Below are 72,089 nucleotides of genomic sequence, written 5' to 3' on the forward strand. Positions count from 1 at the left end.
TGCGCAGAAGGTTTTGCGCATGCACAGGTCTGCGCGCACACATGACATGTGTGAGTGAGCAAAGCGAGCGCACACAGCGTGTGCACTTCTAAACCGGTAAGGAAGGTAAGTAGATTTCACCCCTGCCTTAATCTTACAAACTATTTAATTAACACGTTTCAACTTTTTATTTATTTCATTTTATTTATATGACCTCCCCATCTTAATATAATATATTATATTATATTATATTATATTAAGATGGGGAGGTCATATAAATAAAATGAAATAAATAAAAAGTTGAAACTTGTTAATTCCAAAGTCAGTCTCAATAAATTCATCAGACTTCCTTCTATCCTGATTAGAACCTGTAGACAACCACCTTATTCAGAAGAACCTTAGAATAGGCCTCACTGAACTCAGAATAACTGCTGTTCACTAATTAGGTAATTGAGAGTGTCAGTTTGGTATAGTGGTTAACGCATCTGGCTAAAAACTGGGAGACTGAGTTATAGTCCCACCTTAGGCACAAAGCCAGCTAGGTTTCAATTAAAACTCTTTTGTTTTTATTTTAAAATGTTGTGTATTTATTTCTAGTACTTTTGGGGGGGGGAACACCATCACCATTCATTAAGGCATACTCTGAAGGCTGTGAGGACATATTTGGGGCAACTTTGGAAAATAGACACTTTGCTGATAATATTAGTCTGGGAAATGAAACGCTGGGAATACGCAGCAGAAGGCAAAACTAACATTATTCATCCAGAACAGAAATCTGGCTAAATTTAAACAAGAATCCTTCCCTATATAGTACATGTCACCCCCAAAAAAGGCAAATTTAGATATTTAAAGTACTGCTTTTAAGGTAGAAATATTTGATGTAAAGTAATAACCAGATGTAATTTTATTTTTATAAATAATTTGAGCCTAAGTATAAGGCAGATACAATGGGAGAATATTCAGAACTTAATACTGCTTCTACTAAATATTTTTGTGCATGTACATACATTACTATATAATAACACCATGTGTTTTTAATTTTAGCTAATGATAAAGAGTGGTAACATCCGTATAAATATTACAGTTTAGAGTTGTGTGGTGTTTTACAATAATTTTTCAAGATGATTCCATTATTTTAGTTTTAAATATTCAACTAATTATTTCATCAATGAAATAATGAATTCTAAATGTTAGGCCTGTTGTAAATTCTCTGTTTATTTACTGATAGATATCAGCAACTATATTTTTTTCCTTTTCCTCCTTTTTTCCCTCTCATATAGTTGGTTATTTTATTCTTCAAATGTTTTAAAATAAAATCTTTAAAAAGCCCCACTAGATGCCTGCTGGGAAAACCCTAACACAATCCACAAGGGCAAAAACTGTTTTGTGCCCCTTGATCACTGTGGCCTTCAGTTGGTTTCCCTCACCTGCCCTTTTCAAAAGTCCACTCACTCCAGTTTTGACAAAAACAGTTGGCTATAAAGGAAAGAACTTCCCTTTAGAATTCATGCACAGTCAAAAGCCCATGATTTGCTAACAATCAGAAAGGTTAAAATACGTTGTCTACATTTCAAATTCCAGTGAAGATGAAATGCAACCAGACCAGGCATGTTAATATACAATATATTTCTTTTCCTTCTGCACTTACTGTATTTAGATGAAACAGAAGCAGTAATATATATATTTTCTCCAGCTGACATAGCAAGGTCAAAGGTTCACCATCCAAGCTGGATGACTCAGGCCTGCAGACCTGAGATAGCAAATATCCCTGTGTGTTGCTACTGTTATTCCATTAAAAGTGAAGAACTATTTTTGCTCCAACAACGGAGAAGATCATTACATAGAACTTCATGCAAATAATCCCTGCAACATGATTGCGGCAACTATTTTTAATTTACCCTTTTGTTGCATTCTTAATTTTTCAGATGTCTTTGTTTCTATCCCATGCTTCATTCTTCCTTCCCGCATATATTTTGTGTGTTTGCATGCACAAAACGCACATACACTTCCATATAGAATAGAATAGAATAGAATTTTTTATTGGCCAAGTGTGATTGGACACACAAGGAATTTGTCTTAGTGCATATGCTCTCAGTGTACATAAAAGAAAAGATACATTCGTCAAGAATCATAAGATAAAACAGTTAATGATAGTCATAGGTACAAATTTAACACTTAATGATACAACACTTAATGATAGTCATAGGCTACAAATAAGCAATCAGAAAACAATATCAGTATAAATCATAAGGATACAAGCAACAAAGTTATAGTCATAAGTGGAAGGAGATGGGTGATGGGAACGATGAGAAGATTAATAGTAGTGCAGATTTAGTAAATAGTTTGACAGTGTTGAGGGAATTATTTGTTTAGCAGAGTGATGGCGTTCAGGAAAAAACTGTTCTTGTGTCTAGTTGTTGTGGTGTGCAGTGCTCTATAGCGTCGTTTTGAGGGTAGGAGTTGAAACAATTTATTGTAATTATTTTCACGGCCCTCTTCTTGATTCGTGCAGTATACAGGTTCTCAATGGAAGGCAGGTTGGTAGCAATTGTTTTTTCTGCAGTTCTAATTATCCTCTGAAGTCTGTGTCTTTCTTATTGGGTTGCAGAACCAAACCAGACAGTTATAGAGGTGCAAATGACAGACTCAATAATTCCTCTGTAGAACTGAATCAGCAGCTCCTTGGGCAGTTTGAGCTTACTGAGTTGGCTCAGAAAGAACATTCTTTGTTGTGCTTTTTTGATGACGTTTTTGATGTTAGCTGTCCATTTTAGATTTTGCGATATGGTAGAACCTAGAAATTTGAAGGTTTCTACTGTTGATACTGTGTTGTCTAGTATTGAGAGGGGTAGAAGTATGGAAGGGTTTCTCCTAAAGTCTACCACCATTTCTACGGTTTTGAGTGTGTTCAGTTCCAGATTGGTTTGTTTTTTTTTTTGTTTACATTTATACCCTGCCCTTCTCCGAAGACTCAGGGCGGCTTACAGTGTATAAGGCAATTGGTTTTGGTTTTGGTTGCACCACAAGGCTAGTTGTTCAACCTCCCATTTGTATGTGGATTCATTGTTATCTCGAATGAGACCAATCACTGTTGTGTCATCTATGAACTTCAGTAGTTTAACAGATGGATCGTTGGAGATGCAGTCATTGGTATACAGAGAGAAGAAAAGTGGGGAGAGCACACAGCCTTGGGGGGGCCCTGTGCTAATTGTAGAGGTATCTGAAGAGATTCTGCTTAGCTTCATCTGCTTCACCTGCTGCTTCCTATCTGTTAGGAAACTTATGATCCACTTACAAGTGTGTTCAGGTACCTGTAGCTGGTTTAGCTTAGTTAGAAGAGTGTCTGGAATGATGGTATTGAATGCTGAACTAAAGTCTACAAAGAGGACCCTTGCGTAGGACTTTGGAGATTCAAGATGTTGTAGGATGTAATGCAGAGCCATATTAACAGCATCGTATGTGCTTAGATTTATTACCATTGATACAGTAACTTGATAATAATAGGCAAAATATTATCAAATGTATAAAGTCCATGGTACAGGGGGAGATACTTTTCCTTATCATCTCTTTTTTCCAAAATGCTAGACCTGCCTGTTAGATGTTTCTTGGTTCACGTCTTCCATTTTCAGCAGTCACCTTGCTTCTGGTGTATCAGAGGGTATTAATTGTTACAATTGGCACACTCTTAGTGTTTATGTAAGGGAGACTGGAAAGGGGGCAGACAGCAGTGTCCATCTGAGGGGGCACTAGTGACAAAACCACTGTTACAATTAATGTGACACGTTCCCCTTCCCCTTTTATATGTGCGACTGCTTCTCATCTGGGCTACTGATATAGAGCCGTGGTGATGCAGTGGTTAGACCTGCAGTCTAACTCTGCCCACAACCAGGAGTTCGATCCTGACCAGCTTCAGGTTGACTCAGGTTTCCATCCTTCCAAGTTTGGTAAAATGAGGACCCAGATTGTTGGGGGCAATATGTTGAATCTGTAAACCGCTTAGAGGGGGCTGTAAATCGGTATATAAGTCTAAGTACTGTTGCTATTGCTAACTCAAAGGGTTGGCAGTAGCATAATCATCCTTAGATTACCCATTAAACAAAATAAACACCAAGGGAAGGAAGCCACCACATAGTTTTGTCTGTCTGCCTGCCTGCCTGCCTACCCCCCCCCCCCACTCTCTCTCTCTCTCTCTCCCTCTCCCTCTCTCCTCCCCCCCTCGCTGTGTGCGTGTTTGTGATTTCCTTACCACACTCAACTTTAATTTCTGGCACTTAATGAACCTTAATCTTTATCTGTTAAGCAATGGAAGGGCTAAGGGACACCATGGTTGGGCTGCTCTTAGAGCATCAGTTAGACTTAATCAGCCCCTGATCGGAATCCCTATTACTGAATCTTTCTCTTAGTGTCTTTCTCTTTTAGCCAAATTTACCAATCCACCCACTGAAGGACAAGGGTGGAAAATAAACTGAAGCAACAGAGGTATTGCTGCAGAAATTGTTCCCTAGTACAGTTGCTCAACTTCATTTTCTGGGTGGACAAGTGGCTACTTGCTGAAGCGTAAATTAACAGTCATGGGAAACCACAACCAGAACAGTAAAACCAAAACAGAAGTCATGAGAATACTGTAGTTAAAACAGGGAAGCTTAACAGCAGCCTTGGCCCTAATCAAGTTCACATGAGATAGCCAAGACAAGCACAGCAGGGTCTAATGCCCAAGTGGACACTTATCAGATATGTGGATTCCGATACCCATAATGCTCAGCATTGACCATGATGATTGTGAAGCCCTGGAAGTCAAAGATGCATCTGAAAGGCATCCTGGTTGCAAAATGCTGACTTAATATGTTACGTCAACCAGGTTTAAAACTACTCATTCAAATGAAAGCTTTCTTCTGTTCATTTGTTCTTAATAACACTCATTGTAATAATGTATATAATAACAACAAAATATGTATTATATGCAGTTGTGTATGAGGATGCAGTGGCTCAGTGGCTAAGATGCTGAGCTTGCAGATCGAAAAGTCGGCAGTTCAGTGATTCAAATCCCTAATGCCACGTAACGGGGGTGAGCTCCCATTACTTGTCCCAGCTTCTGCCAACCTAGCAGTTCGAAAGCGCGTAAAAAATGCAAGTAGAAAAATAGGGGCCACCTTTGGTCCGTGCGCCTTTGGCGTTGAGTCATGCCGGCCACATGACCACAGAGACGTCTTCGGACAGCGCTGACTCTTCGGCTTTGAAACGGTGATGAGCACTGCCCCCTAGAGTCAGGAACGACTAGCACATATGTGCGAGGGGAACCTTTACCTGTAACTTATATATTTATATACCCGTAGCTTTTTTTAAAAAATGATAATGACTCTGGGCCCTTCACATTGTAAAAAGCTAGAACATTAAAATAAAAGAACGAAGAGATGTGCATCCAAAATAAGAAGAGAAAAAATCAATTTCAACAAAACCAAATGTTACAAATAGAGATTCATTTAACTTTGGATGCCACAAATTGTAAACAACACCAATGCTCAGTGGAATTGTAGGATTTGCAGAAGTGAAAAGGTTCTTTTTGGAGGAGAAAAAAATATATTGGGGCAGAAAGTTTAATAACTGCATAATAAAGATTTAATGAGCATGTAATTCTCGCTAGTTATTGAGAAAGCATCATGGGGAGAATGTTAAACTACTTAAAAGTTGCACAGGAATTCTTCATTCAGTAACATATTGTTATACCCGCTATTTGTTCTCCTGCAATAAACTTGCATGCCCTAATAAAAGTCCTTTATTTGAGCATAAAGAGCAAAGTGAGTCCATTGTGTTAACATCAGTTATTTGAAGCGGATGTTTTCCAAATTCATTGCCTGCCTGCCTGCCCTATATATAATTATTCTAGAAAAAAAAGTGGCCTGAAGTTGCTTAGAACAGCCCAATGTTTGACATAAATATGGGGCCTAACTAGTTCTATGACGTGATAGTATCAGTGTCATTCCAATCTTGGAGGAAGGACTAGCTATAAATATGACAACAAATGCAGCTACTGCCCAGTCTAATAGATTGGATCAATTAACCTCGCTTTTTCTTTGCAAAGCAAGTTCTGAGATTTGGTGATGGAAGAGCTATAATAAGAGCATAGATAAATTCCTTAACTTGATACGAGGTGATGGGATATTAAACATACTCGGGTTGGCAGGATATTGCACTGATAGAGAAACATCGTTGATTGATATTGGTTCGATGTAACTTAGAGCTGCTTGCTTTTCAAGGACAGTCTAAAGTTATAAATATGGAAATAAAACATCACCTTAAGGAGACATTTATGCTTAAAAATTAGACCTTTGATATCTCATAATAAAGCTTTCTACAAACTAATTATTCTTTCTTATTGCACATATAGATGAAGATGAAGATCAGGGGTGGGTTTCACATACTGTTGCTACTGATTCGCCGCACTGTGGTTCCACGCATGCGCCCGGCCTTCTGCATGCTTGCTGCGTACATGCGCCCCTTTTGCACATGTACCCAGCCTTCCATGCATGTGCTTTGCTTGCGCAAGTGCCTTCCATGTATGTACCCGGCTTCGAAAATGTGGCTAAATAGGGCAGCATTAAGTCCAGGTGGGTGGGCGGGGCACCACCCGCCATCGCCACTACCGGTTCACCTGAACCAGTCTGAACTGGCTGAATACCACCTTTGATGAAGATGAAGGTGAAGATGATGATGATGCACTCAGAAAATCCATTGGCATTTATTATTGCAGCAGGAGTGCACTGAAGTTGATTTCACTGCCCAAGAAGCTGTCTCCTTATCTCAACAGTGCCTTGTATATAAGCCTCATGATCTTTGCAAGGAACCAGCAACATTTTAAGGACAAAAAGAGATAAAGAACTATATCTGGGATAACCAAATGTCCTATGGTACAGAGAAAAACCCTCTGCTTGAAAGGCTTCCGAATGTGAGTCCAACATCAACACCAAATATACTGTAATGGTATTTTATTGTTTCAGAATAGATATTTTAAGCATAGATGCAATATTGATGTTTTCCCTGTTCATTCTTACTATCACAAGATGTCTAAGTGTTCCCTGTTCAGATACACATGAATCCGAAATATCTTTTGGGGAGGAAGGAGGCAAGAGTCCCACTGTCTAACTTCCTCAAGGTGTTGCTGCCTTTCAATTACTTCTCAAATGATTATTGTTTATCTAACCTTACTACCGGTAGCTCCATACTTGCTAACAGTCAGAAATGTTAAAATATGTTGTCTACAGGAGGAGGAGGAGGAGGAGGAAGATTGTAAGGGGCGTGCATAAGAGCACCAGCGTGCCTACCACTACAACAAACAATACTACTAGTCAGACAGTAATGGATTCAAAAAAGAAATTAAAACGTTGGAAGGTCTCTACCGAAATTCTGTACAATAGAGAATGCCAATATCCAAGGCATCTTAGTAAATATTTATTCCCTATTTACAATAGCTTCTCGTACTAGAAGATGAAATTATTAGTTTAGTTTAGTTTAGTTTAGTTTATTCGAATTTATATACCGCCCTATCTCCCAAAGGACTCAGGGCGGTTTACAGGCATATAAAACATCAATATCAATATACAAATTAAAATAATCCTTAAAAAACTTATTCTAGCGCCCGAATTATTAAAAATAGAAATATAAGTATCAAATATAAATATTAAAATCAATTTAAAACCCCTCTAAATTTAAAAAATCTAAGCCAGTCCTGCACAGATGAATAAATGTGTCTTGAGCTCGCGACGGAAGGTTCGAAGGTCAGGAAGTTGACGGAGTCCTGGGGGGAGTTCGTTCCAGAGGGTGGGAGCCCCCACAGAGAAGGCCCTTCCCCTGGGCGTCGCCAACCGACACTGCCTAGCTGACGGCACCCTGAGGAGTCCCTCTCTGTGAGAGCGCACGGGTCGGTGAGAGGTATCTGGTCGCAGTAGGCGGTCCCGTAGATAACCCGGCCCTATGCCATGGAGCGCTTTAAAGATGGTCACCAAAACCTTGAAGCGCACCCGGAAGGCCACAGGTAGCCAGTGCAGCCTGCGCAGGATGGGTGTTATCACGGGAGCCACGAGGGCTCCCTCTATCACCAACGCAGCCGCATTCTGAACTAACTGCAGCCTCCGGATGCCCTTCAAGGAAGCCCCATGTAGAGGCGTTGCAGTAATCCAGGCGAGGCGTCACAAGGCGTGAGTGACCGTGCAAAGGGCCTCCCGGTCCAGAAAGGCGCAACTGGCGCACCAGGCGAACCTGGTAGAACGCTCTCCTGGAGCGGCCGTCAAATGATCTTCTAGAGACAGCCGTTCATCCAGGAGGGCGCCTAAGTTCGCACCCTCTCCATCGGGGCCAATGACTCGCCACCGATGGTCAGCCGCGGTTAGCTGACTGTGCGGGATGCGGCATCCACAGCCACTCTGTCTTGGAGGATTGAGCTTGAGCCTGTTTCTCCCCATCCAGACCCGTCGGCCTCCAGGCACCGGGACAGCACTTGATAACCGTTGGGGTGGTCCGGTGTGGAAAAGTACAGCTGGGTGTCATCCGCGTACAGCTGGTACCTCACACGAACCCACTGATGATCTCACCCAGCGGCTTCATGTAGATGTTGAACAGAAGGCGAGAGGATCGATCCCTCGGCACCCCACAAGTGAGGGGCCTCGGGGCGACCTCTGCCCCCTGTCAACACCGACTGCGACCGGTCAGAGAGATAGGAGGAGAACCACCGATAGCGGTGCCTCCACTCCCAATCCCTCCAACCGGCGCAGCAGGATACCATGGTCGATGGTATCGAAAGCCGCTGAGAGGTCTAATAGGACCAGGGCAGAGGAACAACCCCTATCCCTGGCCCTCCAGAGATCATCCACCAGCGACCAAAGCCGTCTCCGTGCTGTAACCGGGCGGAAACCGGACTGGAGCAGGTCTAGATAGACAGTTTCATCCAGGTGTAAGGAAACTGATATGCCACCATACTCTCAACAACCTTCGCGGCGGGTTGGAGACGGACGATAATTACCTAAAACAGCGGGTCAGGAAGGCTTCTTGAGGAGGGCCTCACCACCGCCTCTTTCAAGGCGGCGGAAGACACCCTCCACCAAAGAAGCGCTCGTAATCGCCTGGAGCCAGCCTCGGGTCACCTCCTGCGTGGCCAGCACCAACCAGGAGGGCACGGGTCCAGTAAACATGTGGTGGCATTCAGCCTCCCCAACAACCTGTCCATGTCCTCGGGAGCAACAGGGTCAAACTCATCCCATAAAATGTCACCAAGACCACCCTCAGCCGTCTCACCCGTATCACCGCAATCTTGGTCCAAACCAACCCAGAGCTGAACGATTTTATCGTAATGATAACCGTTAAACTCCTCAGCACGTCCTGCAACGGGTCATCCCGCTCCCCTGGTGTAGGAGGAGGCGGGTCACCCAAACAGGGCGGCTGGGCGGTTATCTGCCGATGCAATGAGGGAGGCGTAGCTCGCCTCGCTTCCTCAATGCCACTAGGTAAGTCCTAGTATAGGACTTCACTAGTGTCCGATCAGCTTCTGAGCGGCTAGACCTCCAGGAGCTCTCTAGGCGTCTTCTCCGGCGCTTCATCCTCTCAGCTCCTCGGAGAACCAAGGAGCCGGTTGGGACCTGCGCCGGGTCAGAGGTCGCAAAGGCACGACACGGTCTAAGGCCCCGCGCGGCCCGTTCCCAGGCCGCAACAAGTTCCTCAACCGAGCCGTGAGCCAGACCCTCAGGAAATGGCCCAAGCTCCGTCCGGAACCCATCCGGGTCCATCAGGCGCCTGGGGCGGAACCAACGTATCGGCTCCGCCTCCCTGCGGTGGTGAATGGCGGTCAGAAAGTCAGGCGAAGAGAGTGATCTGACCATGACAAAGGTTCAATGACTATTTCCTTTAAGTCCAGATCTCTCAACCACTGACCAGAGACAAAAATCAGGTCCAGAGTGCCACCCCCAATGTGAGTAGGGCCATCAACTACTTGGGTCAGGTCCAAGGCCGTCATGGAAGCCATGAACTCCCGAGCTGCCGTCGATGGCGAGCGGAAGATGGCAAGTTAAAGTCCCCATGACTAAAAGTCTGGGGGTCTCAACTGCCACCCCAGCCAGCACCTCCAGGAGCTCGGGCAGGGCGGCTGTCACGCAGCAAGGAGCCAGGTACGTGACCAGCAAGCCCATCTGACACCTATGACCCCACCTCACAAAGAGGGATTCACACCCGGCAATCTGAGGTACAGTGGTCTCCTTCGGCTCTAGACTCTCTTTAATAATAACCGCCACCCACCACCCCTACCCTGGGCCCTCGGCTGATGGAATGCACGGAAACCCGGTGGGCACATCTCGACCAGGGGCACGCCCCCTTCAGTGCCCAACCAGGTCTCCGTAACGCCTATAATATCCGCTGCACCCCTGAATCTGATCATGTATTAGGGGGCCTTGCCACGGACCGTGCGTTGCATAACATCAGGCGAAGGCCCAGGCTCTGAGGGTCTTGACCATCCGGGGGCGGGAGAAGGAGGGATCGGGCGCGATCGCCTGCAGACATCGGCGCGCCCCCAAAACAATGCGGTCCCCCTTCCGCCATATCTGCCCCTCCCACTTACCGTGCAAATGGAACCACCCTCACCAAAGGCGTAATCCCCCTATAACCTCCGAACCCATTACTAAACCGCCACGGCGCGCAGGACTGGCTCCCCACCCGGCGGGCTACTCCCAATACCCGCCCTAACCTCCCACCCCTCCCGACGGGTTCTCTCCCCTACCCGTGAATCCCTCCCCTCCCAACCCTTAAAATCCCCATTAAAACTCCCTTAAAAATTTCTTAAAACAACTAATTAAAAGCCCTAAGCCTCCTATTTTTAGCATGCCACCTCTCGGGCTCCAAAGCCCGTCCTCAAGGTGGGCCCTCGATAGTATGGAGGCCAAACCCGTGAGAGAGGCGTCTCGCAGGGCAAGAAGGTCAGCCGCCGTGGCGTTCGCATCACCAAGAAAGTCCGGCAGGAGGCCCATCCTGGGCGGTCAAGATGGTAACAGATGATACAGTGACCACAACCGGTCTGTCAGTCAGTCCTGATGGGAAGCAGTCAATAGTGATCCTCGTGGGGTGAAAACAAAACCACTCATTCAGACAGTTCGCCACCCACCTATAAATAGTCAGGGGTGGACTAAGGAAGAAGGAGAGGCGGACCGATGGTAGAGATGTTAAACAGGCCGTCCGCCACCTTGAAGCGCCGAGGTAGGCGCCGCCACCGCCACCTCCGCCCGGCCGTCGTCACCAAAGCGTCCCATCGCCGCGCATGAGGCCACCGACATCCCCAACTAGGAAGGGCGCCAGTCACTCCACCGACGCCAGACGAAAAAGCCAGGCCGCCACCGCCGCCAGAAAACCAACAAAGGCCGACGGGGGCCCGGTAGGCCCTCCAGATCTCCACTGGGCCTCTTCCGGGGCTCCGGGGCTCCTCCCCTCGCCCCTGAAGTCGCCCGTCCTCCATCTTCCTCCACGACTGAAGCCTCCTCCATCAGGGCGGGGGATCTAAGGGGGCCCAAGATGTCAAAGGCCCCCGCCGCCGCCGTCGCCGCCGCCGCCAGAGTGCCAAAAAGGGCCGGCGGCAGCCAGGCAAGCCGCAGACCGCCCAGCAAGCCGCCCGGCTAGCTGCCAGGGCCGCCACCGCTTTATAGCAGCACTCCAGTCATTACCAAGTCAGAAGACCACAGGACTTGATGGAATATTTACAGAAAGAAAATACAGAATAGGGGGAAAAAATACTCAGTAAAAGTTCTAGCAAACTTTTGTCAGAAAATCTGGAGAACAGCACAGCCGTCCACAGTTTGGAAGAGATCTCAATCTCAATCCTCAAACTTAATACCAAAGAAAGGAAATTAGCAAAGTATGCAAACTATTATGCAACAGTGCAATAGTTAATTTTATGTGTTTGCAAAATAATCTTTAGGGTCATCCAATGTAGATTAGAGGTCTAATGGAAAAGGAATGCCAGGTGTTTAAGATGGTTTTAGGCAGTGTTGGGTTTCAAAAATTTTTACTACTGGTTCTGTGGACGTGCCTTGGTGGGCATGGCAGGGGAAGGATACTGTAAAATCTCCATTCCCACTCCAGGGGAAGGTTACTGCAAAATCCCCATTTCCTCCCCATCAGCTGGGACTTGGGAAGCAGAGAATAGATGGGGGTGGAGCCAGTCAGAATTTTTACTACCGGTTCTCTGAACTACTCAAAATTTCTGCTACCGGTTCTCCAGAACTGGTCAGAACCTGCTGAAACCAACTTCTGGTTTTAGGAAAGTCTGAGAAAGAAGTCATACAGGTAGTCCTTGACTTACAACAGTTCATTTAGCAACCGTTCAAAATTACTATGGCACTGAAAAAAGTGACTTATTAACATTTTTCACAATTACAGCCTTTGTAGCATCCCCACAGTCACATGATCAAAATTCAGGTGCTTGGCAACTGATTCATATTTATGATGGTCGCAGTGCCCCAAGGTCATGTGATCCTCTTTTCCAATTTTTTGACAAGCAAAGTCAATGGGGAAACCAGATTCACTTAACAACCAGGTTACTAACTTACCAACTGCAGTGATTCACTTAACATCTCTGGCAAGAAAGGTCAAAAATTGAGGCAAAACTCACTTAACAAATGTTGCACTTAACAACAGAGATTTTGGGCTCAGTTGTGGTCATATGTCAAGGACTACCTGCATTATTACTGATGCACATTGGGGAATTGAGAAAGCTAAAGAATACCAAAAAGAAGTCAATATGAGCTTCATTGATTACAGAAAGATCTTTGATTGTGTGTCAGCTATATCAAGCTGTGGAACTTCTTTAGGGAAATGAGAATCCCACATTTCATTGTCCTCATGCCAAACTATGCACATAATCTAAATCAGGGGTAGTCAACCTTTTTATACCTACCACCCACTTTTGTATCTTTGTTAGTAGTAAAATTTTCTAACCGCCCACCAGTTCCACAGTAATGCACCGTGTATCGTCATCTGCGCATGCCTCTCGCGTATCTTGGATTGGGGTTGGGGGGTGTGCGGATGTTCTGTCCTCTTCGCCTCTGTCCGAACGATGGCTTAATTAGCCGGCTCTTATCAGCTCTGGCAGCAAAAGAGCCAGCGTCTGCCAAGAGCCCTCGTTAGCTGCCAAGACACTGGTGAGTCACAACCTTCAGCTCTAGTCAATCAGTGGATTTGCCTGATACAAAAAGACACACCAGCTCTTGCTGCCTTTTATATCCTGTGGGTTGTGGCTCCATGACTCAGCACTTCCTAGGCCTGCCCCTCCCCTGCTTCTGTTGTTCCCTTCTCTCCTGCCTACGAAACCTAGGATTCAGCCAAGCCTGATTGCTGTCAGCTGGGTCTGCAGGCGTGGCCTGGAGGGGAAAGAGTCAGGGGAAGGAGGCCTCGGTATCTCTTTCACCTGGCCTGCTTCTGGCTCCTGGAGTTGAGCCAGGGAGGCCGGTGCTTCCGAGATAAGTCCTGACGGCCCTTCCCCCTCACTGTCCAAGTGACTTTCTGGCAGCAGGCCCGGCTCCGAGTCACTTTCTGGCAGCAGGCCCGGCTCCAAGGCACTTTCAGGCATGGGGCCAGGTTCGGGGGCGGGAGCCACAACAACCAGCTACCAGCTCTGCTTGTCTGTTACAGCTGGGTGGTGTGGGGGGAGATGCGCGAGCTATTCTGGGATGAAGCTATGTTGTTTATGGTTGCACTATAGCGCCATTTAGTTTCACTTATGTAACATGAATTAAACTTATGCACGGGCAATATAAATAGTATATTTTCAGAAATTTAAATTGTCATGGGGAATTTTATGAAAACCTAATGAAAATATTTTTAAATAATGCTATGAAATTTTTTTAAAAAGTCAATTAAATTAAAAAAAAGGAAAGTGCTTCAGTATCAGACAAAACCCTACCGCCCACCATGAAAGCTGGAATGCCCACAAGTGGGCGGTAGGGACCAGGTTGACTACCACTGGTCTAAATGGAAGACGGCAAAACAGATTGCCTCCCAGTTGGCAAAGGAATGAAACAAGGTTATATAGTATCTCCTTATTTATTCAACCTACATGCTGAATATATTTCTAGATGGCTGGAAGGGAAGTTGGTTTGAAAACTGGAGGTAGAAACATGTCTTTCTCTGATAGCTGAAAATGCAAATGATCTGCAAGCTCTGGTAATGGAGTATAGATAAAATATAAAGGCTGCCAAACTAATGGCAATAGATACAACTAAAACTGTCAATGAAGGTATGGAAATGGTGGATAACGTCTCCTTTTTAGTATTGACTATCAACAGTAAAGGAACTAGTAGTCGGGAAATACATCACAGACTAACACCGAGGAAGGTGGCAATGGAAACCTTGGAAAAGATACTCAGATGCTATAACTATACCTACAAAAATCAAAACTGTGCGGGCGGTGAATATGACACTCTATGGAACTGGACTTTGAAGAATCAGGATAAAAAGAGTATTGATGCTTTTGGAATTTTGATGCTGGAGAAGGCTCCTGGGAATATCGTGGATAGTCGAGAACAAATTAATCGTGGAACAAATCAATCCAGGGTTCTTACTAAAGGCACAAATTATAATATTTCAGAAATGTTATGTGAAGACCATGCTCTCTAGAGAAGTCTTATTAGGCTGGGAAATAATGAAAGGAAGGCGAAGAAGAGGACAACCAGCAACAAGGTGAATGGACTTAATTACAGTACCGATAGGTGTTTTTTTTTTTAATTTACATTTATATCCCGCCCTTCTCCGAAGACTCAGGGCGGCTTACAGTGTATAAGGCAATAGTCTCATTCTATTTGTATATTTACAAAGTCAACTTATTGCCCCCCCCCAACAAACTGGGTCCTCATTTTACCTACCTTATAAAGGATGGAAGGCTGAGTCAACCTTGGGCCGGGCTTGAACCTGCAGTAATTGCAGGCTGCTGTGTTCTAATAACAGGCTTCTTACAGCCTGAGCTATCACGGCAAAAGACCCAGAGGATCAGGCTGAAGACAGGTCATCTTGGATAAGGTCTGTTTATGTAGTTATTAGGGATTGGATATGTTTCTCATTGGGCGCAAAGTGAAACTATCTGCTGTGAGCTCCACATAGGCATCAGGAAGGGCATCTGGTCAGTAAATGCTCAGCTCCATTCAGTTGCCCCGACTGAATCCCACTGCAAGGGATTACAGGACCGTTAAAAGAAAAAAAAGTGGTCATTAATGATAACATCAATTTGACGGTACATAAAGTATAAGCTATAAATATACACACAAATTTCCCATAGAATAATACTAGTATGCTGCTACAAATGTATGGGGCCTGCAAAAATGGTTTTGAGGGCCCATCTAGGCTACAAATCATAGACTACCCACTCCAAAAGTACACTCTGAAGTAAGATACCTTGTGCAGATGGTCAAAATTGCCACACCTCCCCCAGCCTTTCAGTTGTTATAAAAATGTACTCATGCACAAATATAAAGAGTGCACACCTAAAAGCTTTTTTTTTTTTAAAAAGTTATCTCCTCAGCTAGCATGAATAGAAGCATGCAAATCAAACACAATAGAATTTCCTTCCCCTCCTCTCACTAACGGCACCTTCAGAGAGGTGGCGAATAGTCCGAGGAGCAGATAAAAAATAATTTAACAAGGAGCAAATTGTAAAGGGTGACAAAGTGTTATTTCCATAATGAGCTTATCTGAGCAAACTTTCCCAGAGCCTCTGTGAGTTCCTGAACAGGGTGTGGATTTGGCAATAGCAAAGAAACAGGCTACACAAAGAATGTCTGTTGAGCTAATGAATGCCACTGAAGTGGTTGACTTTCATTTCTCTGGCTTGGATCCCTGCCACCTTTACTCTCATGTCAGACTTTGCTTAATTGGCAAATACATCTTCAAAGGCTTGTAGAAGAGACTCCTCCGCATGGCTCTCTGGGCTGTTAATGTTTAATTGTGATTTGTTAAAGGCATACTAGCAGTTGATAAAACCAAGTGGGTAGGTGCTTTATTGCAGGGCAGACCAGCAATGATGTCTATATCTTTCTTTGGCAAACATGGGCATTTAGGGAGAAGCCAAAGTTTAAGGTAACGGTTAAGATTTTTTTAATTAATTAATTAATTTATTTATTTATTTATTTATTTATTTATTTATTTATCAATCATACTTTTATACCGCACCATCTCCCATAGGATTCAGAGAGGTTCACAGGCATATTAAAATACAACAATATAATAAATAACCAATTTAAAACCCAATTAAAACAAAATATTATAATAGCCAAACCACTAAAGCGGTAAAGACCGATTAAAAACCCATTAAAATTTAACTAAAATATTTTATTCTTAGGCTAGTCCAGCTCGCTGAAATAATAAAGTCTTCAGTTCACGCCTGAAGGTCCGGAGGTCAGGGAGTTGCCGTAACCCTGGAGGAAGCTCGTTCCACAGGGCCGGTGCTGCCACAGAGAAGGCCCTCCCCCTGGGGGTCGCCAACCTACATTGCTTGGTCAACGGCACCCTGAGGAGGCCCGCTCTGTGGGTGCGCACTGGTCGTTGGGAGGCAATCGGCGGCAGAAGGCAGTCTCATTGTTTGATGATGTCATAAAAATGTTCTTCGTCGAGGAAAATTATGGCGTCCAAACTTTGGGAAGATTATAGTGAGATCATACCTGTAATCCTAAAGCCAGATAGCTGCTAGCAATACCATACAGGTGGACTTTAGTATTGTTATTGGTTTTGGTTATTATCTGTCATTACTAAATGGGACTATGGATAACTCTACTGATTGTATTTACATTGGAAAAATATCAGCTTTGGCGAAGCTGCTTTGCACACCTAGCTCTTCCAGGTTATGGCACACACATGCGCACTGGCCAGCTGGTCTTCACATGCACAGGAGCACCAGAAACCAGAAGAGCAGCTCCCTGGCATACATGTGCCTTTCCAGTGCACACATGTGCACTGGCCAGCTGGTCTTCTCATGCGTGTGCACCAGTTTCTCTTCCAGTTTCTGGCGCTCCCCCGCGCACACATTCCTGTTTCAGCAGTCGGTGCCGGAAAGGTTCGCCAACACTATTCTAAGTAATTTCTGAAAATACAGTAACGATTAATTCAAAGCAATGGGGAAGGCAGTCCTGGAGACGTGGGCCTGAAAAAGATCTGCATACAGCTACTAGCTACTAGCTGTACCTCATTAGGGTCTTTGAAGCTGAACTCATGTCTCATGATATGGCACTTCATGATAACGGCATTAGCTTCCTTCCCACGCTGTGAGCTGGAAGCCAGAAGATCATAGGAAAAAGGTGTTACACATTCATAATCTCTATTCCAGTCACTGTGCTTGATATTGAATGTTGCACTTACTGAAAACAGACAGACAGTCTTCAAGGGCAGTCCCACACAAACAATGCATGGGATAATCTATAAAAGAAATGATTAGGGCATGGATTACTGTCAAAAAAACTAACTCTCTAGAACTAGTATACTGGTTCTGTCTGGTAAAAGATGCTTTAGGTTACAGAGGCTCGGTGTTAAAAATGAAAGGTTCCCCCAAAAGCCATGAACTTGATCATTTAGGGATTGAAACCCTAACCAGAACTGATTGGGCACATGGATAAATAAAGCATCCATTAACGGAACTTCTGTCTTTTTTCTGCATTGAACTTCAACCTGTTGGCCCTCATCTAGTCCATTACTGGGGCCAGTAAGTCTCTGTAAATAATACCTGATTTGATTCAAATTGGATATTTAAGAAAAAAAGATGCCGTGATTTGATTTGAGGGCAAGCTGATTCAATTCAAGCCATTTTGAGATTCGATTTGTAAAAAGATTTGTCCCTAGGCTGACATGGAAAAGCATCAAAGTGCAGAGAGCTCCTTTCAATCTGTGGCAGAATAAGATGAAAATAGCAAGGATGGCAGACTGTTTAGTCAATATTAATGCGATCAAGTTTTAGCTAGCCATTTGCAAAGGTTTCAGCCCTTTTAAGGAAAGCATAGCCAAGCTGGGGAATGGTCAGTGCAATAGCTTCCAAATTATTCAGTGAAAATTTGAAGTTTTAACATTTTTTACTGTTTTAATGGTTTTTGCCATTTTTATTGCTTTTATTGTTTTGAATTATTTTTTAATTTTAAATTGCAGTATATGGTTTCAATTGTGAGCCATCCAGAATCATTTGCTGAGATGGGCAGCAATAGAAATCAAATAAACAGACAAATAGACCCAAACTAACAGGGCAGATGTCCTAGTCCAAGATTTAAAAACAATTTAAATTTAAGGAACTTAAATTTAAGTTCCTTTTTCACTTGTTTTTCTGGAGTGTCAGGTGGTACAATACTGAAGAATTGAATTGGCCCTTTTGAGACGCTGCCTATGAATGCTAGAATTTCTGAAATGGCTGGAGAATTGACATAGCTGATAAACTTGGGCCCCTGGGAAAGACCCCCTCATCTCTTGTACCAATGGCAGTCCCAGGCTGCTCTACAGGTGATCCTCAAGTTATGACCACACTTGAAACCAGAATTTCCATTGCTAAGCAAGGAGGTTGTTGAATGAGTTTGTGACCTTTTTGGACACAGTTCTTCAGCAAATCATGCAGTTATTAAGTGAATCTGGCTTCGCCCATTCTTTGTCAGACGTCAGGTAGGAAGTTTGCAAATGGCGATCACATGACACCAGGATATCAGGAATACCTACCAGTTGCCAAGCACCTGAATTTTGATTGTGTGACCATGGGGATGCTGCAATGGTCGTAAGTGCGTGGACTGGCCTTAAGTCACATTTTTCAGTGTTGTTGCAACTTCAGATGGTCGCTAAAAGAAGAGTGAGGACTACCTGTAGTCACATGTTGTGTTCTACTCATTTCTGGATTAACAGGAAGGTTGGCATAGATCACTGTCAAATTTTGCCCTTCTGAGAAAAATGGTTTCAACAGTGGTGGGACTGAATAGTGCCAGCATTGAGTCTTCTGTCAGAATTTAGCTTAGTTAGCAAAGACAACAGAAGCAGTAGTGTGGTGAAACACAATGACCCAGAGATAGAAGCTGGCATAAAACCAGTTGAATTCATGGCCTTGTCACTTACTTCTTAAATACTGTAAATATTTAGGCCAGTATTCATTTCTATTAGTCTAGCATTCATTTCCTCATGGTGCGAGACTAATATTTGTGCCAATCATACCAAATTGGCAGTCCATTGTGACCCAAGACTATATAAATGAACTGATCAGCCTTTGCAGCATGCAGCCAGTCAAGCTGAACTCCCAGTTTTTTTAGCAGGATCAGCGCTGTAGTATGTGTCATTCTATTCAACATTAGAAAAAGCGAAATAAAAAAATAAAATTAAGGCCTATGGCAACAATAAAGAAACGGGGCTGAGAAGGCAAATGAAACCCCAAGTAATAATAGCTTTGCCAGCTCAATGGAGTTTTGATGGGCAGAGTTAATGGGGCTGGTAAGCCAGATAGGTTGGCAATTTATACCAATGTCAAATAGGCCGCCACAACTTTTAGATAATCCCCCGCACCTATGTTCTCCATATATGTAAGAGGAGTTGTATCATTGTACCAACATTAGAAGCAGCAAAAATGGACCCTTGGGATCACTTTGAAAGACTATAAAGCAATTGAAATTCACCTGATTCACCATATGCATGAGGTGTTTGTATAAAGAGAGAGTTAAGCAAATGACCTTGAGGGAAATAAGAAAAAAAAATCATTCCATAAAGAAAGAGGATTGAAACATTCCTTAAGTCCTGGTAGTATCCCTCATAGTATTTGTAAGAGATTCAGCCAGGCTCCTCCCCTATTCTCTATATGGAGGCAGTGCATATTGCAATGTTGGAACACAAATACCATGATTTATATACTTGTGTCCAGCATTGGGATGGAAGTAAGAAAGAATGGAATGTATATTGTGATATCACAACCCTTATTTCACGATTTATTTCTCGTTGTGGCTTGTATTTAGTGCTTCTGTGCCTTGTTATTTTAATTCACTTGATGTAGAGAGAAGAGGGAATGGCCTTGAAAGACAGAAGAAAGAGTTGCTACCAAAGCAATTGTCAGACAAAGAGGGTCTTGATTCCTAGTTGCTAGAAAAATAATATCAGAAAACATCTCAGGAAAATCCTTTCCTAATTTCCACAAAAATAAAATGAGAAAGGGGAAGATTTACTAACACTGTACATTCATTCTGCAATTAGTCCCTGACAGTGACTGCATTATTATTTCTTATTTGTAACCCCATCAGCCTTAGGTACTGTTAGATTAAATTCAATGGTGGGTTTCAAATTTTTACTACCGGTTCTGTGGGCATGGCTTGGTGGGCATGGCAGGGGAAGGTTACTGCAAATTCTCCATTTCCTCCCGATCAGCTGGGACTCGGGAGACAGAGAATAGATGGGGGTGGGGCCAGTCAGAATTTTTACTACCGGTTCTACGAACTACTCAAAATTTCTGCTCCCAGTTCTCCAGAACTGGACAGAACCTGCTGAAACCCACCTCTGATTAAATTTGACTCCTGGCGATTTTTTTTTTCTTGGCAACTATATGGGAAGTAGTTTCTCACTGTCTTCTGGGATTTATTTATTTTTTAAGTTTAGCTCAAAACTTTGGAATTGCGTGGAGGTCTCCCAAATAAGTACTAACTTGGCCCACTTGGCTAGGTTGTGAGATGTAACAAGCTGGTTTCTACTATACTGTAAGTACGTATTAAAAAAGTAAATAGGGATTTTCTGACTGTGAGAGCTATCAAGCGGCATCTCGTAAAGTAATGGATGCTCAGTCACTGGAAATTTGCAAGCAAAGACAGGGCAGTTGTTTGTTTGAGTTGAGCAAGGGGTTGGAACAGAAGACCCTCAAGGTCCCCTCCAACCCCATAATTCGGATATCACACTAGGATAAAAGCAAACAAGCCGCGTTTTGATTTAGTATAATGCATGACTCCAGTTGAAGTGTAATTTCATCACAAACAATGCCTTTTCTGAGGTAAGCCAATGCAGGACCTTGAGGATATTATGGGCAGTTACTTCTCACCCATCTCACTGACATCTCCCCATCTAAAATAATAGGGATTTCCTCTGAAGTCGAAGTTGTCAGAATAAAATGGTCTGGACAGATGTAAAGCTTGTTTTCAATTTCATGCCCCAGAACATATTTCACAGGGTTTTTGAACTAGAACCGAAAGAATCAAAATAACTCAGGACCAAGATTGAGAAGAACAGCTTTCCTTTCTCTTAGGAACAGCCACTTGTCAGCTGTGAGGAATTAGTATGATTTCCAGAGACTTGCTGAAAGAAAAATAGGAATAAAACGATTAAGACTGCCTGCTCCTGCGCTCTCCCTCCCGCATAGCTTGTTTAATATTCAGTCCCCCCCTCCTTTTTTTTTTAACTTTGCAGCTTAATTTCATTGGTTCTATTTGTTTTACAAGGACTTTTCAATAATAACTTGCTGTTTAAAAAAAGGAAGCAGGCAGTTTATAGGGAGATTTAACTATGTAAATCTCATTACATCCATTGGAAAAACTGATGTCAAGATTGCCACTTGGGAAATACCAGGTTCTCTGCAGAAATGACAAAACCATGGGTTTATCACATGCCAAAAATGCTGGAGCTTCTTTCGCAGCTTATCAGAATGAATGCACGATTTCCTACATTCAAGTCATTTTCGTTATCAATTTAAAGAATTCTGAGAGCTATTAACTCCGAAGTTCTTGCTAATATACTTTAGAGACCTTCTTTCATTAAACAACGCCAAATAAAATGGGCACGATAAATTGTATGGCAATAGGAAATATATGATGATTGTCCTACAATTACTGTATACACATCTACTTGGGTGACTTCCAAAGAAAGGATAGACTAGGAAAATATTTTGATCCCAGTTCGAACACTACAGCAATCAACCAAAAGAAATTCTTGTATCTGTTGAAATCATTGTTTTGGATATTAACACTATCCAGATGAATACAATGATAAAGTGGAAGCATGATACATACTCAATGTACAAACAAATACCTTATGCATGGCCAAGCAAATGCCGTAGTGCAGAGCAATTGGCTCTCTCAAAAGTAAGAAGAGAAATGGAGAGCCAATATGATATAGTTAAACGGTTGGACTGAAGTTGGTCGATCCAGGTTCAGGTTACCATTTATGATGGTAGTCACTGAGTGATTTTGAACCAGCCTCAATCTTTTAGCACAAGAGTCTCCAAACTATGCAAGTTTAAAACTTATGGACTTCAACTCCCAGACTTCCCTAAACATCAGTCCCATCTGAACCATTACTGTATGAAAGGTCTCTCATGAAGAAGGCAGGAACACCTCTATTTTCTTCTGACACTCTGCCACTATATGGATTAGTATAGACCAGTGACGGTTAACCTTTTCCAGACCGAGTGCCCAAAACACACGCCTGAACCCCCAAAATACAATGTGCGTGCAGCCCCCGCGCATGAACCCCACCCCCTGTGCATGCGTGTGTGGCCCCCTGCATGGGCCCCACCCTTGCACATGCATGCCCCCTGCATTCCCCCTCCCCCCCACATGTGCACGCAGCCCCCCGCCCCCCGCAAGCACTCCTCCCCCTGCACATGAGCACACTTCCCCTGCGCATGCACAGCAGAGACCGAAAGACCAGCTGGCTGGCGGGAGGTGCAGGGGAACTGAACTGGGGTGATGGCTCGGGTGCCATCAGAGAGGGAGCTGCGTGCCATAGGTTCCTCATCATGGGTATAGACAAAAGATTTTATTAGAAACTGTCATTTTAAAGAAAGAGCACCTATTAGCAAGTGCTCTTATTAATGTAATTACTTAATAAATGAAATAATAAATTAATAACCTATAATATAATATAATATAATATAATATAATATAATATAATATAATATAATATAATATAATATAATATAATATAATATAATATAATATAATATAATATAATATAATATAATATAATATAATATAATATAATATAATATAACAACAGAGTTGGAAGGGACCTTGGAGGCCTTCTAGTCCAACCCCTTGCCCAGGCAGGAAACCCTACACCATCTCAGACAGATGGTTATTCAACATCTTCTTAAAAATTTCCAGTGTTGGAGCATTCACAACTTCTGCAGGCAAGTCGTTCCACTTATTAACTGTCAGGAAATTTCTCCTTAGTTCTAAGCTGCTTCTTTCCTTGCTCAGTTTCCACCCATTGCTTCTTGTTCTACCCTCAGGTGCTTTGGAGAACAGCCCGACTCCCTCTTCTTTGTGGCAACCCCTGAGATATTGGAACACTGCTATCATGTCTCCCCTAGTCCTTCTTTTTATTAAACTAGACATACCCAGTTCCTGCAACCGTTCTTCATATGTTTTAGTCTCCAGTCCCCTAATCATCTTATTAACTTATTAACACATTATAATTCATTCATTCATTCAATTTCATTCAATCCACCCAACTCAACCAAGTGAAGATAGGGCAGTATTTCTCAACCTTAGCAAGATGTGTGGACTTCAGCTCCCACAATTCCTTAGCCAGCATACTAGTTGGGGAATTCTGGGAGTGGAAATCTATACATTTTAAGTGGCTAAGATTGAGAAATACTGAGATAGAATAAAGTTAGAAGTGGGAATGACGTATACATGGGCATCAAGTTCATATCCTTTTGATACAACAAAACCCACAATTGATTAGGATGGATATTTAGCCAGTTAAAAAAACAATAAAGTGTTCCCCTGCTTGGGTTTGACTGCTGGTGATTTCATGGACAGATCTATATAGTTTTTGTGATAGCGACATAGAAGTAATTTGCCTTTTTCTGGATTGTCGTTTGTTCATTCTTTCCAGTCTAGCTTAGACCCTAAAATTCCTCAACCGTCTCCCATTCAGGTAGTAACCTTATCTAACTTTTTCAAGATCAGCTACTTTCAGTAAACCCCCATCAATTTAACTTTGTGACTAAGAATGCCTTTTCCTTTTGAGGCTGTTCAAACACAGATACATAAAGAATATTTTTTTTAAAAAAAATACAGAAGTCATTATACAAGCTGCCATAATTTATGTTTTGTTAATATTTGTTTTGGTAGGACTACTAGATCTTTTTTATGACATACCGAGTTAGAAAACACACCTAAACATTCATAATCTAATCAGACATGGACATTTAAATGGTTTGAAAAGTACAAACTTGGCCATTGTGTGCTTGTGAAAGAATTATGAGCTGTGGTTTTCCTTCACATAGTAAAAGGCTATCTTCCTTCATTCAGGTTTTCCCACCAGATAAACAAACAATCAATCACTAGAATAGGATTGTCCACTTTTAAAAAAAAAGAAAAGAAAAGAAATTTCTTTCACAAAATTTGAATCCAGGAAGTAAAGTAACCACATCCAACAGAATTTCTCCATCACATTATTCTTCCTTGAAGCCAAATGGAGTTTCCATTTGGGTAAAAATCCGCTAATTCATAAATAACAATGTGTTTCCAAAAGATAACTTTGGGGAGATCTGACAGCTACGCTTTTTGAAAAAATGAAAGGGTTTCAGATAGATTTCCAATGATTTTAAACAAAAAGCTACACTTCTGTACTGTGTGCTAATGTTTTTGTTACAGAGTATAGCTTCAGCATTATTTAAAAAAGTTTACTGGAGTTTTGTAGTTTGCAATAGTGGTGAATATCTGTAGCTCGGGTGTAGGATGAGGGTGAAGGTTCATTCTCTGAGCTTGTGGATTGGTTTCCGAACCTTTCGTTACCAGGCTAGGTAACATCTTCAATGGAGTTTAGGAGATGTCAGTGTTCTTCTGTTTATAAGTGCTCCAGGTGTGGATGTATCAAGTGAGCTTCTTGTGATGGATCAGGTGTGAGTGATCAGTTAGTCTTGTGATGGGTCTTGTGATGGGTCTTCTGATAAGGAGGTTACATCAGATCAAGGTCATTGGGAGGTAAACTGGTGGAACGTGGTTGCATGGGTTGGTTGCAGGTCGGTGCTGTCTCTGGTTGGCTGTGTGGTTGGTTTGGATTCTTGGGAATTCGTAGGCTGGTTGTAAGTCAATGTGTCTGTTAATGGAATTGCTTGTGGAGTGCTAGACTTCGATGAACTCACGAGCATGGTGGGTGGTAGCATGGCTGATGATTTTCGTATGGCTCCAATTGAACTGGTGTTGGTGTGGGTAGAGATTAAGGATTTGGGGTTGTGGCATTTGATTGCCAGCCGGTGTTCGTGGTTCTTGTTTTTTAAGGGACGTGATGTTTGTCCCATGTAGAATTGGTTGCAGTGGCTACAGTTTCATAGTGCTGAATGTAAAAGGCAGGCATAGATTATAAAATTCATTCCTGATTCCTGATTGCTTATTTGTACCCTATGACTATCATTAAGTGTTGTACCTTAGAATTCTTGATTATCTTTTTTTTTTATGTACGCTGAGAGCATATGCACCAAGACAAATTCCTTGTGTGTCCAATCACACTTGGCCAATAAAAAAATTCTATTCTATTCTATTCTATTCTATTCTATTCTATTCTATTCTATTCTATTCTATTCTATTCTATTCTATTCTATTCTATTCTGAGATTTGGAACACAGCCTGAATTCTTTCAGAATTGTTTCGCTACTCTCGGAATCCAAAGATCACATTTCCAATTGTGACAGTGAAGGTATATCTGAGTTATTTGCATATCTATGTCCCTTATAAAAATATGCATTAAGACTCTCAGAAATTATCACTGATAAGAAGTGAAGGGGCTCGCATTTTCCATCTATGGAGTAGTTGGAACCAGACATTGTGCTAAACTACTAATTGCTTGGTTTTGTCTTAGCATGATGTGAATTAGTCAACTATAGCTTATTTAACAAACCATGACTAATCAAATGATAGTTTAACCTACTGGGTAAATTTAGCAGATAGCTGTAGGCTAATCACATTATGTGGTTTCCCAATGATGGGGGCTGCTTGATTTCTAAAAGAGAATGATTAGTATATAAGATTGCTATTGAGTTTTTGTAATAAGATAATTCAGCCACAAATCCTCGAGGGGAATTACAGGGAAGAAACATCTAGACCAGTGGTTCCCAACCTTTTCTTGTTTGAGGCACAACCTTTTCTTGTTTGAGGCACCCTTGGAAAGCCTTTCAAAAGTTCCCGGCACCCTTATAAGGAAATAGATATTTAAAATCTCCGTAGCTCAAAAGTTCCCGGCACCCTCAAAAGATCTCACGGCACCCCTTAGTGCCGCGGCACACTGGTTGGGAACCACTGATCTAGACAATGAATTGAGCTACATAACGTCAGCATACAATTGTATATGTTGTCTCATGAAATTTTGTATTCTATATCTAATAGATCATTCTCTCTGAATTTTGAACACCGTTTTAATTTAGTTACACTGTAGAGGTAGTCCTTGACTTACAATTGTTCATTTAGTGACCATTCAAAGTTACAACAGTACTGAAAAAAGGTCACTTATGATTGGTTTTCACACAACCATTGCAGTAACCCCATAGTTACCGTATTTTTCAGAGTATAAGATGCACCTTTCCCCCCCAAAAAAGAGGGTGAAAATCTGGATGCGTCTTATATTCCGAGCCCTGCCCAGCTTCTCAAACGAAGGTTTCAGAGACTGAAAAAAGCATCAGAAACGAAGCTTCAGAAAAGAAACTCCCAAACAGAGCTTCAGAACAAAAGCCCCCAAACAGAGCTTCAGAAAAGAAGCTCCCAAACAGAGCTTCAGAGGCTTTTATTCTGAAGCTCTGTTTCGGAGGCTTTCAGAGGCAGAAAAAGGTTTTTTCTGAAATGGAGTTTCACAGGCAGAAAAAAAAGCAAAAAATAAAAGCAAGGCACAGAGGTCACAATCAATAAACCTGTTGCTAAAGTTCACCTCTGGGAACAGCTGATTGGGGGTATTCCGGGAGACCAATCCACTTGCCAATCAGCTTTTTTCTTGTTTTCCTCCCCAAAAACTAAGGTGCGTCTTATACTCCGGTGCGAATTATACTCTGAAAAATACGGTGTGTGATCAAAATTCAGATACTTGGCAACTGACTTATATTTATGATACTTGCAGTGTCCCAAGGTCATGTGATCACCTTTTGCGATCTTCTGACAGACCAAGTCAATGGCGAAGCCAGATTCACTGGACAAATGTGTTACTAACCTAACAACTGCAGTGATTCACCTGACAGTTGTAAAATGGGGCAAAGTTCTCTTAAGAACTGTCTTACTTAACAACAGATATTATAGTCATAAATTGAGGACTACCCATATGTAACTATGAAAATAAGTTACAACAATCTATTTGCCCAGTTCTTGAATAACGTGTATGAATAATGTAAATAATAACAATATATTTGGTATTTTTTTGCATCCAGACATTCAAGAATTACAAGTCATCTCCAAGTGAGGATGTAAAAAGTTCATCTCCAAGGATGAACTCCTGTTAGGAGTTCATTAAGTCTGGTACCAAAATTAAGGTAAAATTTAGAAAAAATGATCAAATACCAAATTGGAAAGTCAATTTTGTTTTGCACTAATTATTTAAAGAAAATTCAAACTGCAAGTTGGCCTTGCTGCTTGGAGACGAATGTCCAATTTCTGTGGATGTTGTATTATGCCCCAGTAGTTATTAAGACAGAACAAATATATTTTTAGTCAAATGACATTGTATGTCAGTGTTATTATGCCTGCTAAGAAATGTATCAGGTTGTTTTTGAGATTATATGATAGAATTGAGTGTATCTAAAAAAATTTTTTACCCTATCATTGAAAAGTGATCACAAGAACTACCATTAAAAGTAAACTGAAAACCTTATAATGCTACAATCCCTAAAAATGGGGTTTTAAAAAGCAAAATGAAAAGGCCATTAAAGCAAACTTTCCTCCTTAGTTGAATTTGTGTTTTGTGTTTAAACAGGAGGAGCATTGGAAACTAATGAACTTTGGGCAGTGGAGAATTTTACCCTTCGAAAATGGTCAATGAAAATCCCAGTTGTGGTAACCAGTTTAGATATGGAAGCAGACAGAGAGGCCTCCTTGGGATGGAAAGCATCACCAGAAATATAATTACAGAACAGAGTTGGAAGAGATCTTGGAGGTCATCCAGTCCAACCCCCTCCTCGAGCGGGAAACTCTACACCATTTCACTTGATAATCTTTCGAGAGGCTAAATTCCAGAGACAGTGTATAGATCGCATTGATCAAATCTGTGGATTGAAGCATCTCTTCTCTGTATTTAAGATTTAAATGCATACAATGTAGAGGATATAGCAACATTTTTGTACTGCTTCATACGTCATCCTTTTTGAAGGTGATTTCTAAGAAAATCTCTAAAGAAATCTCTAAGAAAATTTCTAAAGGCTTGAAAGTTTGGGCATTTGGATACAGCTTGTCAAAGGCAATCTTAAAAACAAACGTTGAGGTTTATTGTGTCAACATGTCTGAAGCTATTTTATGACAGTTCCATGTTGTACCGAATGTAATAAACATTTCCACAGGGTGAGCCTTTTAAATGGGAGGTAATTCAGTTTTTGATTACAGCATAATGTAAACCAGCATAAAGGTTTAATCTTGAAATAGGTTATCAACACACTCAATCAGATTTTGCATTCTTTTCATCCCTATGCTAAAATTACCACATACAAACTTCTCTCATGGATAAAGTCAGTATAAACCATTCAATTCTCTGAAATGTCCATCTAAAATTGTTATTTAACAATACATCCTCTTATCTATTAGCTAAAAGAACTGTAGTGACTGTTAACTTAAAGGAATTGTAGCAGGGGTGAAATCCAGCAGGTTCTGACAGGTTCTGGAACACCGGTAGCACAAATTTTGAGTAGTTTGGAAAACTGGCAAATACCACCTCTGGCTGGCCCCAGAATGGGGTGGGAATGGAGATTTTGCAGTATCCGTCCCCTGAAGTAGGGTGGGAATGGAGATTTTGCAGTATCTTTCCCCTGCCACGCCCATAAGCCACATCCACCAAGCCACGCCCACAGAACCAGTAGTAAAAAAATTTGGATTTCACCACTGAATTGTAGTAACTATTTTTTATACAAATTAAAAATATTTTTTTATTAAAAACGATCAACTGAAATCCTTAGGAGAAAGGGGAAAACTAAAAATGAATTGTTAGTGAATGGAAAAAGGAATATTGTGGTCAATAAGCATACAGTATTTTTATTTGCTGTCTAATAAGATCCTTTTTACGAAGTATTTCGGTATTTTTTTGTTTTTTACAATGAGAGAAATCTACAATTTGTATATATAAATTTATATCTGATCCATCAAAACGTGCAGCAAAAATCTAAAATATTAAAACTAGGATTTTTGGATTGAAACCCCAGGTACATTGATTTGAAAACACAGCTCTCTTTTAACTGAGATTCGTACATTTGCACTTGAGATAATCAAGAGTCATGTGTCAGCAATGTTGCCTGCCATACATTGTATGTTATCCGAGCCTGATGGTACGATATAGCCAAATCTTTAAAATTAGCAATTCTGCTGGGAGTTGTTTGCCTATTTCACTGCTGTCTGAAACAAATGGTTCCATATTATGCTCCCTTTTTTAAAAGCTTGCATGCTGCTGGTGCTGAGAATTTATCTAGCTTCCTTAATACTGATGTATAATTAAATTAGATACGTAACAGATGGAAGGAACTTAAGTCTGTTAGTGGCAGAAGGCAGACATGCATGCTAATGAGAAATCACAAGAGCATTCTGTGGCAGGGAAGTGATCTGCCGACATTGTATATCCAGGAATTCAATGATTTCCTTATTGTTAAGGAAATTGTGAAGCATATTCATGTACCTTGGACATGTTACACATACCTTGTAAGAGGAAGGCCCCAGAAGGTTGAGTATTTTGTTGTTCAGGACTTTGTCAATGCTTATATAATGGTGCATACAAGACAGTCTCTTTACTTACTTCATTTCAGTCCCAAATTTTTGATGGCATATCATGACCAAAAAATAGTCCTAAATTGTGGTTAATAGGAAGGAACTGGGGAAATATGGAAAATTTACTGTATGACTCTGGGCCACCTGCTTTCTCTTAATCCAACATGCTTGAAAAAGTAACCAGATTAACAAAAGTTAGCAACAACACTAACACTTAGATTTATATACCACTTCACAGTGCTTTACAGCCTTCTCTAAGGGGTTTACAAAGTTAGCATATTGCCCCCAACAATCTCACTCCTCATTTTACCGACTTCGGAGAGAAGGAAGGCTGAGTCAATCTCGAGCCCTGTCTGAATCGAACTCCAGGCTGAGGGCAGAGCTAGCCTACAATACTATACTCTATCCATTTCATTTTAAAGTAACATTTTTTTTCTCAGGTAGGAGGTTAAGTTCATTTCATGAACTATAGACAGGAGATTTTCAAAGAATTGCTCCTTTAAATAAGAGCAATGGCACTAGAGTTATGATTTGTCTAAGAAAGAAGAGGGTGGGGGGAAGAGTAGAGGAAAAAGGGGGAGAGGAAGGAGCAGTGGTGGGATTCAAGTAATTTAACAACCGGTTCTCTGTCCTAATGATTTCTTCCAACAACCAAGTGGTCAAACTGCTCAGAAAGTTAACAACCGGTTCTCCCGAAGTGGTGCGAACTGGCTGAATCCCCCACTGGGAAGGAGGATTTTGCATGATCTTGGTTTTCAGCTTTTTCCCTCAGTAGAATTGGTCTCACCACCTCTACTATTACTCAGTAAAAAGGCCAACTGGAAAGGGAACCAAATAATGTTTAATTCATTTTTTTTTTATCAACTGTATTCATCAGTTCTGTAGATATTGAATATGTCTCCCCACCCCCCCATTCCCTTCCTGCGAATTTTCTCTTGGCAAACAGCAATCCTTCAACTTGCCAATATAAATGTAACTGCAGCGAACTTTCAAAATAGAAAAGTCATAACTACCAGCATAAGAATAAACAAAGGACCCTCTACCTAGATCTGGGACAACCTGGAACAACAGTTGGCCTTTTATTTCACGGGAGCAGACAAAAGGAGCATTGCTTACTAATACCTTAAAGGGGGAAAAAAAGTTAAGTTTTTGCTTATAAACTTCAATGGGATGTTGTTTAAAATAGGGCCTGAGTGGCGACAGACGCCTACATGAATCATCTGGTATAATTATTTATATATATATATATATATATATATTCAGTCCCTCCTCCTTCTGCTTTTCCTTTACATTTCAACAGAAGCACTGACAGTGAAATGAATAAAACACCAGCGGTTTTTTACACAGAGCAGCACACGAGGCCCATGCTTAGAAACTCGGTCTCTAGTGGCCTTACTCATCACCTAAGTTTCTGGGGGGGGGGGAAATGGCATCCTGCGATCTACTCTGAATGGTCTCTTTTCCAGAAGGGCTTAACATTTCAGAAGTACAGTATGTATCATTACTAATATCCTATTAGTTAAATGAGTATTACGGTATTACAGTTCAAGTACAAACCCAAATGCCAATAAGTCTTAATTGCAAAAGCTATATAAATGCAATGTGAGGTCATTCATTAATAAGGAAATAATTCGGCAACATTAAAAAAATGACCGGTCTTTATGGAAGCAAGCAAGCAATTCTTTTTCTCCTCCCAGTTTTAGCCTAAATCCTCGCTGTTTCTTTTGGAATTTAAATTGGGAGGGGATAATGCCATTTCTTTTCTATTCTGCTAAAGAAGTCATTGAAATAAAGAACAGAAGACGCTGAAGTACAGAGAAGAATGAAGAGTTTATGATCATAACCAAGTCTAATTCTAATTGCTCATAGGCATCGCCAGACAGTGCTGTAACATCCATAGTAGGAAATACTTCCCCTGTTCTTTCCTAACTCCTGTGCCTTTAGATCAGTGGTCCCCAACCTTTTGGTTGACCTCGGGGGTGGGGCTGGGCGGGCGTGGGCAACTGGTCTTTCGGGTGCACTTTAAGGTTTTGGTTATTACCTTTAAAGCGCTCCATGGCTTAGGGCCAGGGTACTTACGGGACCACCTCCTGCCACCACATGCCTCCCACCGACCAGTACGTTCACACAGAGAGGGACTTCTCAGGGTGCCGTCCGCCAAGCAATGTCGGCTGGCAGCCCCAGGGGAAGGTCCTTCTCTGTGGGGGCCCCTACCCTCTGGAACGAACTTCCCCTAGCTTGCGACAACTACCTGACCTTCGGATTTTTCGCCGCGAGCTGTAAACATATTTGTTTACTCGCGCAGGACTGGCTTAGGAGTTTTATATTTTGATATTTTAAGGGTTTGAATTTTAATTTTTGATATAAATTTTAAGGGTTTTAACTGTAAATTGTTTTAGAATTGGCCAACTATATAATAAGTTTTTTTTAAAAAAATTTTTTTACTTGTATATTGTTATTATTTTATTGTGGCTGTGAACCGCCCTGAGTCCTTCGGGAGAAGGGCGGTATAAAAATCTAATAAAACTAAACTAAACTAAACTAAACTAAAGATTGTTTGAAGTAATAGAAAATACTTGTAGCTCCAGTTTTAGATTTTTACAGTGGTTTGCTCTCCAAGCTTTTTTAAATTTAGTTTCTGAACGTTTATTGACCAAACTAGGTAACATCATCCGCAAGATTTTCTTGTCCTGTTCTTTTTAGCTTATAAATGTCTTGTGTGGTCAGTTGGTTGTGTGATTGGTTGTATGTTTGGAGCTATATTTAAATGGAATGGAGATTTTAGAGTATCCTTCCCCTGCCACACCCACTAAGCCACACCCACAAGCCATGCCACGCCCACTAAGCCACGCCCACAGAATCGGTAGTAAAAAAAACTTGAATCCCACCACTGCATTAGATCCTCATTTTTCTGTTGTAGATAAAACTGGAATGCCATAGCAAACATTAATGATGACTGGCAGTTCAAACTGATTAAAATTGTGTGTGCGTGTGTGTGAAAAAGAGGGAGAGGGAGGGAGGGAGGGAGAGAGAGAGAGAGAGAGAGAGAGAGAGAATGAATAAGTCTATATGTTTGTGTGACCCCACCAATACAATAGGCTTTTAGTGAGAAATGCTGCAGAAATAAAATCAACTTTCAAGTCAGTCTGTTACCATAACAATTATGATTGCTTAGAACAATGCAAGAACACCCTTAAAAAGAAAACCCCAGAGCCAATTTGCTAGCAAATTAATTTTCCTTCGATATTCCCCCCACACATCTCGTGGCCCTTTACAGTCTTTGGTCATTACTAAATGCATAACTCTGTCCTACTTTGAAACATTAGTGAAGGCCTGACCTGATCCAGATTTTTCCATTACGAACATAGAGCAAATGCTTAAGCTTTGCTATCAGCTTTGCCATAAATTGCTCTGTTGATGATCTTTCAATGCTCCAATTCCTTTTGTGGGGAAAAATAGGAATAATAAGGTGTGATTGTTGATGTTTCACAAAGCCTCGTCCTCCACACATTGAGTTCACCTTCTATTTTCATTTTCTGGCTTTTCAAAAAATAATTTGTACCTCCTATAAAGTTCTCAGGATGGTGCCAGGTCAGTATTCATCTGCAAGTGTGAGTTTTCTGTTAAAAGAACAATGCCGTGCCTCTTTATTCTGCCACTGTGTTGTATGACTAGTCCAAAACTGAGCTTCAGCTGAACTTTTAACAAAGCAGGAAATGCAACAATGAGGCTAATATATATGACATTTCCATTTCGAGGTTAAATAGACTGAACGTCACATGTACCAAGGAACCACTGAAAAAGCTTACCTTTTGTGGGCCTGATTCTCAGGTCTGAATTTAATTTTGCGTAGCTTCTTTTCCAAAAACTCTACACTACTAACCAGAGCATACAAAACATTTGCAAGACCCATTCTTGAATACAGCTCACCTGTCTGGAACCCATACCACATCTCTGATATTAATACAATTCAATCCAGAAATATTTTACAAGAAGAGTTCTCCGCTCCTCTGTAAACAACAAAATACCTTATACCTCCAGACTTGAAATCCTGGAATTAGAAAACTTAGAACCCCGCCGACTCCGACAAGACCTGTGTTTAACACACAGAATCATCTATTGCAATGTCCTTCCTGTTAAAGACTACTTCAGCTTCAATCGCAATAATACAAGAGCAAACAATAGATTCAAACTTAATGTTAACCGCTTCAATCTTGATTGCAGAAAATATGACTTTTGTAACAGAGTTGTTAACGCTTGAAACACACTGCCTGACTCTGTGGTCTCTTCTCAAACACCCAAAAGCTTTAACCAAAAACTATCTACCATTGACCTCATCCCATTCCTAAGAGCACTATAAGGGGCGTGCATAAGTGCACAAAAGTGCCTACCGTTCCTGTCCTATTGTTTTCTTTCATTATATGTGATTGTATATAATGTTGTGACAAAAATAAATAAATAAAAAATAATACATTTAAGAGACCTTTGCTTATTAACAAATAAACTCTAGGCAGCTTACAATCATAACATTGTAAAATAATAATAATAATAACAATAAGCCTATTAACAAGAGTTGTGAAGGAATGGGACATTCCCACGGCTAAAATTGGAATCATTTCTAAAGTCAGCAGTGAGGTCTGTAGCTTTTAGAAGGGATCACACCAGGTGTAAAATGCTCCCGGCTCAGAGCGGATTGGCTGATCCGGTAGTGAAGGCGGCGGGTGGTTCCAAGAACTGGTAGCAAAAATCCCTGGCCACCCCCACCGTGCCCAGCTGAGCCGTATGATAATCAGAGCCTTTTTTTTATTTTTAAAAGCATTTTTTTTACAACCTCTTCAGCTGAATAGGTTGTAAAACAAAATGCTTTTCAAAGGTTTAAAAAAAGGCTCTGATGAACACAGCTGAAGCCTGCTAGGCAAAAAATGAGGGGTGGGGGATTCCTTTTTGAGAGAGAAAGAGAGAGAGAGAGAGAGAGAGAGAGAGAGAGAGAAAGAAAGAAAGAAAGAAAGAAAGAAAGAAAGAAAGAAAGAAAGAAAGAAAGAAAGTGGGAGGGAAGGAAGGAAGGAAGGAAGGAAGGAAGGAAGGAAGGAAGGAAGGAAGGAAGGAAGGAAGGAAGGAAGGACTACAAACCTGGCACTAGGTTTGCGCAGCTTCAGAGGATAATCCAGGGCTGGAAGGGACCTGGAGGTCATCTAGTCCAACCCTGCTGCAGCAGGACATTGTTAGTGAGTTTCTGTCTTTTGATCCCCCAGTCACATGGTTACATAGCCACACCCACCCAGTCACATGACCCCCCCCCACCAAGCCACGCCCACAGACCCCGTAGGAAAGAAATTTAGATTTCACCACTGGATCACACTTGTTTATTTAAAAGTATTGCCACTCGACATCTTCAGCTTGGCCACCAGCTTTCAGGATTCAGCATAGGAACAAGGCTTCATATGAAGAAGCACTGGTCAAGACCATCTATTTGATCCCAAGCCTGTAAAAACCACCTCCACAAAATGTGACTAGGCTTCTCCTTTCTTGACAGATGCTTTTGTAAATACTAATCCCAGATGTAGCCTAGGCTACAGACAGATGTCCCCAATAATTCTATTATTGCATCTTTACAATATGTAGCACGATACCGGCATATGGCAATGTTGTTGCTACAGTACAGGGGCCCTGAGCCAATCCTGTCATTCTGTCTTTTACAAAGCAATATGTTTGGGCACCAGCGTTGACTGGAGTGCTCTGATGATTGAGTCAAGATATGTACATCATGTTCAGATTAAGGACTTGATTTTCATTAATCGATTAAGTAATTGAAAGCTCTGAATAAGCAGCTGACAAGAAAGGATTTGAAATGGACGTAATGAGTCAATTCCTTTTTCGTACTTGGATCACAGCATACACCGTTTTATTTTTCCTTCCCATCTCTTCCTTTCCATCTATTTCTCACCTTTTAGCCATACCCTTTTCCAAAAGCCAATTGTTCTTATGTAGGTTTATCACTTTAGTTCTTGCTGCACAATATTTCTAGGTTGACACTTTTTGAAATGCAGCGGTGGCGTCTTAACGCTTAATAAATCATAAATTCTATCCTTTGAGTAGCGAATCTCTAAATTTACCAGATGTGATGATGTGTTTGCTAGACAAAGTTTTAAATCATTCTCCTCAGTAGAGGTTATTGTGTGGTGAACGACTTGCGTCAGGGGTTTATTATCCAGATTATACAGTAATGTACATTGTTGCCCTGTTGAAAGGAATATTCAAAGCAGGTTTTTGCCCTTTCAAAGAATGCTTGTTCCATATCCCTCCAGGGGTTTAATATTAAATATGCTTTAATATCTCTGCTAGGCTTAAGGAAGACTGGTGACTTTGAAATCTCATAGTCCGTGAGTTACACCAATGGTGCAATATTGGCAATGGCTTTTCATACACAACCATTTTGGAGATTTCTACCTGCTTGTGCAATAGGATTTTTTTTTTTTTTTGGCCAGCTATGTTTATTTATTTTTATTATATTTATTAGCCACCCATTTTGCCACTTGAAGCTAGGGCAGTCATCCTTCTATAAAATGGCCTTGAACTGTAATATTGAATACAGTCAAATATATGCAACAGGAATGGGACAGCTTGCCAAAGCCAACTCACTGTGACCAACTTGCCATGGCCAACTCTCCACGGCCAACTCACTGTGGAACAACTCGCCACAGGACAATTTAACGATTCAATTTAATTATTCAAAATAAATAAAAAAATATTTTAATTTTTCTCATTCAGATTTCATTTTGCTCCTCCTTTTGCACCCTTTCTTTAATGATGCTATTCCCCTATTTCTTTGATATTAGTGTCACTCTGGTCCCCCAGCGAATTGTCCCGCAGGGAGTGCGCCATAGCAAGTCGGCCATGGCAAATTGTCATCGATCCGTATGCGACAACCTTTAGCAAATATTTCATTTGTTTATAGATAGTCCTTTACTTGCAACCATTCATTTAGTGACCCTTCGAAGTTACAACAGTACTGGAAAAAGTGATTTTATTACCGTTTTTTACACTTACCGTTTTTTACACTTATCATTGCAGCAGCCCGTGTGATTAAAATTAGGATGCAGCTGGCAACTGATTCAAATTTATGACTGTTGTACTGTCCTGGGGTCACCTTTTGCGACCTTCTGAGAAGCAAAGACAATGGGGAAGCCAGCTTCGCTTAACAGCCATGTTATTAACTTAACAAGTGCAGTGATTCACTTAACAACTGCGGCAGGAAAGGTCATAAAACAGGACAAAATTCACTTAATTAGCAATAGAATGTTGGGCTCCATTGTGGTCATAAGTCAAGGACTACCTGAATATAGTGTCACTGGATGATACACTATCCCTCCACAACAGAGTGCCGGCAATGTAAAGCATGGATGGAATTATATGTAATAGTAATAGTAATAGTAGCATGGAGTGTTTTTAACTTGCATTGTGGGTCACCTGGTAAAAGAGGGAAAGAGATAGGAAGTAGAAGGAGTTCTGTACATTCCACAATGCCTGATTAAACCTCTGTTGAGCAGTGGTGACACAGTGGTTAGAATGCAGTATTGCTGTTGTGTCTTGCCCGCTCTCACCGCAGCCGGGGTCTTCTTATCTGCTTCCGAACGCTGAGGAATGTCCTAGTATGCCTCCCGGCCCCAGCCCTGGCTCTATGCCCAGACAGGCTGAGGAGGAGGAAGCACCTCCCGGCCCCAGCCCTGGCTCCATGCCCAGGCAAACGGAGCAACTAGACCCCTCCCCCTCCCCCACAGCATGTGAGCCTGAGGGAGGCCAATTACCAACAGCTGCCGACTGGAGTGACCCTCGCTTCAGAAGAATTGATAGGCGGCGGCGTCAGAAGGAAGGGAGGGGCAGGCCTGGATAAGTGCTGAGTCATGGAGCCACACCCCATGGCCTATATAAAGGATCTGCTTTCTGGCAGTCTCTGAGTCAGGCAAAGTCGAACATATCTTGCTGAAGTCACTTTCTGGTCTCCTGCCTGCCTTGAGGACTTTGCTAGGACTTTGGCAGAGCTGCAGAGGCACGCCTGATTTGGATTTCCCTGATCCGGCCATCAGAGGGGGAGTGGGACACGACAATTGCAGGCTAACTCTGCCGATTGCCAGCAGTTCAGTCCTGACTAACTCAGCCTTCCATCCTTCCAAGGTCAGTAAAAGGAAGACCCAGATTGTTGGCGGACAATATGCTAACTCTGTAAACCGCTTAGGGAGGTCTGTAAAGCACGATGAAGCAGTATGTAAGTCTAAGTGCTAGTGCTATTTAGAAATGGGGTTTCAGAAAATTTCAGTTTCTTGTTACCCTGAACACACACACACACAAAAAAACTGTAAGTAGCATCATAGGTTCTTAGTAAGTGCTCCCATAAAGAGGCCACAAGCAATATGAAATTGATGTATCAATTTCCATCTGCATAAATAGGTTCTGAATTAAAGATGATTTATTTAGCGGGCAGACTTTGCTCTCTAATCCTAAAATATATTGTGGCAAAGCATGCAAGAGGATTTAATTTCATCAAGTGCCCACCTCAGTCCTTGTCAGATAACTCAATGAACTGAAAGCCACGTCTAGCATCCCTGCAACACCTGACCACAATGAAGCAAGAGAAAAGGTTGGGGGTGGGGGGAGGGAAATCCCGTTCTCCCAGTAAACAACAACGACAACAACAAAAGCAAAGGAAAAACAAAGATTGTCAGTTAATGGCAAAAAGCCACTACGTTGACTGACCTACTTCTTCAGTGCTAAAGGAGTTCCCTTTAGATTACTGTGGTATTAAAGTATATGGTATGGCAGAATAAGAAAGTCTTCTTAAAAAGGGTTTACTCTGGGGGGGGGGGTTTAGAAGTTCACAGGTTGAAAAAAAAGGAGGGAGGGAGCTTTCTGCCAGAGAAATCTATCAAGTCTCAAATGCATTTATTTCTATACAAACTGCAATAGCTCTGTAAAGGCTTATCGATATTTCAATTTAATATAATAGAATAACAGAGTTGGAAGGTCTTCTAGTCGAACCCCCTGCTCAGGCAGGAAACCCTACACTACTTCAGACAAATGGTTATCCAATCTCTTCTTAAAAACCTCCAGTGTTGGAGCATTCATGACTTCTGGAGGCAAGTTGTTCCACTGGTTAATTGTTCTAACTGTCAGGAAATTTCTCCTTAGTTCTAAGTTGCTAATTTTTAGTTCTAATTTTTCCTTTATCAAGTCAGGAATACTGAATAAAGGGTACCGGTAGATCTCCTTTAATGTCTGCCTATTTAGCGAATGTTTGAAAAAGTAACTTTACAATCAGTTCTTGCATTTATGATCATCGCTGCATCCCATGGTCACGCTCTCACCTTTTGTACACTTCCCAGCTGGCTTTCTACAAGCAGAATCAGTTGAGAAGCTGGGAATATAATTGCAATTTGTGGTCATGTGATGTCTCGCATGAAGACCCTCAGCGATTCACTTAAAGACTACGGTAGAAATCAAGTCATAAGCCTATCCTTGCATAGCTTCTTCTCCGGTAATATTACACTACTAACTAGAGCATACAAAACATTTGCTAGACCCAATCTCGAATACAGCTCATCTGTCTGGAACCCGCACTGCATATCAGACATTAATACAATTGAGCGCGTCCACAAATATTTCACAAGAAGAGTCCTCCACTCATCTGCTCACAACAAAATACCTTATGCCACCAGACTTGAAATTCTGGGTTTAGAAAATTTAGAACTACGCCGCCTTCGGTATGACCTAAGCATAGCTCATAAAATCATCTGCTACAATGTCCTACCTGTCAATGATTACTTCAGCTTCAACCACAACAATACACGAGCACACAATAGATACAAACTTAAAGTGAACCGCTCCAAACTCAACTGCAGAAAATATGACTTCAGCAACAGAGTTGTTAATGCCTGGAATGCACTACCAGACTCTGTGGTCTCATCCCAAAATCCCCAAAATTTTAACCTAAGACTGTCTACTGTTGACCTCATCCCATTCCTAAGAGGTCTGTAAGGGGTGTGCATAAGAGCACCAGCGTGCCTACCATCCCTGTCCTAATGTTCCCTTTAATTGTATTCACTTATGTATTCAATTCATGCTTATACTTATATATATTACCTAATACATACTCGACAAAATAAATAAATAATAAAAATAATCCTTATCATGTCATGTTTCGCTTAGCCCATGTTGCTTTGCTTTTCTCAATTGCAGTCATTAAACGAGGGCTCCCTGTATCAGAGGAAAGTTTAGATTTCTTAATAAAACATGTAAGTCCGAAGTGATGCAACCAGTGTCCTGATTTTTAAATAAACTCAGTGAAGAAAAGGGGGCTCTGTGTGTGTGTGTATACCTCATTAGCCACTGCTTGGGTAAACGACTCAAGAATGATCAGCCTTGAATGACAAGAAGTTTCTGTTAATCCCTCACCAACATCTCTGACTGCCCTAATTAGGTCATTCCTAACCCAATTACTTAAACCACATTATTCTTCCCCCCCCCCCCCCGTCATTTGTAACAAGGAGGAGGAGGAGATATTCCCGCAGCAAAGGAAACTTCTCCCTCCCTAGCTGTCCTGAATCTCTATATCTAGACCAGGGGTCTCCAACCTTGGTCCCTTTAAGACTTGTGGACTTCAAGTCCCAGAGTTCCTCAGCCAGCTTTGCTGTAAGGGGCGTGCATAAGTGCACAAAAGTGCCTACCGTTCCTGTCCTATTGCTTCTTTTCAATGTATGTGCTTGTATATAATGTTGTGACAAAAATAAATAAATAAAAATAAAATAAATAAATAAATAAAGCAATATTACAGTCCAGGGGCATCTACGAGGAAGGGTTGTCCAAAAAATCAAGATGGCGGCTGTGGACAGATAATTGAAACTTCATCCCCTTTCAGGTGCGGCTGTTATCTTGATTCTGACACACACAAGCCCCAAAGTAAATAAGGGGGTGAAATCCTAAGTAAGTGTGCTGTCTGTGTGTGACTGAGCTCCCTTTATAACAATGATCTACTCCTCCTCCTCTTCCTCCTCCTCCTCCTCCTTTCTGACTTGCAATGGTCTAGGATCAGTGATGGGATCAGGCGAACCAGTAGCGGCAGTGATGGGAGGCTCCGCCCACCTGCCTGGACGCTTCTGTGCATGCTCAGAAGTGTTGCGCATGTGTGTGCATGAGCAAACCGGTAGCACACTAAATTGAAACCAACTACTGTCTACGATATTTGGGTTGTAGTGAGAGGTGCATACTAAAGCATACTAAAAAGCAGAGACATCACCCTGCCAACAAAAGTGCATATAGTCAAGGCTGTGGTTTTCCCAGATGCAATGTATGGCTGTAAAAGTTGAACCATAAGGAAGGCTGAGCGCCAAAGAATTGAGGCCTTTGAACTCTGGTGCTGGAGAAAACTCCTGCAAGTCCCTTGAACTACAAGGCAATCAAACCGGTCAGTCCTAGAGGAGATGAACCCTGACTGCTCTTTAGAAAGCCAGATCCTGAAGATGAAACTGAAATACTTTGGCCACCTAATTATTTTTTTTTTTTTTACATTTATATCCCGCCCTTCTCCGAAGACTCAGGGCAGCTTACAGTGTATAAGGCAATAGTCTCATTCTATTTGTATATTTTTTACAAAGTCAACTTATTGCCCCCCCAACAATCTGGGTCCTCATTTTACCTACCTTATAAAGGATGGAAGGCTGAGTCAACCTTGGGCCGGGCTTGAACCTGCAGTAATTGCAGGCTACTGTGTTCTAATAACAGGCTTCTTAACAGCCTGAGCTATTCCGGCCCCTAATGAGAAGGAAAGACTCACTGGAGAAGAGCCTAATGCTGGGAAAGATTGAGGGCAAAAGAAGAAAGGGACGACAGAGAACGAGGTGGCTGGATGGAGTCACTGAAGCAATAGGCATGAGCTTAAATGGACTCCAGAGAATGCTAGAAGACAGGAAGGCCTGGAGGAACATTGTCCTTGGGGTCGTGATGGGTCGGACACAACTTCGCAACTAACAAGAACAAAGAGGTGCATATGAAGGATCTCGGAATGATAGCAATAGCAATAGTACTTAGATTTATATACCACTTCATTTTGTTTTATACCATGTTTATATACTATAGTCTAAACTAAGTAGTTTACAGAATCAGCATATTGCCGCCAACAATCTGGGCTCTCATTTTACTGACCTCAGAAGGATGGAAAGTTGAGTCAACCTTGAGCCACTCAGGATCGCACGCTAGGCTGTGGGCAGAATTAGCCTGCAATACTGCATTCTAACCAATGCACCAGGACAGCTTCTGATGGACAGTCTTTGAGTTTGACCAGCCCCATTCTTGCTGCATCCCATACAGTAATTGGTAGATCCTTTTTCACTGTCTGGTAGTAAGTAGAAGAGGAAGGCTAGCAAAGTTAGAAGAATAAACTCCTTATCTGGTACTGCACAGACTACCTCAGGCCTGCCTCATTCAGCAGGAAATCAGACCAGACATGATGGAGGCAAGAAAGAGCTTGACAATGAGGGGTATCAAATTTGAAGCTGGTACAATTCAAGGAAGTTTTCTATCAACTCAAGGATGCCTGGAAGAGAGCACTTGAACTCAGACATGACTAGTAGAGATGTTTCTTATCTTTTATATCACCTCAATGGTTCAAATTGTGGGATCTTGAAAATCCACCCTGTATGAATTACTTGTGCTACTCTTGGATTTGTGCTCAGCCAAATCCCAATTCTTTATTTTTAAGAGTAGTTTTAGATATCTCTACTTGGAGGCAGAAAGCAGGGCATTCCAAAACTTAGGTTTCAGTACAAAAACACTGCCTTTTTGTGCTCGGCACATTTAGATTTTCAATGCTCCTAAATCCTTGAGACATTCTAATGTAGGGGAAGGCCAGAAGAAGGACGAGTGAACAAGGTTTCACTCAGGTCTTCATTGCATTTCAGGAATCAAAACCGTTTTTTCTGATCAGCATTTGTGAAAAATGGAACCGGGGCATGAAAGTCATACTTGGACAAAGGGACATATAAATACAGTATGCCAAGAGACTGATTGGAATACAAAGACTGGGGGGGGGTGAGCAGAACCATTTCTCACTGCAATTAGGTAGCATGCTACAGAGCAGAGTTTCTTAACCATGACAACTTTAAGATGTGTGGACTTCACCTCCCAGAACTCTCCCCCCCCCACAGCATGGAGATGCTGGCTAGGAAATTCTGGGAATTAAAGTCGCCAAGTTTAAGAAACACTGCTGTAGAGCATGGGCAGGCAATCTTTTATTATTAAATTATATAGACCAGAGGTGAAATGCTACAGGATTGGACCGGATCGCACGATCTGGTAACGATTGCGGCTGGTAGTTCGGCGATCTGGTAATGATGGCGGAGAAAAGCTCCGCCCACCCACCCAGGTGTCATTACTTCCTGGTTAACCAGGAAGTTTTTGACCTTCTGCACATGCACAGAAGGTCTGCGCACGCATTTGACACGTGCGTGCGCGTGCACTCCCAAGCCGGTAAGGAAGGTAAGTAGATTTTACCCCTGATATAGACTGTAAATTATATTATATGGATTATACGGGGGAAAAAATCTTGAAAGAAATAAGATCCCAAGTATTTTAGGGTTTGGGTACTATCAGGTAGCTTGCTCAATAGCAGAACCTTTAGCATACTGTAGATGCAATATTATATGCAATGGTTCCTCTGTCAATGAGCTGCCTCCTGCATCTGTCAGAACTCCTGAAACAATCACATTGTCAAGCCTCCAAGTAACATGTCTGCCTGCAGAAAGGGCAATAAGCCAAACTAGAAGTTATCTATACAGGTAGTCCTCGACTTAAGATCACAATTGAGCCCAAAATTTAGGTCGTTAAGTGAGACATCTGTAGAGTGAGTTTTGTCTCCCATTTTATGACCTTTCTCGTTAAGTGAACCACTGCAGTTGATAAGTTAGTACATGGTTGTTAATTGAATCTGGCTTCCCCATTGATTTTGCTTGTCAGAAGGTCGCAAAAAGTGATCACATGACCCCGGGACACGGCAACGGTCATAAGTATGAACCAGTTACCAAGCATCTAAATTTTGATCACTTGAGGATGAGGATGCTACAGAGGTCGTAAGTGTGAAAAATGGTCATAAGTAACTTTTTTACATGCCGTTGCAACTTTGAATGGTTGCTAAATGAACTGTTGTAAGTCGAGGATTGCCTGTACATAAATCATTGATGGGGTTTTTCCTTTTTTGAAGGTTCTTTCCTACTTTATCCACTTCCAGAGATGTACTGAACCGCCATGCCAACAATACAGATAGTCCTCGCCTTACAGCGGTTCATTTAGTGATCGTTTGAATTTACAACGGCACTGAAAAAAGTGACTTATGACCATATTTCACACTTATGACTATTGTAGCATCCCTCTGGTCACGTGATCTACATTCTGAATGCTTGACAACTGACTCACGTTTATGACAGTTGTCGTATCCCAGGGTCACGTGATCCTCTTTGGCAACCTTCTGTTAAGCAAAGTCAATGGGGAAGCCAGATTCATTTAATCGCCTTGTTACTAATTGAACAACTGCAGTGATTCACTTTACAAAATGCGGCGAGAAAAGTCGCCTCTGTGGCTCAGACTGCTAAGACAGTCTGTTATTAACAGCAGCTGCCTGCAATTACTGCAGGTTCTAGTCCCACCAGGCCCAAGGTTGACTCAGCCTTCCATCCTTTATAAGGTAGGTAAAATGAGGACCCAGATTGTTGGGGGCAATAAGTTGACTTTGTATATAAATATACAAATAGAATGAAGACTATTGCTAACATAGTGTAAGCCACCCTGAGTCTTCGGAGAAGGGCGGGATATAAATGTAAATAATAAAAAAAAAAGGGACAAAACTCACTTAACAAATTTTTCACTTAGCAACGTAAATTCTGGGCTCCATTGTGGTCGTAAGTCAAGGACTACCTGTACTGAAATACAGAGCCACTAGATGATGTTGCCTGCATCATCATGTGTGGGTCAGAGCCACTAGATCTCAAGTGTCAATCTCGCGACGTATCGTGACTTTTTCCCCCTTCGCTAAACCGGGTGTGGGCATGGCTGGTGCTTGACGCATCCGGCCCGAAGGCCACGAGTTTGACATCCCTGCCTGCACTAGATTTAGAATTAATAAAGATGCACGAATAAAGATGCCTTTCTGTGTGTATCTGTGTGTTTCGGTATGCGTGTGTTATGTAGGCGTTTGCAGGGGTCTGCAAACTTGACTCTTTTAAGCGTTGTCTTAAAAGAGCCAAGTTTGCAGACCCCTGAAGTAGAGAGGGTTTTTTTTGTTTTGGTTTGGGTTTTTTGTTTTTGTTTTTTGGTAGTAAGGAATAATTGGTCTACCTGGGGGCAAGTGAAGAGAAAGAAGAGATGGTTAACCATAAAATATTCTACGAGAGGATGTGATGTGTTGCAGATTTTGGACCTGACTCATTCGCTTCTTATGAGTTCAGGAGTTCAGTGCCTGCCATAATGGCTTCCTCTCCCATTCAAACAGAAGAAGCAGATTTATTTATTTGCTCATTATTTGAATGAATTGGGCAAATTGCCTACAGAAAAAGATCCAGACGCTCCTTGAACTGACATAAATATTTCTTAGATTGATGTCCCCGTGGAACTGATGGGAGTATGCTCAGCTCCCTAGTACAGATGTTCCCAATTCAACGTTGATTAGGAAATTTCAGATTCTATTTTTCATGCCTCCCAGTAGCGATGCCTAGATTATGCTATACCTGGCCTGACAGTCGTGTTGCTTTAAACGCTCGCTTCCTCCAAGAAAGTGGGAGGCCTAAAGTATTGAAAGGGAATAATTGCAGCCATTGTCCCAGTTGGACCATCTGCACACACACACCAAAGTTATTCGTCCATACAACGTTGAATCAGTGAACAAAGCGGGGGAGGGGGGGAAATCAACTTTAAACAGAAGGTATTTTTGATCAGTGAGCTTTTAGGACAAACAGAGGGAAGGGTGAATGTGGGAATAGGCGCTTGGTGGGAAACTGTGAGGATCAGCAATTTATCTAAAACGCATTTCCTGCCTTCGAAAGGTATTCATATTTAGCTTACACAAGTGACACCGCTGCCTATATACCGTTGTGGTCCGCCAGCAGCCCGCAGAGCTAGCAGCAGAGTCAGACAGGAGGCTGGGGAGGACAATGGGCCAGTCTTGGAGTCAGGGGAAGACCCAGACGAGGGCTCTGTGTCAAAGGCAGAGATGGGGTCAGGGCATCTGGGAGCGATGTGTGGACTCTGGAGCCTCCAGAGCTGGACAGCAGAGAGGCAGAGGAACAGGAGGAGCCTGTTCCTAGTGCACGCATGCAAAGAGCTGCAAGAAGGCAAGAGAAGCTAAAGCAAAAAGGACGACTCGGGAGTAAGGCCAGGAGATGATTGGCCCCTCCCATAAAGCTTAAAAGAGCAGCAACGGCTCTTGGGTGCTTTGTAGGAAAGTAATGTTGCTACAATTGTTTCTTGTCTCCTGTTCATGAACTTCATGAGGTTCTTGCCAAGAAAAGCCTTTGGCAGGCTTTGACAAGACAAAGGTTTGTGATAAGGACTTTTTATGAAGGACTTTGTTCTCGACTTAATTTGGACTAAGCTGAGAATGAAGTAATTCTCAGTTGTGCTAATAAAATATATTTGTTTAGGACTGGTGTGTCTGGTAATAACTACTTGGGCCTAGGTCACAATATATACATGGCAGTTCCATTAGTCATTCCCAAGTGAAGCATGCTAATTGATTATTTTGCAGCATCTAGGGGTGATAAATTTAATGGATATTTTTTGTCAAGTAAATTGGCTTTCTTCATCTGATGACTTTGGGACTATTTCTGCTTCCAAGAAGTAGCAAGGCATACAGCATTTCTATAAATAAACCAATGCTCGGGGGAAGGGGGGAGAAAGAAAAAAGAAAGGAAAAATAGAGGGTCTCCAAGGTGGCACAACGGATTTCATTGGGTCTTCCCTTGAGTCTTTCCTGCTCACTGCAGATCATAAGGAATGGCACGAGGATTAATAGCACTTACAGAAATACAACTTCCTGTAATGAAGCCAGATGGACTGAAGTGATCATTCATAAAAGATGTAGAAATCCTCAAAGGGGTGCTTGGTTTCTACCAAAGCTTGTGAATTTTTTTTTTAAAATAAATAAATAAATAAATAAAAATAAAATAACTGTGCTTCACTTTGCTGAGAAAACAGGCTTCTGGGCACACGCAGAAGGTCATTCAGGGAAGCAGCGGAAGTGACGTTTCCTACCGTGAAGAAGACCATATCAAAGAGAATGAGGTGAGCCCCTGTGCTTCGTGTGGCAAATTAGTTTTGGTCCATGCTGAGAGTGCAAAGGTGTGTTCACGCAACAAGCCGGTAAAATCCTAGAGGCTAAATTTGAAAAAGAGGAGGAACTTACTAGCTTTAGCCTGGATTAGGGGTTTTGTGGTATCTTTCCTAGTGGCTTAGTGTCAGGCATATCTAGAATATTTATCTAGTTTATGATTAAATATATTTAGGAAGCCAGAATATGTGATTCTGGGTAGCAGTAGGGATTTGGTTTTTCCTCATCAGGAAGGCTTTAGTAAAGCTATGGGCTGCTTGCCAGAAATCTCTCTAAGACAAGTTTCTCCAGCCTTGGCAACTTTAAGACTTGTGGACTTCAACTCCAGCAAAGCTGGCTGAGGAACTCTGGGAGTTGAAATCCACAAGTCTTAAAAGTTGCCAAGGTTGGAGACCCCCTGCTCCAGGACACAGTGAGCAACACTGGAACCAGGGGTGGGTTTCAAAACCTATTGCTACCGGTTCACTCATGAGCGCACAAGCGCTCGCACGCGATGCTTCTGTGCATGCGCAGAAGCTTCTGTACATGCGCAGAAGTGTCTGGGTGGGTGGGCGGAGCCTCTCACTGCTACCAGTTCTCCCGATCCAGGGTGAACCAGTAGCAACCCACCACTGACAGGAACATCAGGCAACAGCTGCTGTTTCCTACTTGCTCCCGACTTCTGTTGCCCTTGGGAAGAATCTCCCCATTGCTCTGAATCGTCTAACTGCCTCTTCCATATACAAGTGGTGTGGGCAATTCGGAGACGGTATGAGGAAACTTGCCTTTTCCCCTTTTTGCTCCCTGTTCAAATATATGGATTAGTAGGAATAACTGAATATGGGTTGAAATTGTATAGTTCATTAAATTTCCAAACTCGGCCATTTTAAAAATCATTTTCTCTGACCTTGCTCCCTTATGCAGCGTGGCCTACACTGGGTCATTTAAAGCAGAGGTTCCCCCAACCTCCGGGCCATGGACCAGTACTGGGCCGTGCAAGCAAGTGAAGCTTCATCTGGGTTTGCGCATGAGATCGAGGTAGCGTGCGAAACCACCCTCCTCAGACTGTGGAAAAATCCTTCCGCAGAACCAGTCCTTGGTGCCCAAAAGATTGGGAGCCACTGATTTAAAGACTGGAATGCCTCTTGGCACAGGTAAAGTTTATTTATTTGTTTATTTATTTATTTATTTATTTATTTATTTATTTATTTATTTATTTATTTATTTATTTATTTATTTATTTTATTTTATTTTATTTTATTTTATTTTATTTTATTTATTTATTTATTTGATTGATTGATTTTTATCCTGCCTTTATTACTTTACCTCAAATCAAGTGAACATACCTTATTCTCCTTCCCCCTCCTATTTTCCTCACAGCAACAATCCTGTGAAGGAGGTTGCATTGAGAGAAGAGAACTGTCCCAAAGCCGGCTTTTGGTCTTCCTTCTGGTCTTCCTTCTGGACAGTACCTTGCTGTCACCTTCCCAAATCTTCTGCTTGAGGTCACTGTCCTTTGCTCTCCTTTCTCTAGCAGTAGCCCTGGCCTTGTTTTGAACCCTTTGATAAAGGAGACAAAAGTCTCCTGCAGTGATGCCAGGGGTGGGTTCTACTTTCCTTTTCTACTCTTTCACAACGGGACTGCGTGCATGCACTGAGCTTCTATGCATGCACAGGTGGTCTATGACGACATCTTGGTGGGTGGGCGGAGCCTGCCCCCAGTTTTATTACTGGTTCACAATCCACCACTGAGTGATGGCCATATTATGCCCAGAGAGACTGCCATTTTCCAGAAGAACGGTGGTAATGTTTCATATATAGATTATACCAGGGGTGAAATCCAGCAGGTTTTGACAGGTTCTGTCAAAAAGGAGAACAGGAGAACCGGTAGCGGAAATTTTGAGTAGTTTAGAGAACCGGCAAATGCCGCCTCTGGCTGGCCTCAGAGTGGGGAGGGAATGGAGATTTTGCAGTATCCTTCCCCTGGAGTGGGGAGAAAATGGAGATTTTGCAATATCTGTTGTGTCTGCGCCCCCCGAGCCGGGCCTCCTGCCAGAAAGTGACTTGGAAAGTGAGGGGGAAGGGCCATCAGGACTTACCTTGGGAGCACCGGCTTCCCTGGCTCAGCTCCAGGAGCCAGAGGCAGGCCAGGTGGAAGAGATAACGAGGCCTCCGTCCCCTGACTCTTCCCCCCCAGGCCACGCCTCCAGACCCAGCTGATGGCAATCAGGCCTGGCTGGACCCTAGGTTTCATAGGCAGGAGAGGCAGGAACAACAGAAGCAGGGGTGGGGCAGGCCTAGGAAGTGCTGAGTTATGGAGCCACACCCCACAGGATATAAAGGCAGCAAGAGCTGCTGTGCCTCTTCGTAGCAGGCAAATTAACTGCTTAACTAAGAGCTGAAGTTTGTTCCTGGGTGACTCATCAGCATCGAGGGAGATAACAGAGACACTTGGCAGACGCTCACTATTTTGCTGCCAGAGCTGATAGTGCCAGCTAATTAAGCCATCTCTTGGATGGAGGCGAAGGGGGACAGAACAATATCCTTCCCCCAGGAGTAGGGAGATAATAGAGATTTTGCAGTATCCTTCCCCTGCCATGCCCACCAAGCCACGCCCAGCCCGCCACACCACATCCATCAAGCCATGCCCACAGAATGATGTAAAAAAAATTGAATTCCACCACTGGATTATACATAACACCATGCCACAATCTCTACACTGAGAAGTCTTTATGAAGCTTTCATTCTCTTTCTCGCTGTCAGATTTGACGGCACGTGAACAAAAAAACATAACATGTCCTGGATGCCAAAGAGCAGAGAAGATTCCCTGAAACATTTGCCGTTTTCCATCACGTGCTCCATTGGGACATTAGGATGCAAACTTACAGAATTGTCTTTCTTCAGGCTTGACAAGTAACACTGGATCTAAATTGTAGAGGGCAATTAAGAAATGAAAAAAAATTAGGTCCCGTAAAGGCAGACTTTATGGAATGTTAGGAATAACTTGCTAACATTGAGAGAAGTTGAAGCCCTCCGTTACAGAGGCCACCCTGCCAAATGACTTCTTACCATTAGTGGACTTACCAGAGGCTCTCCTCTTTTACAGCTATCCCTTTGGCAGGGGAAACAGGTACCTGGAAAAATGAAATCCCAGAGTTTGGAATAAATAAAAAATAAAAATAAATTACAGATAGAATGAGCAATGTTCGCAGCTCAATTGTTCAGGCAGCAGTCAAGTTTAAGGGACAAGCTAGCAGGGAAGGTTGTAGATAGAACTGTCCAAGGTCCAGCGAGCCGTCTGGAGAAAGATTAGGAAACACCGATTTCAATTGCAAATAACTCTGAGAGCGAACACTGACTCTGATCAAATCTGTTGGGTTAGCTATCTCTTCAGCGCTGCTTGCTTGATTAATTAGCTGGAGCACTCTTGTTCCTGCCAGCTCTTAGCTTTAGCCACACGCTGCATCTCACAGCCCTTCCAGTGTGCCTAATCTTGGCTCTCTAAAACTGCATGGAGGGAAGAGGTTCTAAACACTCTACATCTCCATCAGTTTCTGCTTCTGCAAAGGCATTTCCTTTCAGTTTTTCTCTGATAGGCGACTAATTTTCCAGGCTCCCAATAGGACTAGTTATGAAATGGTATCATCTTCTCCTGATTGGAAAATTCTTCACGAGTGGTCCTGACGGACGTTATACATTCCTGTCGTGACCGAGGCCCAAGGAGTGATTACCAAACACAATTCAATCCTGAACAAACTTATTTTATTAAAATAGATCAGAATTAATTCATTCTTAGCTTAGTCCAAAACAAATTCTTCATAAACAGTCCTTTGGCCGTATCACCAATCTTTGTTGTCTTTGGCAACCTGCCAAAGGATTGTCTTGGCAAAAATCCCACAAAGTTCAAGAGACACTGACAAGAAGCAATGGAATCAACGTTGCTTTTCTACAAAGAACCCAATGGCTCATTGCTACTCTTTTAAGCCTTATGGGAGGGGCCAATCATCTCCTGGCCTTACTCCCGAGTTGTCCTTTTTGCTTCAGCTGCTCTTGCCTTCTGGCAGCTCTTCGCATGCGTGCACTAGGAACAGGCTCCTCCTTTTCCTCTGCCTCTCTGCTGTCCACCTCTGGAGGCTCTGGAGTCCATGCATCGCTCCCAGATGGCCCTGGCTCCATCTCTGCCTCCAACACAGAGCCCTTGTCTGGGCCTTCCCCTGACTCCAGGACTGGCCCATTGTCCTCCCCAGCCTCCTCACTGTCTGACTCTGTTGCCAGGTCCGCAGGCTGCTGGTGGACCACAATACATTCCATTTAGATCCACGCATCAGAGATTTCTCAACTTTGCCCACAACAACATCTGGTATCACTTCAGGACTCTTACTTTCGCATTGCATAAACCTCTTGAGTTTTCACCAAATGATGGATGCTCTAGGAAGCTCTCCACAGTATGGCATATATATGCTCACATATATTTGCACAATCTAATCAGAGCCTCCTCTGTGTTCTGTGCTTCAGATAGCCTTCAACGGATATGGTACGATCTTTGGAAGAATACGGGGCAAAGATCTGGACTATACATCTTAATTAGTCTTGCACCTGTAATAGACAAAGAGAGCTGAAATCTCTTCCTCGCATAAAAACAAAAGGACAAAATAGAGAAAGGATCACATTCTAGCTTCAACATGTCAATTGTGAAACTGGCGGTCATTCAAGTCATGACCTTTGCAGACATAAAATTGATTCTGTGGACCTGTTTTCCCTCATATCAACATAATGACATGCAGCAAGACATATGGCCAAATGCAAATACTGGTGGAATTAATTATTCATTACACCAATTATCTGGAACCCATGAACTTTTCAGAGATTGCCACTCAGGAAACTGGATATATAGATGTCAGTCTGCAATGGTGGGAATCCAATCACCAAAACAGATTGGTATAGTGCTCAATATGATGCAATCCAAAACAGATTGGTATAGTGCTCAATATGATGCAATCAGCAAACAAGAACTCAGGCTGGAAGAACAAGTCAAGAGATATAATACATTGGTGTTCATGGGCTACATCTTAACCACAGCCCATGCAATCAATCACCAAGAGGTTCTAAAATTCAGATGCTTCAAAGGAGACTGCTAGACTGTGGGATAGACAGCATCATCACCAAATTTGTAACTGGCTGACAAACCGTACAAGTAGTCCTTAATGGAACTACATCTAGATGGAGAGGAGTAAGCAGTGGGGTAGCGCAAGGCTCCGACTTAGGCTCAGTACTCTTCAATATCTTCATAAATGACTTAGATGAGGGAATAGAAGGGGAACTCGTGAAATTTGCAGATGACACTAAGTTGACAGGAATCGCCAACCATTTCAATTGTTGAAATTTCTAAACATTAGGGGTGCTCAAAAGTTGTGACATGCCTTGGAGATTGTACAGATATTTTGGTTACTTTAATATAATTTAGATGTGCTTGGTAAGTAACTACACAAATATCATAACTTGTTAACATTTTGTTTGTTTCATTTAGGTGCATGTCAGATCCAGAGTTTATTTCCAAGATGTTTTTTTTTAATTCAAATAAATTGCTTGTTAGCTGTTCTTTTTTCCTGTGTTGAAGGAAATCTTCTCCATGTTTACACAACATTTCTGCTCAGCTTTAATTCCTGCGTTCTTCATTTTAGCCCTTAAAATTGCAGGGTCCTATAAAGAATTTCCAGCTCTTGTCCTAATGAAATAACGTTGATCAATCTTCTGTTGACCAAGAATGGTAGCTGGACTAATCATGAAGTATCCTTCTCATCACTGGGTACTGGATTCAACAATCTTATTACCCAATGAAGGTATAAGAGCATGGAGAAGATATAGAAAGCATAGGGAATGGCCTTAAAGAACAGATGGAAGAGCTGTTGCCAGTTAGATAAGTGGGGCTTGAGCCCAAGCCAAGAAACTAAAAAGAGAGAATGCTTCCAACAAGCTCTTCACTAGTTCACACAAATAAATTGAGAGAGGGAGAAGCATGTTCAATTTCACAAGAACATGTTACTATAGCTGTTATAATAAAAGTACTACAGTCCTGACCTGTATGCCATTTGCTTCCATTTGTATACCTGATATCAGATCCGAGACTTGGACTCATTCCTATCCATTCTAACTGGTTATTGGCTCTTCATGGACAGGTTTTCCTATTCTATTTAATCCCCGTCTTCCTGAACTTTGACCGACTCCTGATATCCCAAGTTATTCTGTTACATTGTAAGTCGCCCTCAGTCTTGACTTGATCCCTTGATTTTAGTGGCTTCTTCTAAAGTTACTGTCTTTAGGCTCATTCAATACAACTTACGAAGTCGCCTTGACAGAGTTCTGGCTGATCAGTTTCCAAAGAACAGGGAACTTAAGAATGATGTGATTTTGAATGAAGAGCTAGAGGAGCATGAAGATGTTTTTAAAAACCTTATTAGATGAGATCAAGCAAGACAGTGAAAAAGTGAGCCATCCACCCAACATATGAGGCATTTCAACTCTTAGATTAAGGCTAGGGAGACCACTGGGCAAATCTGCATTCAGTCAAGTGGATCATTGGATGATGATTTAGGTCAGAGATTTTGCTAGGCCAATCTTGAATACAGCTCGCCTGTCTGGAACCCTCACCACATTTCTGACATCAATACAATTGAGCGTGTCCAGAAATATTTTACAAGAAGAGTTCTCCACTCCTCTGAAAACAACAAAATACCTTATCCCACCAGACTTGAAATCCTAGGCTTAGAAAACTCCGTCGCCTTCGACAAGACCTAAGTTTAACTCATAGAATCATCTGTTGTAATGTCCTTCCTGTTAAAGACTATTTCAGCTTTAATTGCAATAATACAAGAGCAACCAATAGATTTAAACTTAATGTTAACCGCTTTAATCTAGATTGCAGAAAATATGACTTCTGTAACAGAATCATCAGTGCTTGGAATACTTTACCTGACTCTGTGGTCTCTTCCCATAATCCCAAAAGCTTTAACCAAAAACTTTCTACTATTGACCTCACCCCATTCCTAAGAGGACCATAAGGGGCGTGCATAAGAGCACAAACGTGCCTACCGTTCCTGTCCTATTGTTTTTCTTTTTTTCTTCATATATATATATATATGCTTATACTTCCTTATATTTCCTTATATATATGTTTATATACTATATAATCTTTTGTGTGATGCTTATATATATTGTTGTGACAAATAAATAAATAAATAAATAAAATAAAACTACGGTTCCTCTATGACTTGTGGACTCCAGCATGGTTGGCTCAGGAATTCTGGGAGTTGAAGTCCACAAGGCAGAAAAGGGCATAATTTCCCACTCCTGATTTATGCCAGAATGATTTCTCCCAGTTTTTTGCCAGAGTGGTTTCAAGGGAAACTCATATAATGGAACCTCAAGATCCTGGAGGAAGTTGAATATAAAACCAAAAAGAAATAAACAGTTAAAATATATCCTTAAAGCTGGAAGGTGAATTCTTGTGTTATAAAATATTTCTTTCAAGAAGAAATTTTTTTTAAAAAGTATTAAATACTTAATTCTTAAAAAGTATTAAGTCATCCTGGTTATACAACTGCCTTGTTTCATGTATTTTTGGAAATGACCAGAATTAGCACGATGAATTCAGAATTTCTGGTTAAAATAGATGGAGAAGGATCAGACTCAAATAATTTCTTTCCTATACTGCCTTTGCAGAACATTAGAACACCACCAGAGCAATTGAGAAATATTTTTTGCTAAAAGATGAAATTGCTAAATTGGCTTAGCTCTTTAATCCTATACAAGTGTACACTTCAGACTATAAAGACAGGATTAAGGTAAAGCATAGAGAAGGACACAATTGCCAAGTTCAGATTACAACTTTGTCCAGCATGTAATATCTGAATCTATTACAGCCAAGTGTAATTTCATCTAGAAGCTATTATTAACTCAGAATATAAATGAGATTTGTTATTCAGACAGCATTCTTGCGGGCACGGTGCTAGCCCCTTATTCTTGATTAAATTATTTTAGAAATTCTGTGATAGTGAAATTATAAGATACCAATTTAGCTATTTGTAGAATGGCACTGAGAAACCTCCAGCCCAGGGCCTAATGGTGCTTCTCCAAGTCAACCAATTTGATCTCCTGGCCTCAATACAAATTCCTCTCACAAAATCCATCTCTTCCTTCATCTGCAGCCAAGTGCATCTCTCGTGTTTGCAAGAATGGCTCTTTTTGGGGGTGGGGGTGGGGGTCGGTATAGCTTTCCCAGATACAGCACAGGCAAGAACCTCAAGAGCAACCCTTGCAGTTAACCCAACTGGAACACCTGCAAATATAACTCTGCATTTCCCTTCTGGGTAGTTAAAATCCAGCCTTTTAGGCAATTCTGCAGCTGTGACTGAATGGGTGATTTTATTTGCACGCAAGCAATTGTATGCTTTTCCATAGCTGGAGTACAAGTATAACCCTGTGCACTGGCATCTTTCCTGCAGAAGATGGTGAGAGAGCATCAACCCTCATCTTCTCTTGCATGAGAATACAAATAACATATCCTTTCTGAAAGCTCCAATCCCTTTTAATATTTAATGTCATCTTTATTTATTTATTTATTTATTTGATTTGATTTTTATACCGCCCTTCTCCCGAAGGACTCAGGGCGGTATACAGGCAAAAATAAAACAGATAATACAATATACAATTTAAAAAGCAGATTAAAAAACTTATTTTAAAATTAGCCTGATAGGTTAAAATATACTAGACTAAAAAAACCCCATTTAAAATTCATTAATAAAAATTTAAAATTAATAAAATTCAATTCAAGCCAGCCCCGCGCGAATAAAAAGATGTGTCTTCAGTTCGCGACGGAAAGTCCGAAGGTCAGGTATTTGGCGTAAACCCGGGGGAAGCTCGTTCCAGAGTGTGGGAGCCCCCACAGAGAAGGCCCTTCCCCTGGGGGCCGCCAGCCGACATTGTTTGGCGGACGGCACCCTGAGAAGTCCCTCTCTGTGAGAGCGTACGGGTCGGTGGGAGGCATGTGGTAACAGCAGGCGGTCCCGTAAGTACCCAGGCCCTAAGCCATGGAGCGCTTTAAAGGTTGTAACCAACACTTTAAAGTGCACTCGAAAGGCCACAGGTAGCCAGTGCGACAACTGCACCCCTTCCTGGATTGGGAGACAGAGGTGGGTTTCAGCAGGTTCTGACCAGTTCTGGAGAACCAGTAGCGGAAATTTTGAATAGTTCGGAGAACCGGTAGTAAAAATTCTGACTGGCCCCACCCCCATCTATTCTCTGCCTCCCAAGTCCCAGATGATTGGGAGGAAATGGGGATTTTGCAGTAATCTCCCCCTGGGTTGGGGAGGGAATGGAGATTTTACAGTATCCTTCCCCTGCCACGCCCACCAAGCCATGCCCACAGAACGAGTAGTAAAAAAACCAGTAGATTTTAAATTTAAACTGGTTTTAATGCGTTTTATTATGTATACTGTTATTTTTAATTATTTGGCTATTTGGAATAAGTTTTTTAATGGATGTTTTATTTTGTATTTATATGTATTTTTATCTGCCTGTAAACCGCCCTGAGTCCCTAGGGAGATAGGGCGGTATATAAATACGAAAAAATAAATAAATAAATAAATAAAAATTGAAACCCACTACTGCTGGGAGACCTTGCTCATGGTGACTCACATTAGCTACCTCATGTTTGTCTTACCATACCATGCTCTAAGGGCTGCTTTTGAAGAGCATTTGGAAGCTGCAGCTGGTCAGAAATGGATTGGCACCAGTAATTTTACGCTTATATAGGCTCTGTGAGCTGCATTGCCTCCCTAGTGAGCTTCCGGCTGCGATTCCTACATGGCATAGGGCCAGGCTATTTGCAGGACTGCCTGTCTCCCTTTGTGTCTGCTCACCCTCCCTCCAAATCTAGGGGTCGTGCTCCAGGGCTGTTCTATTACACAATGTCATCTTATTCGTTCCAAGTTGTGCCTTCTCTAGGGCAGCAATCCGCCTGTGGAACAGCAGCACTCCAGAGATTAGGGTAGCCCCAACGTTACGACTTTTGTAAAGCATCACAGAACTGGCTGTCCTCCAGACATTTGGGGCCATGCAGTTAAATGAGCTCTACTGGTTAATGTGATTATTCTTTAGGAGCTGGATTGTGTCATGGCATTGGTCTTTTGTAACTCTTGTGCTGGTGGCTTTAACCCTTGTATACCACCCAATGTCACACTGGGGAGATGGGTGGGTCTAGCAACTATTTAAACAAACAAGCCCACCCTGTCTAGAGGATGGGGTTGAATCCAGCTGACATACCAGATTCAATTCCCTATTGCTCCTACAGATGTTCCTCTTGCCTTTTGGATTTTCCTGTAAAAAAATCTTCTTCTTTCTGAAACTCTTGGAAAGCTATGATTGTGAGCCTAAACAATCTGACTCACTAATATTTGCTTGATCTCTGTTTGGCCAACTCTCTTTATCATTTGTTGTAAAAATTATGCATGTTATTCTGGCATCCAGAGCTAAACTTGCATTTACAAAAAAAATTAAAAATCCTGGGTCTATTCTTGTTGCTTGATAAGACAGCTTCATTGGGAACAACTCACTACCATAACTGATGGTGGGCAATATGACAATACTTATACAAAATGAGTACAACTTTGAGAATGCACTTGTGACAGCATTGCGGGTCATAAGCAAATGTTTAGGCCCTTTGCTGCACCCAGATGCTCACCAATAAAGCTTATAAACATGAGGCCTATTCCACACCAAGATATCCTCAACCAGGACAACCAGGTGGATGAACATCAAGCAAATCCATAAATACAATAATTTGAGAAGCAAAAAGGAACACAAATATACTAAAGGAAGTTTTTTTTAAAAAAAGCTTTTTAATTTTTGAAATTTGTGTAGCACCCTCTATCCTAAGAGGGCAAAATCAACATGCATTTAAAGGCCTCTGCTTTTACTCATAATATGAACACTTTCTATGCATGGCTAAAAGAGATCTGAAATATTTCAGATTGCAGATGAAAGAAGAACCAACACACTAGCGCTACCAACACCCCACCCTAAAAAATTGTTTTTCTCCAGAAAGCCCTGTCAAAATATTCTGCACACTAGAAACAGATGGAGAAGTTGGAGAGATGGGAAAAACACAGTGGTGGGTTGCTACCGGTTCACCTCGGTTCAGGCGAACAGGTAGCGGCAGTGGCGGGAGGCTCTGCTCACCCACCTGGATGTCATATAAAATGCTCTGCGCATGCACAGAAGCTCCACGTGCTCACAAAGCGAGCATGCGTGTGCGTGCACCCGCTCCCAATACCGAACCGGTAGCAAAGAAAATTGAAACCTACTACTGGGGGAAAAAAAACATTCTTGGGCTTTTCATTCCTTCCATCATCTTCATGTGCTGCTTGTACACACCCTCATGTTCACATGTGAGTATATAAATAAGGGGTGTCAATGCTAACATTAGCCTTGTGAAGATCGCCTGACTCAGGCTACTTATCTGTTCTTTCCCCAAATATCCATCTCTCTTTTTTTCATAGTAAGAGTGAAGTATTAGAAAGTAGCATTGCAGGCTGACTCTGCCCAGAGCCTGGAGTTCAATTCTCACCGGCTCAAGGTTAACTCAGCCTTCCATCCTTCTGAGGTTGGTAAAATGAGGACTCAGATTGTTGGGGCCAATAGGCTGACTCTGTAAACTGCTTAGAGAGGGCTGTCAAGCACTGTGAAGCGGTATATCAGTGCTATTGCTATAAAGAAATATAAAGCTACACTTTCGCATCCACCATAACTTTTCTCTGTCATCCTTCTTTTTTCCTCCCTGAGTCAAAATAAGGCCTCCACCCAGAAACTATGCATTACTGCAGTTCAGGGAGCTTTGTGAATGTAAACCCCCCCCCCTTACACACACACACACACACACACACACACACACACACACACCAAGGAGATATCCAGGCTGCAACTAAGCAGGAAATACAATATGCCGACAATGTTCAGTCAGACAGAAATGAATGCGAGTCTTGGTATGTATCACCCACCCCACCCCACTCCCATTTTACAACAATAACAACACAATCTTTTGTTGATTAAAGCAAAGCAGACACCACCCCCATCTGGTCAATTGGAGGAATGGTATCTTGGAAAAAAATAGTCATATGCAACACAGCTCTTTAAAAAGGCTAGTAGGTTTTTGAGAAGATAAAGAAATGCATGCATACACACACACACACACACACACACACACACACCTCCCAACTGGGAATATTGATGGTAGGGAAAGACTTTTCATTGGATGAAATGTTTAGTGCGTCAGAACCCACTGGTACTTAAATAGGTAGACCTGGATTTGCACATCACGTCAAGCCATATTTTCTAAGTCACCAACAGAAGTCAGTTTTGTATGTTCAGACGCAATGACAAAGCACAATTCCCGACTTGGTAGCTACAGCTAGCAGCTGGATCAGCTGTACCTGGGGTTAATACCCCAAATCAAACAAGTCACATTATGGGTTAGTGTGAAGCAGATCGTTGAAGGATTAGCGTGACAAATGGATATGCTGAAAGAGGAATTCCTTTTAGGTTCAGAAATTTTTACTACGTTATAATGAAAATAACAAATGATAGAATAACAGAGTTGGCAAGGACCTTGGAGGTCTTCTAGTCCAACCCCTCTGCTCAAGCAGGAGACCCTAGACCAGGGGTCTCCAACTTTGACAACTTTAAGACTTGTGGACTTCAACTCCCAGAATTCCTCAGCCAGCAAAGCTGGCTGAGGAATTCTGGGAGTTGAAGTCCACAAGTCTTAAAGTTGCCAAGACTGGAGACCCCTGCCCTAGACCATTTCAAATGGCTGTTCAGTCTCTTCTTAAAGGCTTCCCATGATGGAGCACCCACAACTTTTGAACTGGAGGCAAGACGTTCCCACCAGTTAACTGGTGTTAATGGAGTATCTTCCCCACCCCCAATCTTTTCCATTGATCAGGTGTTTTTTTTAAAGTTTCCCCTATCTCCAAATCATTCAACCACCTGAAAAAGAAGACTGATTTTAAACAATCCACAAAAGGGCATCACAGCTAGATAGTTCAGCATTTTCTATAATAATGCTTACTGTTCTTACTTTTCAGAACCACTTCTCCAATGTAGATCCTCCGGGTGTTGCTGTGCAAGTGTTGGAAGAAATGTCCATCTGGGTTCAGTTCCAAGTGGGAAGAAGGACACTGGAAAAATGGAGACTGCTTGGAAAGATGGTTTAATGGTGGACAGGACCACATGGTTTGAGGTCCTGGGCAAAAAGAGCACATGGGTGAGAGAGGGAGTGAGATTTATACCCACTCTTGGGCCCTGCCTTGGAGCTTCCTGTTCCTGTGTAAGAAATGTACTCTGATTGTCAGGCTCCCATGGGGCTATGCAGGGGTAACTTTGTAGGTTGTAGGGTAACATGAGTCCCAGGCCTGGTTGAATCTTGCTGGGTGATGAAGTAATGAAAGGGCTTTGGGCAAATCCCTATTATAGCTTAATGGCTTTGTCCTGGTTTGGATCTTGAGTGAGGGCTAATCCTATTATGTCCTGAGGGTGAAGGTCTTTTGTGTTGTAGATAAGATGGTCCAGCCTTTTGCCTTCTAAATAACCAAAGTATCTGCTGGAGGCAGGGACCTGGGGCTGTTTCTGTCTTAAGATTTCTAATTCTCTTTTAGGGGAAATATTCTGCCTTTTTAATGTTTCCTAGAATATTTCATTTTTCTAGGAGGGGTGTGTGCTAACTTCCTACTCTATGATTTCCAGGAACTCCAACTGGGAAGAATGATGAGGGATTCTGGGAGCTGTAGTTCAGTGCCAACTAGATGGCTCCTGGTTCTCCGTCCCTGCCTTAATTATACCTTTGCCCTTGGTGACTCTCCTGGTGGGGCTTCTATACCTGCAGGCTTGTAGTTGAGGTAGAAACTTCAGCAAACATGAATCTGCCACTTCCGTCAAAGCAAAGTGGCTAATTTGCAGAGGCAAAAGGTCTCACCTCAGGAAAGAGCTTTGTGGGGATGAAGCCCAGCAATTCATTTCCATGAAGCAAAATGCCTCATTGAGGCAGATCGACTGCACTCTTCACAGAGTGGGAGTAATGAGAGACTAACCGTCTATATAGCCACATTGCTCGTTTGCTTTCCTTCAGAGACACAAGAAATGGGCTCCCTCAGACAGGTATCTCAGAGAAGAATATTTCTTCCCTTTGCTCACACACTAACATAAACACACTAGCTTCTTGTTTATGAGATTTCCCATCTGCTAGCTGAGATTATGCTTCTACTCGTTTTTTAAATTACACACTAAATAAAGGTACGCCTTGCATCTATAAACAACAGAATGTACATTTAATAGGTCATGATTTATGCTTTCCTTCACCGTATAACAGATTTATTTTTAAAATTATCAGTTTTTTTAGAATAATGTGTGACAACTTTTTGTCATAGAAAAAAAAAATTCCTTCAGTAAATTCCTGGTACCTTCATGGCTGTGGCCATACTGAGTTTTGGGGCAACTGTATGAAGATGGTTTGCCACTTTCTGGTGGCTTCCTTCTAGTTCTGTGTTTCATTTGTAGGCTCCTGTCAGATTCCTACTAGTGACTTAAGAGCATGCTAAAAGCTAATGGTAAGCATCACTGGTAAAATATAAAAATTATTCTCTTAGCTACTAGAAGAGGTACAAGCCGGGGTGAAATTCAGCAGGTTCTGACAGGTTCTGGATAACTGGTAGCGGAAATTTTGAGTAGTTCGAAGAACCAGAAAATACCACCTCTGGCTGGCCCCAGAGACTGGTGGGAATGGAGATTTTGCAATATCCTTCCCCTAGGAGTGGGGAGGGAATGGGGATTTTGCAGTATCCTTCCCCTGGAGTGGGGTGGGAATGGAGATTTTGCAGTATCCTTCCCCTGCCATGCCCACCAAGCCATGCCCATCAAGCCACACCATGCCCACCAAGCCACACCCACAGAACCAGTAGTAACCAGTGTTAGGGGCCGGATAGCTCAGGCTGGTACAGCCTGTTATTAAGAACACAAAGCCTGCAATTACTGCAGGTTCAAGCCCGGCCCAAGGTTGACTCAGCCTTCCATCCTTTATAAGGTAGGTAAAATGAGGACCCAGATTGTTGGGGGGGCAATAAGTTGACTTTGTAAAAATATACAAATAGAATGAGACTATTGCCTTATACACTGTAAGCCGCCCTGAGTCTTCGGAGAAGGGCGGGGTATAAATGTAAACAAAAAAAAAATTTTTTTTTGAATTTCACCACTGGTTACAAGTATGGTTGGGTGGCTCCAAAGGAAATAAATCATTAATGGATATTCTGTCATGATGCTAAGCAACTCATTCATTAGAGAGCACCACTTTGATACGATGAGATTGTACCTGAAACATTTGAGTTGAAGACGTGTAGTCCTATACAGAATCTATAGCTGGATCATCCATGCATACAGTAAACCACAACTTCCTTTCTCACTATCATTCCTTCTCTGCTAACATTATTTGAGATGACCTACATCTACGCTACCAGAATCTATTGCACTCTGATATTGTCTGGCCCCAGATAATTTCAGGCCTACAATTTGACCTTTCTGAGAATACAGGAAGTTTGAGGGGAAAACAAATTGTTTTGATTATTCACTATGAAGAACATCTTTTGGAGATAAAGGGCAAGGATTCCACAGATGATGTTGGCATGGCTGTGGCAGATCTGAACCAAGAACAGATGGAAAGGCAGAAACAGTAATTGGGCTTGGACATTTTCAAAGGGGTAAGAGCTAAAGGATGAAGGAATGATTAAAAATGACAACAACATAAATACCAGTAGCCTAGCATGTTTAAACCTACAGCAGGTGACAACTCCTAGCCACCTTGACTAAATTAGGGGGGGAAAAAATAAACTGAGTTGATATGGAATAGAATCCAACAGGATTCAAGTCTGGAGCAGACTTCTGCATCATTGCACATCAGGAAACATATCCTTCTGTATGCATCTGTCATTTGAAGACAGTTGCATTTATAGTTAAACCCTCTAGCTCACGGGTATCAAACTAACGGCATCCCATTGCTGTCACATGACATTTCATGACGTTTTTCCCCTTTGCGGAGCTGGGGTGGGCGTGGTCTAGCATGTGATGCGTGCAGACTGCCAGTTTGACCCCCCTGCTCCAGCTGCTCCATTTTGTCAACTGTATGGTCTGCCCACCTCCAACAGGAAGTTGGGTCAACCAATCAGCATGCAGGATGTGTATCTCCACACAATGTGTAATGTCTATGGAAATTCTCAATCATCCAGGTCATGGTTGTCCCAAAGGTGCTTTTTCAAGAGGCAACTGGACTTTCTGGTTTTTCTTTGAAGACGTTTCGCTTCTCGTCCAAGGAGCTTCTTGGATGAGAAGCGAAATGTCTTCAAAGAAAAACCAGAAGTCCAGTTGCCTCTTGAAAAAGCACCTTTGGGACATACAATTTGTAGTTGAGATTTGGGAGGTCAGTCTATCTGCACCTCAGTCTATCTGCAACCATCTGCAATCTAAACTTACCCCACTTTGCAATGTAGATATGCTTCAACACCTATGCACAATTACAGACAAGTCTAAGTCAAGCTAAAGTCAGGACACCTTTGTCCCTCTTATACTCAACCATGGCACAAACATTCCTAAGAATTTCTATTAATTGCTAGGTCTTCATCGCATTGCTTTATTTCACCTTAGTTGTTCTTGTGCCCCTATTCACCTTCATTCTTAGTTGTTCTTGTGCCCCTATTAAGTTTTGCCATTGGTATAATCTGAGGCCATTCACCAACCAATCAACAGGGGCCTCTGGTGGCTCAGCAGACTAAGTCTGTCTGTTATTAACACAGCTGCTTGCAATTACTGCAAGTTCAAGTCCCACCAGGCCCAAGGTTGACTCAGCCTTCCATCCTTTATAAGGTAGGTAAAATGAGGACCCAGATTGTTGGAGGAAATAAGTTGACTTTGTATATAAATATACAAATGGATTGTTAAGAGTATTGCTTAACACAGTGTAAGCCGCCCTGAGTCTTCGGAGAAGGGTGGGATATAAATTCAAATTTTAAAAAAAACTGATTCCCCACTCACAGGTGGGATCATCCAGTACTTATTGGGTACAATGGCCTAGTGCGGCCATGGCACTCCCCACAATCATTGGACATTGTCATCCGAGGCAGTTCTCCTTTGGTTGGCAGGAAAACCCAGCCCTTCAAATCATACTTTCTCCTGCCCCGACCTGGTGTCCAAGCTCAGAGATGTGGATCAGTCTGAAAAGTAATTTACCAAATTGAGTTAGGATGCAAACTGCCTCATGAAGCAGATCTCTTTCTATCTCTCTCTCTCTCTCTCTCTCTCTGTGTGTGTGTGTGTCTATGTGTGTGTGTGTCCCTGTTTCATGGTGTGCACTCCCTGTGCCTGTCAGCTGTTATTTGAGATACCTTTGGTACAGATGTAGTGCTATTCCAGAGTAGCACTATGCCCTTTGAATACTCTCATGTAAAGCAGCTGAGCATAATTAAATCAAAGGTTAACAAATGGCTAAAACTGACATTGTGGCCATCTGTCAAACTTTTTCTCCTTCCTATCCCCACATTAAGGAGTCTGATTATGTGTTTTCCTTCCAGATGGTCATAGTTGATGGGAGAGGAAGATAACACAGCTAGGGGACCATGCCTATACACATTAAGTATATGAAGCATCACTTACTGGCATTATGCCTTCAGCAGGTTAGGGATTAGGAGCGGAGGTAACATATTTCATGCCGGTATTGAGGGAAGCATTTAACTAGACTGCAGGGAAGAACCCTGAGAGAAGAGCAACAAAGATGATTAGGGGACTGGAGGCTAAAACATGTATGAGGAACAGTTGCAGGAACTGAGTATGTCTAGTCTGATGAAAAGAAGAACTAAGGGTGACATTACAGCAGTGTTCCAATATCTCAGGGGTTGCCACAAAGAAGAGGGAGTCAAGCTATTCTCCAAAGCACCTGAGGGCAGGACAAGAAGCAATGGATGGAAACTAATCAAGGAGAGAAGCAACTTAGAACTAAGGAGAAATTTCCTGACAGTTAGAAGAATTGATCAGTGGAATGACTTGCCTTCAGAAGTTTTGAATGTTCCAACATGGAAATTTTTAAGAAGAGTTTAGACAACCATTTGTATAAAATGGTATAGGGCCATGATGGTGAACCTATGGCACGCGTGCTGAAAGTGGCACACAGAGCCATTTCGCCTGGCGCATGCGGCATCACCCATTCCTCTTCTGGATTTCCAATGCACGCATGCGCATCGGCCAGCTAATCTCCTGGTTACTGGTGCGCATGCGCGCGTGATGATCAGCTGGCCTTCACGTGTGTGGCAGTGCCAGAAACTGGAAGATCAGCCGGCCAGCTGATTGTCGCGCATGCATGCGTACCAGTAAACAGAAGACTAGCTGGCCGATGTGCATGTGTGCCTGGGACATCCACCCCCTTGCCAGCCAGGAACACTGCCCCAGTTGCTCCCCTGTGCCCGCCTACCTGCCTGCCTTGTCACTGACACCACAAGGAAAGGCCCTGAAGCTGCGCTGCCTGGGATCCACATGGGCTGCTGCAGGGGGATGCCAGGCATGGCTGGCTGGATGCTGCCTGGAGCACGAGGCTGACAAGAGGATGAGGAGCCGCTGCTGCCTCTTAGCTGGCGTGAATGGCATGCTGCCACAGCCTGCCGCTGCCCTTTCTGCTCCACCAACTGCTTCTGCCACTGGAGTTGAGAGCCCTGTCTCCCCACCCAAATGGCCCCAAGCCTCTGGCAGGGAGGGAGGGAAGCCCCGGCCCACCCATCCTTGCCATCGCCACCCCCTCACCCTTGCCAATAGCAGTTCTTACACTGCTGCTTCCCTGGCAGCAGCAGTAATAGCGACCTGGGGCTTCCCTCCCTCCCCACCGGAGGCTTGGGGCCGCTCGGGAAGCCCTGGCCTAGCCGGCAGCTCTGCTCCTTTTCCTCTTCTGGGTTTCGGTGTGCCCCCTCACCCCTCGCAGCCAGGAGAAGGAGAAGCTGCCGGCAGGGAAGCGTAGTGCCCCCAGGAGGACCGGAGTGCATGGTAAGCTGTAAGAGGCATGCCGGCTGGAAAGCGGTCATGCTCCCTTGGAAGAAGTGGCAGGAGAGGGTTGCACCAACCTTGCCGGCACGAACGGCTATGCTGGATGCTGCCCGGAGCTCAAGGCTGGCAAGAGGAAGAGGAGCGGCGGCAACAGACCATTTGTGCTGGCAAAGTTTGGTGCAGGAGCCTTTCCAGGCCCAAAACGGGGCACGGGGGGCGACATATGTGCGAGTGATGGCAGCAGTGTCTTGGCTGAGCCACCTTGGCCTTCAAACACACTGTCTCCACTGCCCTGCCTGGGCTCCTCCCGCTGGGAGCTGCTGACCAAGCAGGTGCAGCTGGCAGGACTTCGGTGGACCAGCAGCCGGTGAGGATGGGGGGGAATGGGCTGCATGCGCAGGTGACGCCATGGCTGCCATCAAAGCAGCCGAGAAACCTTCTTGGCTTGCTCTGCCAGCCGCATGTGCCTCCAGGACTGTGGGCATCGCCATCTCCCCCTGCAGCAGCCAGAGAGCCTGGTTCGGCAGCGGGCATGGCAGCGGTCAGGTGGGGGTGCTGCACTGACTGCGGTTGAACTCACTGCCCGATCTCTACCATACCTGCTGCTGCACCGCAGGCTGAGCCAATGCTGGAGAAGGAGCGGCGGGCAGGGCTGACACCCGCCCTTCTGCTCCTTCCCCGGTGTTGGCTCAGGGTCACAACTGTGAAACCCATCTGCATTCGAGAGGGGACTTTGAGACAGGGACGCGATCTTCGCCCTGCGTCCTCCTCGGCTTGCAACAGATGGCTAGGGTTGGGCACAAGAAGGCGAAGCTGGTAGAAGTGATTGCTGAGTGCAGGGCCGGGGTGTCCTTGGGACGCAGAGAAGCCAGTTGGGTTCGGATCGCAGGATGGGGGGGGGGTTGCTGAAAAGTTAACCCTCGACTCTCTGCAGATCCCACCCACCCACCCACCAGTGCCTGGATGGGGTTGCTGAAAGTACAGGTGCCTGTAAATTAATATGCGGCAGCAGTGCGGGTTCAGTTCATGTCTGCGGTTCAGGGCGCATGCACAGGGGAGCGTGGGGTGTGTAGTGCGCGTATGTGCAGTGGGGTGCGCATTGCAGAGCAGGCATGCTTAGGGCCTGCACTCCAAAAAAGTGGGTGAGATTTAAGCAGAAACTAAAATTAAATGAAATCAAAGTAATAACAGAATAGCATGCAGGTGGTATAATTACTCAACATGTATTTCAGAACCCCACTTCATTTCATTAGCGAAAGGATTATTCTTAAAGGGATAGGAATTAAAACTAGACTACAGCACAACAGCCCACTTGAGATCTTTTGGGAAAAATGTTAAAGGAGGGCAGAGGATCACGCTGTATGTCTGGTATGTTTGCAGATCCAAAATAGAAAAATTCAGAAATAGAAAACAGTGCATTCCAAAATAGAAAAAGAAGGACGAGAGGGTTCCATCCTTATTTTCCCTCTCTCTCTCTTTTTTCTTTTTTCTAGAAACAATGAGTGCTGTAAAATCAGGAAACGACAGCTGAAAAAAAGATGGCCTTTCTTCATCCTTCTCTATCCCTCACTAACAAATGTTTGACTTATTAACACAGCCCTCTCCCCTTCAGGAGAAAAGTCAGACCAGGATCCCCGCAGTTGACCTTTCCAGCATTCCTGAAATTGCTTTAGTCAAGGCTTTCAGCGGAAATCCCCAAACAGCCCATTTAGCTGACATGAAGAGAGTTGCCCATGACACCCCAGGTTAAGATTCAGCTAGATTTTGCATACTGAGGTCATAAAACATTATCTGAGCTTATTGTTCTTAAAATGCCACCGGCAGTGCTTTTCCTCTCTCTTCTGACCCAACGACTGGGTTTGAAAGATGAAAGGGATGATTTGGCCTTGTGCAAATAATTTCGACAGTCTTTTTTTACCTCTGTAGTGTTTACATCTCTGTATTTGCGCACAATAAATATAAGTCCAGAGAATGAGGTGGCTGGATGGAGTCGCTGAAGCAGTAGGTGTGAGCTTTAATGGTCTCTATCCTTTTGTAAACCAAAGAAAGCAGAGAAGCAGCTATTTGTCTTTAAACCAGGGTTTTGCATCTGTTGGAGCAGGTTCTTTCTATTGAGTCCAGAGTTCCTAAAAATTAATTCCAAAATCGTTTACCTACTCTTTTATTTCTGCATTTTAAGTGATATATATATATATAGGTCTTTGGTTGTTCGGGTTTTCTCCCGTGTAAAATTGGAAGTGTCTTGGCGACGAAGTCTCATTAAATCATCTTCAGGCTTCAGCCGTGCTTCTGGGAAGCTTCTGCTCCCAGAAGCACGGCTGAAGCCTGAAGATGACGAATGAGACTTCGTCGAAACGTCGCCAAGACACTTCCAATTTTACACGGGAGAAAACCCGAACAACCAAAGACCTATATACAAACACCCGTGAAAACCTCAGAAAACAAATATATATATATATATATATATATATATATAAATAATATATCCCTAATTTAAAAAAAACATCTATAGAGCTAAGGAAAATGCCATGGTCAGGGGAATAAAATGAATGAAACATTGCTTTCGGCGGGTAATTAATTTTGCTTTAATAATTGCTACTGAAAGTGCAAACAAGACAACCAAAACTATTAGAGGGCTCAAGCTACCTTTCTCTGAAGAAAGGCTACAGCCATTTAGATTCTTATGCTAAGAGCAAAAGACAGAAATAGAAGACATGACAGAGATACATAAAATTACGCATGGTATGGAAAATGTGGATAAAGGGCCTTCTTCCCTCTCACAGAGCTACAACTCTCTGTTGTGTCTCTGCATGGCCCACTGATAGAGCCTATTGCTATTCAAATGAGGTATTCTTTTTGGATGTCTCAGATAACATGCCTGCAGGATGTTTGTGCTTTCCTCTAGCTGGCAAATGGTTACATGCATCATTGCCACTTGTAGAAAATGGGGTGGGGTGGGGGAAGAGGACTTGCATTGCAATGCTGCACTGTTGCTTTTGTCAGTCTGATCCCCTTGCCTCCCTCACTGCTATCCTGACCTCTGTTTCTTTCTGTCCTCTAAGATGGCTGGATAGGTGGGTGGGTGGATGGGTGGATTTATGCCTTCAAGTCAGTGTTGACTTCTGGCGATTGCCTGGACTAGTCCTGCCAGTTTTTTCAGAAGTTTTTAATGGACTACAAGTAAGAGAACCCTTTTCCAACAGTGACCACTGCATGATAGACTTTTATCTAAACATACATCTTCGCATAAATTGTCTCAACAATAGTACTCCAAACTACAATTTTAAAAAAGCCAACTATGACCTTATAAACAATGATCTCTCATTTCTTGACTGGCAAAATCTATTCTCAACCTGTATCACTGCTGAAGACCACTATAAAGTATTCCTACTCGAAATCAATAAAATCATCAAACTATACGTTCCACAATTCATCACCAAAATCAAAAGAAAAAGCAAATTTCCCATATCAATAAAAAAGCTGCAATCCAAAAAAAAATCCCTCTGGAAAAAAAACAAAAAGGGTTATGTAGCAAACTTCAAAAACCGCTACAAAAATATTTGCAACAAAATAAAAACAGAATGTAACACTTACCACACTAAACAAGAAGAAGACCTTCTACGCACCAATTCCAGTCGTGCTTTTTATAATTTTGTTAATAATAAACTTAAAGAAACAAGATCCATTCCACCACTAAAAGAACCTAATGGCAAAGAATGTACTGACGAAACAATTAAAGCAAACCTTTTTAACACATTTTTCGGCTCAGTCTTTGTAAACAGTGATGGCTCACATCCAACATTCCTCAATTGTATCAAAAATGTTAACAACGACTTAACTCAAATAGACTCAACAGATGATAACAACGACCTATCACATATAGACTTTACAGAAGATAATGTTGAAAAAGCCCTTCGCAACCTGAAACCATCATTATCTATTGGACCAGATGGACTATGTGCATACTTTTTAAAAAAACTTTCAATTAATATAGCAGAACCCCTAAGCATAATCTTCAATATAGCCTTCAAAACTAGTTTCCTTCCAAAACTCTGGTCTCTAGCCACAGCCATCCCTATCTTCAAAAAAGGAGATCCAAGCCTTGTTGAAAATTAGAGACCTATCTCTCTATGTTGTGTCTCTTGCAAAGTAATGGAATCCATCATAAACCAATCCATTACACTCCATCTCGAAACAAACAACCTTCTCTCTAATAAACAATTTGGTTTCAGAAAAAAATTGTCTTGTAACCTACAACTCCTCCACTGCAAAAACATATGGACTACCAACCTTGATCAAGGAAAAACAATAGATGCAATCTACATAGACTTCTGCAAAGCTTTTGATTCAGTAGTACATGATAAACTACTCCTCAAACTAAAATCCTACGGCATTTTGGGACCTCTTCACAATTGGATAAATGCCTTCCTGTCAAATAGACAACAAGTGGTCAAAATTGGCAACGCTATATCAAATCCTGTTCCTGTCAAAAGTGGCGTTCCTCAAGGTAGTGTTCTTGGACCAACACTCTTCATACTATACATAAATGATCGCTGTGACCTCATTTCAAGTTATTGTGTTCTCTTTGCTGATGATGTCAAACTATTTAATACCACTAATAATACTTCTACCCTTCAAGAAGATCTCGATTTAATTTCCGATTGGTCTAAAACTTGGCAACGGAGGAATTATACTTGGTTTCAATATGGGCAAATGAGTGCTAGATGGAAAGAAGATCAAAAAATTGGTATAATGCAAAGGGAGGAAAATTTAATAAAGCAAATTAGAAATCAGACCCAGGAGCATATAAAGAGATTGTATAATGTGTTGCTTGAAATAGATTCGGAAAAGGATTTGGTAAAGGACTGTATGATAAAATGGGCACAGAATATTCAGGAACCAATAATGTTGGAAACATGGGAGAAAATCTGGGTTAGAAATGTTAAGTTTACACAAGCACAGAACTTAAGGGAAAATTTTTATAAGATGTTTTATAGATGGCACTTAGATCCCAAAAAATTATCATGTATGTATCCTAATATCAAAGCGAAATGTTGGAGGTGTGATTGTGATGACGCTACATATTTTCATATTTGGTGGACTTGCAAGAAAATTAAGGCCTTTTGGATAAGAATTTGGTGGATTATTCAAAATGTACTGAAGAAGAAGATAAAGTTCCTGCCACAATTTTTCCTTTTGGGAATTATAACGGATTGTACAGGGATTGAGACTAAACTGATTCTGAATTTAATAACAGCAGCAAGACTGTTGATTGGACAATACTGGAAGAAAGAAGAGGTACCTACAATAGAAGAATGGATACTGAAAGTCATTAATTTGGCTGAGATGGCTAAAATCTCAGCTTTTTTAAAAGACAATACGCAGGAAAGATATTTAATTGAATGGAAAAAATGGATTGATTATCTACAAAACAGATATCAGATTAAGAAATATCAGATTGTCTTTGAATAATTAGAAAGTTATTTTATGTAATGGGAGGGGTTGGGAGATGAAAAGCTTTGGATGAGGTTAATTGGATTAGAAGGGAAAATTTTATTCTATGTTTGGTTTATGTATAACAATACCTTGTGATTGACCCGGGAAGCCGGGGGAGGAAGGAGGGGAAGGGGTTTTCTGGGAGGAGGGGGGAAAGGGGAAAATGTCTTTGTTTTTTTAAAACTTTTTCAATAAAAAAAAATAAAAAAATAAAACTTGGCAACTCCAAATCTCAACCAGCAAATGCTCAGTCTTACATATTGGAAAAAAGA

The sequence above is a fragment of the Ahaetulla prasina genome, chromosome 1 (genome assembly GCF_028640845.1).
Source record: "Ahaetulla prasina isolate Xishuangbanna chromosome 1, ASM2864084v1, whole genome shotgun sequence".
Lineage (NCBI taxonomy): Eukaryota > Metazoa > Chordata > Lepidosauria > Squamata > Colubridae > Ahaetulla > Ahaetulla prasina.